The 68,659-nt window shown below is 30.4% G+C and overlaps 26 protein-coding genes and 1 non-coding gene across 27 annotated transcripts in view, besides 31 other annotated features; 11 read left to right on the plus strand and 16 right to left on the minus strand.

Moving 5' to 3' along the window:
- CMU_000010 (uncharacterized protein) lies at window positions 1–4,462 on the plus strand (the record flags this gene model as incomplete). Its single annotated transcript, XM_002141445.1, has 1 exon — window positions 1–4,462. A coding segment is annotated over one exon (4,462 nt), but the record flags the coding sequence as incomplete, so codon positions are not given.
- Window positions 3,096–3,117: a sequence feature (AT_rich).
- A 365-nt stretch (window positions 4,463–4,827) lies between the features above and the next one.
- Window positions 4,828–4,856: a sequence feature (AT_rich).
- Window positions 4,857–5,270: 414 nt separating this feature from the next.
- Window positions 5,271–5,302: a sequence feature (AT_rich).
- A 353-nt stretch (window positions 5,303–5,655) lies between these two features.
- Window positions 5,656–5,680: a sequence feature (AT_rich).
- Window positions 5,681–5,835: 155 nt separating this feature from the next.
- Window positions 5,836–5,870: a sequence feature (AT_rich).
- A 502-nt stretch (window positions 5,871–6,372) lies between these two features.
- On the minus strand, window positions 6,373–7,437 carry CMU_000020 (uncharacterized protein; the record flags this gene model as incomplete). Its single annotated transcript, XM_002141446.1, has 1 exon — window positions 6,373–7,437. The coding sequence occupies one exon, from the start codon at window positions 7,435–7,437 to the stop codon at window positions 6,373–6,375; it is 1,065 nt and encodes a 354-aa protein (XP_002141482.1).
- A 236-nt stretch (window positions 7,438–7,673) lies between these two features.
- Window positions 7,674–7,702: a sequence feature (AT_rich).
- Window positions 7,703–8,036: 334 nt separating this feature from the next.
- Window positions 8,037–8,066: a sequence feature (AT_rich).
- A 165-nt stretch (window positions 8,067–8,231) lies between these two features.
- Window positions 8,232–10,283, plus strand: CMU_000030 (uncharacterized protein; the record flags this gene model as incomplete). The annotated part of the gene is made up of 1 exon (XM_002141447.1): window positions 8,232–10,283. One exon carries the CDS (start codon window positions 8,232–8,234, stop codon window positions 10,281–10,283), a length of 2,052 nt encoding a protein of 683 aa, XP_002141483.1.
- A 62-nt stretch (window positions 10,284–10,345) lies between these two features.
- On the minus strand, window positions 10,346–11,005 carry CMU_000040 (Ras family protein; the record flags this gene model as incomplete). The annotated part of the gene is made up of 1 exon (XM_002141448.1): window positions 10,346–11,005. The coding sequence occupies one exon, from the start codon at window positions 11,003–11,005 to the stop codon at window positions 10,346–10,348; it is 660 nt and encodes a 219-aa protein (XP_002141484.1).
- A 442-nt stretch (window positions 11,006–11,447) lies between these two features.
- CMU_000050 (uncharacterized protein) lies at window positions 11,448–12,545 on the minus strand (the record flags this gene model as incomplete). The annotated part of the gene is made up of 1 exon (XM_002141449.1): window positions 11,448–12,545. One exon carries the CDS (start codon window positions 12,543–12,545, stop codon window positions 11,448–11,450), a length of 1,098 nt encoding a protein of 365 aa, XP_002141485.1.
- Window positions 12,546–12,742: 197 nt separating this feature from the next.
- Window positions 12,743–12,772: a sequence feature (AT_rich).
- A 797-nt stretch (window positions 12,773–13,569) lies between these two features.
- CMU_000060 (replication factor C, subunit 5, putative) lies at window positions 13,570–14,685 on the minus strand (the record flags this gene model as incomplete). The annotated part of the gene is made up of 1 exon (XM_002141450.1): window positions 13,570–14,685. One exon carries the CDS (start codon window positions 14,683–14,685, stop codon window positions 13,570–13,572), a length of 1,116 nt encoding a protein of 371 aa, XP_002141486.1.
- A 549-nt stretch (window positions 14,686–15,234) lies between these two features.
- On the plus strand, window positions 15,235–16,989 carry CMU_000070 (uncharacterized protein; the record flags this gene model as incomplete). The annotated part of the gene is made up of 1 exon (XM_002141451.1): window positions 15,235–16,989. One exon carries the CDS (start codon window positions 15,235–15,237, stop codon window positions 16,987–16,989), a length of 1,755 nt encoding a protein of 584 aa, XP_002141487.1.
- Window positions 16,990–17,371: 382 nt separating this feature from the next.
- Window positions 17,372–19,210, minus strand: CMU_000080 (histone acetyltransferase protein, putative; the record flags this gene model as incomplete). Its single annotated transcript, XM_002141452.1, has 1 exon — window positions 17,372–19,210. One exon carries the CDS (start codon window positions 19,208–19,210, stop codon window positions 17,372–17,374), a length of 1,839 nt encoding a protein of 612 aa, XP_002141488.1.
- A 952-nt stretch (window positions 19,211–20,162) lies between these two features.
- Window positions 20,163–21,546, minus strand: CMU_000090 (deoxyribose-phosphate aldolase family protein; the record flags this gene model as incomplete). The annotated part of the gene is made up of 2 exons (XM_002141453.1): window positions 20,163–20,994; window positions 21,224–21,546. 2 exons carry the CDS (start codon window positions 21,544–21,546, stop codon window positions 20,163–20,165), a joined length of 1,155 nt encoding a protein of 384 aa, XP_002141489.1.
- Window positions 21,043–21,105: a sequence feature (AT_rich).
- Window positions 21,547–21,682: 136 nt separating the features above from the next.
- On the minus strand, window positions 21,683–24,846 carry CMU_000100 (lipin family protein). Its single transcript, XM_002141454.1, has 2 exons — window positions 23,046–24,846; window positions 21,683–22,880 (listed from the first exon to the last, which is right to left on the minus strand). The coding sequence occupies exons 1-2, from the start codon at window positions 24,764–24,766 to the stop codon at window positions 22,550–22,552; spliced, it is 2,052 nt and encodes a 683-aa protein (XP_002141490.1). The 5' UTR covers window positions 24,767–24,846; the 3' UTR covers window positions 21,683–22,549.
- Window positions 21,702–21,723: a sequence feature (AT_rich).
- A 500-nt stretch (window positions 24,847–25,346) lies between the features above and the next one.
- Window positions 25,347–26,168, plus strand: CMU_000110 (actin-related protein 2/3 complex subunit 4, putative; the record flags this gene model as incomplete). Its single annotated transcript, XM_002141455.1, has 1 exon — window positions 25,347–26,168. The coding sequence occupies one exon, from the start codon at window positions 25,347–25,349 to the stop codon at window positions 26,166–26,168; it is 822 nt and encodes a 273-aa protein (XP_002141491.1).
- A 34-nt stretch (window positions 26,169–26,202) lies between these two features.
- CMU_000120 (protein kinase domain-containing protein) lies at window positions 26,203–30,819 on the minus strand (the record flags this gene model as incomplete). The annotated part of the gene is made up of 1 exon (XM_002141456.1): window positions 26,203–30,819. One exon carries the CDS (start codon window positions 30,817–30,819, stop codon window positions 26,203–26,205), a length of 4,617 nt encoding a protein of 1,538 aa, XP_002141492.1.
- Window positions 30,820–30,988: 169 nt separating this feature from the next.
- Window positions 30,989–31,669, plus strand: CMU_000130 (reprolysin family zinc metalloprotease, putative; the record flags this gene model as incomplete). Its single annotated transcript, XM_002141457.1, has 1 exon — window positions 30,989–31,669. One exon carries the CDS (start codon window positions 30,989–30,991, stop codon window positions 31,667–31,669), a length of 681 nt encoding a protein of 226 aa, XP_002141493.1.
- On the minus strand, window positions 31,600–33,636 carry CMU_000140 (uncharacterized protein; the record flags this gene model as incomplete). Its single annotated transcript, XM_002141458.1, has 1 exon — window positions 31,600–33,636. One exon carries the CDS (start codon window positions 33,634–33,636, stop codon window positions 31,600–31,602), a length of 2,037 nt encoding a protein of 678 aa, XP_002141494.1.
- Window positions 33,637–33,861: 225 nt separating this feature from the next.
- Window positions 33,862–34,392, plus strand: CMU_000150 (adenylate kinase, putative; the record flags this gene model as incomplete). The annotated part of the gene is made up of 1 exon (XM_002141459.1): window positions 33,862–34,392. The coding sequence occupies one exon, from the start codon at window positions 33,862–33,864 to the stop codon at window positions 34,390–34,392; it is 531 nt and encodes a 176-aa protein (XP_002141495.1).
- A 346-nt stretch (window positions 34,393–34,738) lies between these two features.
- CMU_000160 (uncharacterized protein) lies at window positions 34,739–35,620 on the plus strand (the record flags this gene model as incomplete). Its single annotated transcript, XM_002141460.1, has 1 exon — window positions 34,739–35,620. The coding sequence occupies one exon, from the start codon at window positions 34,739–34,741 to the stop codon at window positions 35,618–35,620; it is 882 nt and encodes a 293-aa protein (XP_002141496.1).
- Window positions 35,214–35,236: a sequence feature (AT_rich).
- A 100-nt stretch (window positions 35,621–35,720) lies between the features above and the next one.
- On the minus strand, window positions 35,721–36,212 carry CMU_000170 (uncharacterized protein; the record flags this gene model as incomplete). The annotated part of the gene is made up of 1 exon (XM_002141461.1): window positions 35,721–36,212. One exon carries the CDS (start codon window positions 36,210–36,212, stop codon window positions 35,721–35,723), a length of 492 nt encoding a protein of 163 aa, XP_002141497.1.
- Window positions 36,170–36,218: a sequence feature (AT_rich).
- Window positions 36,219–36,543: 325 nt separating this feature from the next.
- On the plus strand, window positions 36,544–37,020 carry CMU_000180 (SOH1 family protein; the record flags this gene model as incomplete). The annotated part of the gene is made up of 3 exons (XM_002141462.1): window positions 36,544–36,622; window positions 36,686–36,782; window positions 36,864–37,020. The coding sequence occupies 3 exons, from the start codon at window positions 36,544–36,546 to the stop codon at window positions 37,018–37,020; spliced, it is 333 nt and encodes a 110-aa protein (XP_002141498.1).
- Window positions 36,648–36,672: a sequence feature (AT_rich).
- A 188-nt stretch (window positions 37,021–37,208) lies between the features above and the next one.
- Window positions 37,209–37,264: a sequence feature (AT_rich).
- A 331-nt stretch (window positions 37,265–37,595) lies between these two features.
- Window positions 37,596–37,647: a sequence feature (AT_rich).
- Window positions 37,648–38,467: 820 nt separating this feature from the next.
- Window positions 38,468–38,511: a sequence feature (AT_rich).
- A 741-nt stretch (window positions 38,512–39,252) lies between these two features.
- CMU_000190 (uncharacterized protein) lies at window positions 39,253–40,860 on the minus strand (the record flags this gene model as incomplete). The annotated part of the gene is made up of 1 exon (XM_002141463.1): window positions 39,253–40,860. The coding sequence occupies one exon, from the start codon at window positions 40,858–40,860 to the stop codon at window positions 39,253–39,255; it is 1,608 nt and encodes a 535-aa protein (XP_002141499.1).
- Window positions 40,861–41,217: 357 nt separating this feature from the next.
- On the minus strand, window positions 41,218–41,289 carry CMU_000200. Its single transcript has one exon. It is a non-coding gene; the product is annotated as a tRNA-Gly (tRNA).
- Window positions 41,290–41,373: 84 nt separating this feature from the next.
- CMU_000210 (phenylalanyl-tRNA synthetase, alpha subunit family protein) lies at window positions 41,374–42,944 on the minus strand (the record flags this gene model as incomplete). The annotated part of the gene is made up of 1 exon (XM_002141464.1): window positions 41,374–42,944. One exon carries the CDS (start codon window positions 42,942–42,944, stop codon window positions 41,418–41,420), a length of 1,527 nt encoding a protein of 508 aa, XP_002141500.1. The 3' UTR covers window positions 41,374–41,417.
- A 502-nt stretch (window positions 42,945–43,446) lies between these two features.
- On the plus strand, window positions 43,447–46,242 carry CMU_000220 (uncharacterized protein; the record flags this gene model as incomplete). The annotated part of the gene is made up of 1 exon (XM_002141465.1): window positions 43,447–46,242. One exon carries the CDS (start codon window positions 43,447–43,449, stop codon window positions 46,240–46,242), a length of 2,796 nt encoding a protein of 931 aa, XP_002141501.1.
- A 510-nt stretch (window positions 46,243–46,752) lies between these two features.
- Window positions 46,753–46,776: a sequence feature (AT_rich).
- Window positions 46,777–46,920: 144 nt separating this feature from the next.
- Window positions 46,921–50,253, minus strand: CMU_000230 (ribosomal protein L7Ae domain-containing protein; the record flags this gene model as incomplete). Its single annotated transcript, XM_002141466.1, has 1 exon — window positions 46,921–50,253. One exon carries the CDS (start codon window positions 50,251–50,253, stop codon window positions 46,921–46,923), a length of 3,333 nt encoding a protein of 1,110 aa, XP_002141502.1.
- Window positions 50,254–51,917: 1,664 nt separating this feature from the next.
- Window positions 51,918–51,941: a sequence feature (AT_rich).
- Window positions 51,942–52,454: 513 nt separating this feature from the next.
- Window positions 52,455–52,507: a sequence feature (AT_rich).
- A 1,547-nt stretch (window positions 52,508–54,054) lies between these two features.
- Window positions 54,055–55,566, minus strand: CMU_000240 (uncharacterized protein; the record flags this gene model as incomplete). Its single annotated transcript, XM_002141467.1, has 1 exon — window positions 54,055–55,566. The coding sequence occupies one exon, from the start codon at window positions 55,564–55,566 to the stop codon at window positions 54,055–54,057; it is 1,512 nt and encodes a 503-aa protein (XP_002141503.1).
- Window positions 55,567–55,710: 144 nt separating this feature from the next.
- On the plus strand, window positions 55,711–57,300 carry CMU_000250 (uncharacterized protein; the record flags this gene model as incomplete). The annotated part of the gene is made up of 1 exon (XM_002141468.1): window positions 55,711–57,300. The coding sequence occupies one exon, from the start codon at window positions 55,711–55,713 to the stop codon at window positions 57,298–57,300; it is 1,590 nt and encodes a 529-aa protein (XP_002141504.1).
- A 1,973-nt stretch (window positions 57,301–59,273) lies between these two features.
- Window positions 59,274–59,308: a sequence feature (AT_rich).
- A 218-nt stretch (window positions 59,309–59,526) lies between these two features.
- Window positions 59,527–59,561: a sequence feature (AT_rich).
- A 642-nt stretch (window positions 59,562–60,203) lies between these two features.
- CMU_000260 (uncharacterized protein) lies at window positions 60,204–64,724 on the minus strand (the record flags this gene model as incomplete). The annotated part of the gene is made up of 1 exon (XM_002141469.1): window positions 60,204–64,724. One exon carries the CDS (start codon window positions 64,722–64,724, stop codon window positions 60,204–60,206), a length of 4,521 nt encoding a protein of 1,506 aa, XP_002141505.1.
- Window positions 60,291–60,321: a microsatellite.
- Window positions 61,558–61,579: a sequence feature (AT_rich).
- A 28-nt stretch (window positions 64,725–64,752) lies between the features above and the next one.
- Window positions 64,753–64,798: a sequence feature (AT_rich).
- A 161-nt stretch (window positions 64,799–64,959) lies between these two features.
- Window positions 64,960–64,998: a sequence feature (AT_rich).
- Window positions 64,999–65,768: 770 nt separating this feature from the next.
- Window positions 65,769–65,902: a sequence feature (AT_rich).
- A 252-nt stretch (window positions 65,903–66,154) lies between these two features.
- Window positions 66,155–66,174: a microsatellite.
- A 2-nt stretch (window positions 66,175–66,176) lies between these two features.
- Window positions 66,177–66,251: a sequence feature (AT_rich).
- A 662-nt stretch (window positions 66,252–66,913) lies between these two features.
- Window positions 66,914–66,951: a sequence feature (AT_rich).
- Window positions 66,952–67,034: 83 nt separating this feature from the next.
- Window positions 67,035–67,062: a sequence feature (AT_rich).
- A 791-nt stretch (window positions 67,063–67,853) lies between these two features.
- Window positions 67,854–67,875: a sequence feature (AT_rich).
- A 3-nt stretch (window positions 67,876–67,878) lies between these two features.
- Window positions 67,879–68,659, plus strand: part of CMU_000270 (alternative oxidase family protein) — a gene marked incomplete at both ends in the record, with an annotated part of 1,011 nt that continues 230 nt past the window's right edge. Inside the window, one exon of the mRNA XM_002141470.1 lies at window positions 67,879–68,659. This exon is cut by the window's right edge and continues 230 nt beyond it. Coding sequence (XP_002141506.1) covers window positions 67,879–68,659 — 781 coding nt within the window.

Here is a 68,659-nt window from a genome sequence, read left to right on the forward strand (position 1 = left end):
AATTATCTTTGCACAACCATTAGCTGCATCAATATTACAAGAAAATTGTAGTATTAAAGGATCATGTGAGTCAGGGGTATCTTGTACAGGGGCAGGTATTATTGGTCTATGTTCTAATAGCTTATTAAATAAATATGCAATTCAAATAAATGGTACAATTCCAACTGGACCTAATTTATTGTTAACATCACATTATCAGATACCATGGTATTATACACAGGTATTATACCTTATTTTAGATGGAAATGGGAATCCATATATTGTACTTCATATTGGACAAGAATCAATGGGTCTAGCATTAATGAATCATTATAATATGATACTAACCCAAAGTAATCAGTATATTACTGTGAATAGTAATTTATATCCAGGGAATATTGGAAATATGTATCGTGTTTCTCCTAATGATAATTATATTGTCTGGCTAGTATATGAAGATAAAAAATTATCACTATATTATGATTTATCTGGTACAATATATGAAATGGCATATATTAATCTTCCTGATGATCCTATAATAAGTGGAATTATCCCCTATTTTGGAGTCCAACAAAAGGCAGTAACCTTCACTCAGTTCTTTAATTTTTCTTTATCTAAATTTACACGATTACAACAAATGTCATATGATTTATGGCAACAGAAAGTAGATGCGAGTTCTGGGTTATGGAGATCTGATTGGTCATGCTTTTCAGGAATTTTTGGATCATGCATGCATACATCTATTGTTCAAGCTGGTAATAGTCCATTTTCTGAAGGTTACAAAATTTCTGTAGACCAAGGGTTATACGGTACTCCATTTGTTTTCAAGTTTAGTAATATTCAATCTGTTGTTGCTACATTTTCTATCAATTATCCAGGAGATATTTTTAATGACGTGCCAGTTACGTTAAAAAATTTAATTACTGGTCAAGAGTCTAATTATACTATACCTAAGTCTTTATCTATAAAGGCATCACAAGGTTATTACAATACTTATAATAATCTGAGTTTCCTTATAACTGGTGGATACTTGTTAGTTGGTTTTGAAGACTATTATTTTATAGGAGTTAATGTAGAAGGACTTGGTATTCATTGTGTTTCTGCTCCAGTTTGGTTCACATCGATAATAACAACAGTATATCCTGAACCTACTACTTTAGGAACAGCTTCTGGTCATACAAAATGTAAAGTTGATGAAACTAATTGTACTGGTAATGAAATGAGGCTAACTACACCACTACAACCAGGTAATCAAATAAAGATTGTAACTAGATTTGCACCTGAAAGTTCTAAATATATTCAGGAACTATTACCTACTATACCTGGAATACGTGGAGCAATTACAATGGGAGATGGAATTTATATGAGAGCAGCAGTATTATTTGCACAGTCTTCTGTATCTATTACTATATTTAATAGTGTAGGAGTTTTAATAGATAGTCATGCCATATATTTACCAGAAAATAAGGAATTAAATTACAATGGTATTATACAAGTATTTATTGGTGTTACAAATAATAATAAATTAGCAGTTTCAATGATGCATAATGGAAAAACTCTACAACTCTGTTCTATTCCATTATTAGGTATTTCATTAACATCATTCCGTGTAGTTAGTGGATATATTGAGGGTATTACATCGAATTTTATTTATTCAAGTGATGGTTATCCAGCAGAAGGATACCCAGAACTTGTCAGTCAATCATCTCCTAATTCTGAAAGTTGTTATATATCTGTAAATGGTAAATGTTCTTCATATCAAATTGTAGGTATAGATACTAATGGTTTAAGTAGTGGTATTTATAGTCTTATAGAGGCTACATATATTACATTACCATTAACTATTCAATTTTTAGAAACATCTTCAGGTAAAGAAGCTGTTAATATATATATAAGTACAAATGGTATAATTAAATTATCTAATATGTTGCAAAATGTATCAGTAAGTGGTATTTTGTCATCAACATGTATTTCTAATATCATGTTCAATGGCTTATATATGGTATTATCAGTAGATAATGATAATGTATATTTAATATTATGCTCAAGATTAGTAGCAACAATACCTAATAGTGGTTTAGATGTATCATTAACTGTAATATTTGATGAAAATATTAGTGGTATAACTAATGTAATCTCAGGATTCCCAGCATTTTCATTAGCTTCTGAGGAATCATTACAAATTATAAATACAAATGATAATTATCTTACCGAATTTAATTTAACTAGTTTAGAATTTTCATCTCCTTGTAGCATGAATGGTTTATGTAGTGGTAGTACATGTTCTGGTAGTGCAGCAACAGATATATGTAATAAAGAATTATCTGATGGATTTGCAGTCTCAATTTCTGGAATTGTTCAGCCTATTCTTTCTTATCCCGAGCAAACTATAGGTAATTCATTCCTATACTCTGATACTATTCAAATATTTAGTTTTATACAAGATAGTGGACTTGAAATATTTCAATTAGTTATTACATATAATCAAATTGCACTAATTGATGTTAATGCTGGTGTAGGTGTTGGTGGTTCATTACCACTTGGTATGATATTAAATTTAGGATCTAAATATCGCATATGGATTGGATTTTATAATTCTAAAATTATTCCAATGGTTGAATTCCCTTATGGTTCAAATAAGAAGTATGTTATACATTCATTAACAAGTACTTTTGCTGATTGGCCACAGAGTATATCTCAAACATCTAATAACATAAAACCAATTTCAAAGATTATCCCTATTCTATTTGTTCAGAATCCATATACATATTCTATTGTATATTCAGATTCACTTTGGTATCCTTGGACTGGTGTGTATATTGGACAAAATGAAGGTTCTGATAGTTGTACTTTAACAATGTTTGGATCATGTATTTCATCAACTATATATATGCCTGCAAATATAGATACAGTATCAGATATTTATCTTGATATATATCTTCATAATTGGTCTAATAATGATATTGCAGTATATTTAAGGAATTCAGCTGAAGAATCTATAGTTACATTATCAATGTCATATACATCAATATTGTATGAGGGTAATAGAAGCTTTAATATGAGTAATTTTGCAGGAGATAAAATAAGTTTCACCCTATATAATCAAAATAGTCGAGTAATTAATATAAAATTAAATTACACAGCTGCTATAAGTATCTACATAAATGGACAAGTTCAAAGTACAATTTCTACTCGTGGTAGGAAATTTAATCATATTACAACATCTAATATGCCACCAATGAATGTTAGATTAGTAAGATCATCATTTAGTCATCAACCATATTGGCAAGCTCTTAAATATGCAAATAAAATAGCTAGATCGGAAATAGCAGCAGGTGTTAGTGGTTGTAGTCAAAATTCCCCATCTTATGATTGGTATTCAGTAGCAAATGAAATAATTCCAGGATCTGAAATACAATATTTATGTATGCCTAATCCAGATAAATATACCCTTACATTTAAGTCAATGATTCCAGATTATGTTAATCAACAACTTGGGCAAGCCTTTAGGAATTTCCCTGGATTTTTACAAGCAATAGTTCTTTTAAATTATGATAAAGTTGCTTATACAGTTATTATTGCTAGAAATTATATTTCATTTTATAGTTCTGACTATAATGGTACAGCTTCTGATTATAGAAATTGTGCTGCTAAATTAATAACAGATAAATTAGAATTTGGAGATGAATATCAAATATTTATTACTGTTAATGGTAATAATATTTATACATATCAAAAAGATTTAAATACAGGTGAAATTGGTTTAATATGTGGTATTCCATTTACATTATCATTTAATAGTGCTAAATATTTAGATCAAACTAATGGGAATTATCCTGTGAGTCTTGGTGAATTCTTTGATTATGTTCCAGATAGCACAATTACTTCTAATAATGCTAATCAGTTATATCCATTGGGATTTGTAGAAGATAAATCAATTATATTGTCATCTGGTTCACCTTTTTCTCTTGGTAATAGTATGAGTTTAAGTGTTCAATGTAACCATGAAATTTCTTTTGGTGGAATGAGTGGTGAACCTCAAATTTATATTAGTATAAAAGATAATAAAGTTGAAATTTCTAATTTAATAGAACAAGTAACATCTATTGGTAAAATTCCAGACGAATGTAAATGTTTAATAAACTCAGATAAAATTATTCTTTCTATTGTAAGTCTTGAAGATGGATATACTTTAGTAGTTTGTGGTAATATAATTGCATCTGTTGATTCGAATGGTACATCTATTTATCAGATAGCTAGTGAAGAAGTTTTAACTGTCCATTTACGTCCTGATATTCGTCTTGCAGTTGCAACTAAATCTAATATAAAAAATATTCAAAATATATCAAGTGATTCCGATGAAACTTCCAGAAATAATGATAATGATGATAATGATATTGGTACTATAAAGTCAATACCAACAGAATTACCAAATAAATTTAAAATTATTACAACACTATATGTTAAACCAAGTTACAAATAAACTAGTGTTGGTAATAGTAATAAAGAATGTGTATTAAGGATAATAAAGTGGGAGTAGAAATCCCACTTTACATATTGTTCTATCAGTTTATTGATTTGTATTGCTTTTTTGTCAGTTAATTCTAGTTTAGCCAATTACTTAATATTACTATTGAATTTCTGACTTACTTTTCTCTATATAATTATAATAGTAATAATACTCAGTTAAATTCCCTATCAAATAACAAAATATATCTTTATATATTTAATAAGCCAATATCTAGTGTTGGTTTGAAACTAAATTCCATAGTTATTACTAATACTGATTAGTAATCAGTGAATAATATATAGATTTTACTATCTAGTTATAGTTATAACAAAATCAACTTATATTAATTTATATTAGTATAAATATTGAGAATTAATACCGCTGCAAATTCCTTTAAGATTTTATTCTTTTTTTTAGCTTTATATTATTTTCATTTAAAATAAGTATGGCACTTATCATTCGAATGTAATTACTCAATTTTTAAAGTATTTAGAGATAATCTAAAATATTACACTTGTTGATACCTTATAATGGGAATAATATACTAGCCTATTTTCATTTGTGTTCATCTACTTTAGTATTAATTTAATATTCTAGAGGTGAACTAATTTCTTAATGGGAATTTTTAATGAAATCAAATATACTTTAATTAAGCATTTAATATATCTATCTTTCAATTAAACTGATGAAAAATTGACTAAAGTTACTTTTCCATTCCAATTAAACCATAGTACACTTCAAATTTCAATGGAGATATCTACAAATCTTAATATTTTAGTGGAATAATATTATAATATAATTATTTAATATTTAGGGAATTATATTCCAGTGTATATGCAAATGTGCAGAAATAAGTTCATCTACTTGAAATCCAATGCATATTCCATATTTTATATTCCCAGAATATTTAATTATTTATGTTACTTTTGATAATTTAATGTCAAATTACTAGATATATGCAAGCTATTTAGCCTAGAATACTGTAATAAAAGTACATTTATTCTTCCAAATAGATATCCCTAATTTACAAACTTAAAAATACATTGTTACGCTCCTCTATTTCTACTAGTATCTAAAGCGTTGTAAGAAATACTAATAAGTAAAGGAATTATTGATTTGGAAATTCTTAGCACTGGGATATTTAGAGAAATACTATTTTGAGTTTGTATTAAATTAAAAAATAATATATATGTTTTATCTTAGTTAGGTCCTTAAATGCTGAAAACTCTTGAGATGTGTGTATTAATTTCTATTTCTATTTCTAAGTTACTGAGAAATGTTATACCTAGAAGTATGTGGAGATTACAACATACAAGCGTGTCATCTTCCAGCCTAATACTAAAAAGATTAATTTATTCATATTTAATATTAATATTATTTAGTGTTTACTTCTAATTTGAAGTTTCCTAATTACTATCTTTTTTTCATAGTAGGGTAATACTGAGATCAAGGAATACACTGTACTGAGAGCTCAACATTTTAAGAAGATTAATATTTGTAATGAAATTCAAATTAGTGTGAGATAATAAATTCTAATAAACATTCTCTATTAAGATTTCCAATTCAGTACTAGTATAAATGAGGGGATAACACTAATAAATATTTAAAAGTACCTTAGTTAAGGAGCAGTTTTCACCATATAAGAAGTTAATTGGAAAGTATGCAATAAAAAAACTGGATTACTAATCATTCATAACTAATTAAACAATTTCTCAAACCCTTTTGTTAACTTCTATTACCTTTTATTTGAAAGTATTGGCTTGATTATTAACATAGTCAAAAGTGTTATAAATTTGAGAGCACCTGATATAAATAATCTAATAGGTTTTATATCTTATTTATGTTATTAAAAAAACCGAAGTACTCAATTTTAATATTGAAAATTACATTGTACCTAATGCTGGCGCACCAAATCTGTTACAGCGCCGAAGTGTAGCTTCAGTTAGTTTAACTCTGCTTAGATGAGTAGATAATTCAGTTCTGTCGGTGATATCAGGATCTCTACAGCTGTAGAAGAAATTTTGTAGCACATCCAACTCTGTACATTTAATAAAAAGGTTATATACTGTTTTGTACATAAAATTCTCAGTATATTTAGATTTAATCTTATATTTCATATCAACAAGCTTCACAAAGGTGTTATTTTCTAGCATAACAACTTTATTTGCATGATAAGCAGAGTGATTACTGATATAATTAATAATCAAAAGGATAGATATTGCAATCTTTTCTGCTGGACAGTTGAGAAGGTTCAAGATAACTTTGATTCCATCTGAATATATGAAGATCAAAGAAAATCTACTAGAACTCTTAACAAGCTTTAAGAGAGCTAATAATATTGGGAATATTGCAGCATTTACTGATACACTGAGCTGAGACTTTTTTAAAATATCTAGGAAAACTCCGATAATCCCCATATAAACTAAACTGCGATATATCTTTTTGTTTGATGAGTTCGAAATAACAAAGTAACAAAGAAGCTTGATAGAACTATACTTTATTAGTAAGCACTGATCAAAAGATAGTATATATAACTTTGCTATAAAATCAATCGGCTTTATAAATTTCAATAGATTTTGATGCTCCTGGCTCGACTCGAGTATTTTGACTAAAGAAGCAATGTAGCGAATCGACCATAATCTAAGAGAAGTATCCTTATGGAGTAATTGGTTATCTATATTCACTTTTAATTTAATCCATGATATAGCAGCAACTATTGGAGATAATCTAACTAGCCTTACAACAACACGAATTAAAAATTTTGTTAGCAGCAAGTTGTGTTCACTTATCTGATAACAATCCAAAAGGAGATCAAGGAATCCACTCTTTATTGCAACCTTACCAAACATGGGTTGTTCTTTCTCTATATAGTAGAAAAGTAGTAAACAAAGTAACTGTTCAATATTACTTGTTGCATTATCATGTTTTTGAAGTTCAACAATTTTCATAATCAATATGAGGAACCTTTGATTTGATAATGCCTACATATTTTTAAGATCTGAAATATTTTCCTAAATTCCATTTAAAAAACTATAGTGAAACTTACCTGAATTGTATTTGTGGGACTATACTTTATATATAGTATTAACACATACAAACAAGTTACCCTCTGCTCTTTCTAAAATTTTGGAAAACATAGAATTATAGTTAGAGGAGTTAGGGATAACTTAAAAAAGGATAAACCTTTTTTTTTTAAAAAAAAAAAAAATATAACTTTTAACTTGATTAAGTTCTTGACTTACATTGTGTACTGATGCGATGGATGAGATATTTCCTATATTATTTTGAATCAGTTCAACAATATCTGGGCAAACTACTTGTGGCTTTGGTAGTTTATCATATAGGCCACATCTAAAAAAGTAGGAAATATAGCGCACTTCCGTAATATGCATATTTAATTATTATAGATATTTTAGTTTCACTCAACTAAAGTTATCAACAAAACTATAAGGAATGGGTTTACGAGTAGCTTACAAATTTGTGTGGTAATAAAAGAAAATAAATAAGAATGGATAGATTTATATTGATAAAAATTCACTTTTACAACATTTTATTCATAAATAAATTATTATATTTTGTCTATTAGTTAGGTATGTATCTCCACATATTGATAGATGCTCCATTGAAATCAATTATCCCGTATTATAGTGTGCATGCGCACATTAAATCACTGAGAGTATTAAGTTTTTTCTGAGATTCAAATATCAGTAGCTATTTTGAGGCACTCAAATGTTTCTTCTTGATGAATGAAACTGAATCATTGAACAACAAAAAGCTTCTGCCACATAATTCTTTGGGATACACTTTTATTCCAATGAAAGAAAAAAACGGAAACTCAAATTTTGAGTCTGGTACAACACTATATACAGATTCATTTAAGAACAATTCAAAAAATCCATTAGATATACCAATGTCAAATACAGGATCTGTACAATTAAATAAATCAGCATCAATTGAATACCCTCTGCAATCCAGTATCTCTTCAAGTCCAATGGTCCTGTCATCATCTTCCCCTGAAAATTTTCTGCTAAAAACAACAACAAATTCTAATATTCCAGAAGATCTACGTCATCAGTTTGAATTAGCATTAAAAAAGGCTAGGTCATATATAGAGAAAGAATATATAGATAGAATACGTCAGGTAGATACTGAAAATGCAATCAAATTGCAGAAAGAATTAAACAAAATCCTTCAAGCTGAGAGAGAAGCTTTAGACAAAGAAAAAAGAGTATATGAACAAAGGCTACGAGAACAACTAGAGGAAGAAATGAAAGTTACCATAGAGAGAGCTACAGTAGAATACAAGAGGAAAACGGATGTATCTTTAGCAGAAATGAGAAAGGATATGGAGAACCAATATAAATCTCGTCAAAAGGATATTGATGAGGAACTATGTCGGAGAAAGTTAGCTTTAGAGAAAGAGTATAAAGAAAGAATTGAACTTATTGAAAATCAGTATGAAGAAAAGGTTCAATCACGTATTGAGATTGAGAAGGCAAAGTACAGTTCGCAGCAACAGAGCCAATACATTGATAAAGAAAAGGAGTACTTGGAAAGCAAGTTAACTTTGTCGAATTTACAAGAACAATTATCACTATATAAACGACAAAAAGATGAATTGGAATCTATGAGCTCAGCTACAATTAGTAGTCTTCAGAACTACTTGAAAGAGTTAAAGTCAAATCAAGATGTATACAAGGATCAGATCTCGATAATGGAAAAAACAATTTTTGCTTTAAACAAGAAGGAAAATGAAACTTTAGAGATGGTTGAAAAAGTAAACAACAAGATGAAAACAATGATTGAATTTAAAGAAGCAAAAAAAATAGCATACTCAGCTTTATTAAAAGGGAGAGCAATTCAGATGTTAGATGAATTTACTAAAAGATATTTTAAAGTTAAATATCTCAAATATGGATTTGATACGTTCAGGAAGCTACTATCATCCGACTTACATTCATGTGAGAGTAACAAGAAAGTAAGTCAAGATAGTAGCAAGCTACTTTATACTTTGAGGAAGGAACAGCTCATGCTATTAGCAGAAAATGAAAGGTTAACTGAATTAGTAGACAATTTAAAAAAAGAACATATAAATGAATTAAAAAAAACTCAAGAGGCCTTTATGATGTACAGAAGAAATCTAGATCAGAGCACTAATAAGAGTCAAAGTGTAGTAGAATATGAGCTTAGGATGACCTTCTTTGCATATATAGTGAGTTGCAAAAGAAAGTTCATCATTGCATTTGCATTTCGGGATTTGCTAGTATATACAGTCCAAAGTACATTGAAGATGAATCATAAAGAACTATCTGTTAAGAATAATGTCATAAATCGAATGCATGAAATTAACAACAAAGAAACAACTATAGATATCCATATAAAAGGAGACATTCTATCAATATTATTGCATTCAATATATAATCATATTAAACTTCGACTGTTGTCATACTCATGGAGACATATGGCCCTAAGGTCCAAAAGTCCAATGCTTCAGGCACCTCCAGTAGTTAAGACAGACTATGTGAATAATACAGGACCAATAGACTCTTTATATATGAGAGATTTCATTAATAGTATGGGAAATAATAGTGTTATCAATTTTGCACATCAACCAAGTTACTATGCAAAGCTTCCATCTGTCAATAATATACAAAGCAGAGCAGTTTTTGTGCCTCTTAGAAGAGACAATCCTATTTCTTTTGGCTCATATTTTCAGTACAGTAATCAATTATCGAATGACTTTTGTGTAGTTGGGAAGCCACTTGGTAGCTTAACAAATCAATCTTTACTTTAAGTAATAACCAAAAAACAGAATACAAAAAATAAGATATAATTGCTAAAAAGATATTTCTCAAGCTAGCTACTAGAACAGGTTGAAGGGCAAACAGAATTTATTGTAAAATCAGTTGAGCTAATCAAGTGAAAGCCAGTACTTTTCTTTAGTTTATTTGGATCGCTAAAATCACTTCTATCAAACCTCTTAGAATTAGGCAACTTCCTTGCTATTTCTTCAAAAATTTCTTGAACATTATGTCCAGTTTTAGCAGATGTTTCAAGATATAAAATATCATTCTCTTTTGCATAACATCTCGCAATTTCGCTGCTAACAGTTCTATTTCCTTCAAGATCACATTTATTTCCAACAAGAGCTATGACAATATCATTATTATTAATACTTTTTAACTCACTAATCCAAGACTTAGCACCATCAAAAGAGTCAGAATTTGTAATATCATATACGACTATTGCAGCTGCAGCACCTCTGTAATACATTGGGGCTAAACTTCTATATCTCTCTTGGCCTGCAGTATCCCAAATTTCAAATTTTACTATGTAGTCATCATCAATATTCACAGATTGGGTCATGAAAGCTGCTCCTATTGTCGGTTCCTGGTATTCACTAAATTCGTCCTTAGCAAACCTAACAACTAGGCATGATTTACCTACTGATGCATCACCCAATAATACTAGCTTTAAGTGATATGTCTTTGGAGTCTTGATAGTTGTTTGAGACATTAATTACAACAGAAATATAATGATCTACTACAATAGTTTACCCAATTATATTATTCAGTCTTCATCACGATATATAAGTCGTGACACTGTCCTAGCAACAATCTGCCTAATTGAAGGAAACCCCCATTAAGATTAGTACTCTTATAAAACCGGGTGCGGCTTAAGTAAGTTTGTTGTGTCACCTGTTAAAATTATTTATTTTATTGCCAAGTTATCATTATTTGATCTTTAATAACTAAGTATGAATCTATTTAATTCGTATTAACTTTAACATAATTTCGTCTCATTTGAGTACCGTATAACCTATTCATTATATGTAACTCAAAAGTACATTCTTAGCAATGTTAAAGAGAAGATGATATTGAATGGTGGTGTATAAAGATAAATTGTGCCGTTAATATCTTAATTTCATTACAGAATCTAGTTGCAGACTTGAAAAGTGCTATTGAAAAACTAATAAATTCTCTAAAGTTAAATATTCAAAGGCCTGAAGTTGGGGAATTGTTCCTAGCTTGCAGAAATCTGCCTCACAAAGAATTCTCTCATCTACAAACAGTAATAAAATATCATAAAATAAAGTGTTTAGCAATGAATTTGTATAGCTTTTAGCTCTACTTACCCAAGTATATATTTTAGGGATAAATAAAGGAATATGTAAAGAGTATGTTCTTAAAAATAAATTGAAGTACCCATCAATCTGTCTAAAAGCAAGTTGCAAGTAAGGATCAAACATGTATTTTGTTCTAATAATATTCCAATGTAAAAATGGATATATCAAACTTATTTTCCTAGTAATTGCAGTGTAAATAATATATAGCCCAAGACCAAAAATCTCGAAGTAAGCACGCTTTTGTAAGATAGCACTTCTATTATCTTTAATGATTTTAGTGGCAATATGAAGTTTCTTGTAATTTAAGATTTGAGAAAGATCTACCAAAATAAATAAAGATGTTATCATAGGGCTTATGAAGACAAGTGGGAATACTGAAGTAATACCGAACAATGCAATGAGGATTAAAAATGACTGAAATCCATCTTCATAAAGAATTTTACCCCAAAACTCAAAACTTGTAAATTTTATAGGTTTATCTAATTTCTCATATAAATAAGAACTTAATCCAAACAAGTATAGCAGTGTGGCTAATTTCGAAACATTTGAAATAACATTATTTTGCTTAATAAATGGTAAAACCGTTTGTATTATTAAAAATGAAGTTAAAAGTAATGCCATTAGTAAGGAATATATTATAAATTGGTGTAGCAGAGTTGCTTTTAAATTTGAGTAGTAGATGTTGGAATGATAAACTTTCTCCTCACCATTACAGTTTGCAGTTGGAGGATTCCCATTAGATTGACTAGGATATATCTTTGGATATAGCTCCAGTTCAGCATCTATATTCTTCTTAAACCATTTTCTTTTGTAGATATTCAATTGTGCTACTGTTGGTGTTGGATATAAATTATCATAGTATTGATGCCACAATGCATTTGAAGACCAGTCAAACTCCAGAAATTTCCTTTCAGACTCAGATAGAGACATTTTGAATAGCTACTGTAACTAATTTAAAGAGTATCGATAAACTTCTATTGGGGTAATAACTGATATTTAGTAAGGACATTTGCCGCAACAATAATACACTAATGCTAGTTATACAGCGCTTAATCCTTGAGACGTTTTTATTTCTTGTGTGTTTGCACTTACATTGCAATATCGAACTAAAGATAACGATATAACTCATAATATTAAAAAATATATAGATTTAAAATGGCTAATGGTTACAAAGTTAAGCATACGCCACTTGATATACTTGTTCTAAACAATACTTTAACATTATTATCAATTATTAGTAAATTAATATCATCCACATTTGGAAGTAATAACACAATTTGCTTACTATTATTAATAATAAAGCTAGTAATAATTTTTCAAGAGATCAGAGGAAGGATTAATACTCGAATATAAAATAAGATCCCAATAAGAAATTTAAAAGAAGCCTATTTCACTAAAGCTTATATATACTTAAAGTATATCTTTATCTGTTATAGAATAAGTCATTCTTAAACTTCAGTTTAAAATAAAAGATAAGTATAAATCTGAATTCTACTATAAATCAATATTACACTATATATGATTTCTTTTGAGTTAATTATTACCATATACTACAATTGACCAAGATAAAAGCCTGCAAATGCATCTTTTAAGACAAGTACTCAGTGTTTAAATAATGTGAAATATTAATTTCTAAACACCAAGGAAAGTAGGAATTTAGGGGCTATTTCATTTTTAGAAGCAAGTTTAAGAAAGCTACATAACTAAACAAATTCTTAAATATGTTTTATTAATAAGATTAACAATTTTGGCACTGAAAGTTATTTGATTTGTATGTAGTATTGCGGCATTTCCTGATAACTGTTAAATCCTAGTTCAGTTCCTGGTTCGGTAGGTATAATCTGAGTCACACTAATTTGACAAAGTTAAACAAAACAAATTTTCCTAACAATCATAGGGATCAAAATATAGCTAGTTGTTAAAAATCAATCAGTTAGTAATGGAATCAAGATAATCATAAGAGCTTCTCTAGTTCTAATCTAACTTCACAGATACATGATACAATAGCGGAAAATTGAACAGTCTCACTTGCACCACATGACAATCTATATTCTATATCAGCTAATCTCTTCATTATTAGTGGTATGACTGAATCTGGCCAGTTTATTTTTAACAACCTTCGATAGAGCAAATTTACAAAGTCTTGTGTAGCATAGCCGTACTCTCTGTAATAGTTCATAAGTGCGTTGGTACCTTCTGAAAATGTTTTGTTAGTTAAAATATTCATCAAAAAATCTATTTCTTTACTTGTTGGAATACCCAACGTCCTATGAACCATTTGTTCGTTTATATATGTATTTGTATTTTCATTCATGATAGTAAAGTCACATGAGCTCATGTACTCATGAACATTGCCATAATTATCCATATGACAAGATTGAAGAATATTCAGTACCTTCCTCATATCTCCTCTTGCTGCTTCAATAAGAGCAGTAATTCCATCCTTTGAAGTGTAGATCCCTTCTGCCTTCGATATCACCAATATTTTATTTTCCATCTCATTAATAGACAGAGGTGAGAATCTAAATCTAGTACATCTACTTTGAAGTGCTGGTATAATTTTGTTTACATAGTTGCATATTATACAAAATCTAACGTGTTCTGAGTATTTTTCCAATATTCTTCGTAGTGCCATTTGAGCAACTGGTGTCATCATATCAGCCTCATCAAGGATAATCAATTTCACATTTCGCCAGAAATTTCTATTAAATATTAAATTTGTAGTCCCACTTTCACCTCTAGTCTGTATATCTTCAAAACAATCCATATTTGTTGAAGCACTTTCAGCAAAGCTTTTTATTGCATCCCTTACTACATTGATTCCCCTGTCATCAGAGGCGTTAAGTTCTAGTACCATCTGCTTCTTTTTCTCACCATATATAAATTTAGAAAGTGCATGAATTGTCGATGTTTTCCCCGTACCAGGGGGTCCATGAAAAAGTAAGTGAGGTAGTTGACCAGAGTTTATAAATTTACCAATTGTCCCAATTATATCCTTGTGTGAAATTAGCTCCTCCAGACTCTCAGGTCTATATTTCTCCACCCATGGAAGTAGATCACCCTGTTGCATTAGAGAGACTAAAATTACACTTTAATTTGTTTAGAGATTTTGAACTTATTTAGCGATGTTTTTTTCCCACAAGCGCTTATTTATGAAAATATGTTCGGTACCTAGAGTTGGCTAGCCGCAAGTATATATTGTATTTGCTGTGTTTTAGTCTCTACTAAAGCATCACGCCTGAATACTCAGCAAAGGCTGAGATATGCTATCTTCTTAGCTAAAACAACGCGGATTATTCACTTAAATATGCTAGCTTTACTATAAAATCAGGTTAGAACTTTGCTATAGTTAATAGTATCGTGCTAGTAAAACTCCCTAATACTCCCTTTACTACTTTTAGGCGCCAAATTCATGTGTGTTGTAGTGTGTAAGAAATATGCCTGGGCGAAGAAGACGGCATGTAAATTCACGAAGTGTGACAATTATCAGAGTGTGCAGGTCTCCTAAAAATAATGCTGGAAATAGAAATATATTAGGGGAGCTCCCAGATTGAAGTAGATCTGAGGTTATGAAGTAAGACGAGAGAAAGATCATTGAAGCAGGAAATAGACAACTGAAATGATGGACTTTAGCACTAGAAGTAAAAGTAGTACTTTGCAAGATAACGCACATATACGAAGCAATTCACTAAGAGATATAAGATCAAATAGCTGTAATGTCCTGAGATATTGTAATAATTATAAACAAGGATGTAACTGTTGCAGTGGTGATAACATGACATGTGCAATATCTTCTTCAGCAATGGCATCATCTGTTATGTTTTCCTTCGTATCTATGACATCACTTGCCTCTCCTGGAATTTCGTCATCTTCACCTTCTATAGCTGCGTCATCTCCGCAACCACAAAATGCTACAGTAAAAAGGACACCTTGCTGTTTATCTTCTTCGTCTACAAGTTCATCTTTGATAAGTTTTAATTCAAACAATAAAGGTCAAAATGGAAAAAGTGGGCGAACTGACTTGATGGTTACAGGGAAAAGTCAAGCTAGATTAAGTACTAATTATTATGCAAATACATATCAAAGTATTCAGCATAAGAATCCTCAGAAACATCTAATCCATAGTGATAATAGTAATAGCAATATAGTCCTCTATGAGGACAAGATTGAAAATATTACAGCAATGCCTGCCTCATCTTCGAGTTATTCAATTGTTTATAAAAGGTTATATGATAGACTAGGGCCAGTAATGTTCCCCATAGTACCGCTAGGAGGTGTGCAACACCCACGAGGTGAATTAAAGCTATGGCCTACTACTCATGACCGTGTGATATCCCAGAACTCCTCAAAACGCAAGGTACATAGATCACTATGGATACCCTCAATGAATTCCTTTGGAAGAACTGGTAGTACCATTGCATATCCAATGGCACTAAAATTTGTAGAAGATGGCAATGCACGAGATGGTCGAAGCATCAAGAGAGAAATTGAATGTCATCTATATATATATCAAAGGTTATCTCAGTTACAACAAGAACAGGGTTACAAGCAGTTAGAAGATGCTTGGCCTTGTGCAGAATTAGTAGGATATTACTTGGATAAAAAAAACCCCGGAAATTCAGTTTTAATGACAAGGAAGCTATCAGGACCAGATTTTTTTGATATTATAAGATCTGAGCATTCATCTTCAACCAGTGCAATATATAACAGATGCCAAGCATTGTATGAGTACAATAAACTCCAGTGGTGTACTTTGGCATTAACTAGAATTGCTCAATATGCTGCTTTAGGAATTAGGCACAACGATATAAAACCAGATAACATTGTATTAGATTTTTACTATCACCATGAGAACAATGAAAGACATCTAGATGTCAAGATAATAGATTTAGGAACAGCTTCTATGCATAGTGCGAAGGATTTTACTGGTGGAACTTCATGGTATGAAAGCCCTGAGCAGAAAATGCTTGAATATTATACAAAGAAGAGTCGCGATATAAAATCTGCGAAACTTGTAGAAATTGGCTTGTCTTCTGATGCTTGGGGAACAGGAATATCCATAGCAGAAGTTTTAATGGGTAGACGTGTTGTAGATAGTATGAAGGTTCCATACGGTCCAGGCCCCCTTGAATTTAAAGGAAAAGATGGCTGGGTTATAGAACCACGAGAGTGGATAGAGTTTGCTAAGATGGCACTAGGATTTAGTAATACTGATCATTATAAATATACCATTTGTGAAGAAGCAGCTAAGTTTATCTTTAGTAAGCTTGTTCAAGTTGACCCCAACAAGCGTGCATGCATTAAGGATGTAATTCAAGAGATGGACTTTTATACACAGAAGGCATATAAAGTAGTTAAACTGAAGCATCAATAACAATGAAACTGATGAAAGAAGCAGAAATATTTTATGCCTATCTGTTTCCTTTAAAATTTACGAAGTTTAGAGTAAAAAAAAGTTGAATATTGAATCAGGTCACGAAGAGGACTCAATTCAAAAAAGGTACAAGATAGTCATCCTCCATCTTTTTTAGTATTACAATACTACTTTATAATCAGAGATGCACTAAATGTCAAATCAGTTATCTGAATGAACAATGTAATATTATTAATGGATATAGCTGTGTTAAAGTGTGTAACTTCACATTTTTTAGGATATTAAAGTTTAAAATGCTATACTCACGTAGAATAAACCTGTATAAGACAATATTTTCATATAGAAAGTGTTCTTCACTACCTTACAGGAAAATCACTTCATCTCATTCGTGGATAGTCTGCAGCATTGGCCAAATAAAAGATTCAAGTTCATTTGCATATTTAGTATATATAGTATTTTTAGCGTTGTAAAATCTGCAATTGTCAAACATCCTCTTTAATTCGCTGCAAAATTCCTCCTTACTTTTGTATTCCTTGTTCCTTGATTTACGTTTCATTGTTTGTATGTCTGTAGGTTCTTTTATAATTTCATAGTAATCTGATGCCTCTCCAACGCTTACAGGTTTCCTAAATGGCCATGCATTTTCGTGACGTGAAAGAGTATCAAGTACCTGCCATATCTGATCATTCATTGATAAATCCTGTTTATTTTGCTCAATATTATCTAGCTTTCTTTCTACCCAACCATTCTCTAAAATTCCAGGAATATCTAGTGGATATACTTTATTATTCTCGATATTTATAATGTCCTTTTGTTCAGCTTTAACTTCTTTAGGTACTACTGCAGAGTGATCCATATTTTCATGATTGTGTTGCTCCATCTCTTTCCATATTATTAATCCTGGATATACCTTAAGTGGTCTTATAAGCTGTATAGCTTGTAAAATTGTGAACTTCTGTTCACAAAACAATTCTGATAATCTCAAATAATTTATCTCAGGATTAATATAACATTCCATTAAAGTCCCTCCATCATAATCTTTAATATATCCAAGCCATCTACTTTTTGGCATTGTTACATCCTTCCTAAATCCCTGTTTCCTGAAATATCCTGTAGCAAAGTTATCTGCATATGTCAAAAAAAATTCAATGCCTCCTTTCTTCACATGCTGTTTTAAGTGGTTCATTAATCTTGTACCATAACCTTTTACTTGTTCTGTGCTAGTTACTGCTAAAAATGCTATTTCAGCAAATTTTTGCTCAAAATACGGTCTAAAACAAACTCCTCCTATTACTTTTCCTTTCTTAAGTAAACAAAAGGAATAATGGTTTCTATCGAAAACCAATCTTACAATGTATTCTCTAGGCATTTTCGGCAATTGCCTAGAAAACACGTTTTTCAAAGCTATAAGTTTAATTAAGTGTTCTGGCTCTCTATCATTAGTTATACATTCAAAAGAAATTATACCTAAAGCTTCTTCTTTTGCACTTCCACTATCTCTATGAAGAAATCCCAATCCTGTTTCTGATAATAAATTTGATTGAAGAGTCTCATCACTCCCCATAAAACGTAAATATTCCCATGCTTGTCTTTTCAGGTGGTTTAAGCTATCTTTATCTGTAATATCACATATATTACAAATTCTAAGCAGTAACTTCATACTAACTGCTTTACTTAAAAAGCTTGATAGTGCTGCCTTAGAGTATATTCCCGCAGATTCCAATCCCTCTAGCATTATTCCAATATTTATAATGATTAAAGATCGTAGAAATTTCAATGAGAATAATTCACTAATAGTCTTACCAGATGGAGCTTCCCTGAGCAAGTAAAGTTTCCATGCTAAATAATATTCAGAGTAGTTCTCATCAGGCAAATACTCTGTAATAATACTCATATTTTTTGTCTGGTTCTTATTAATTGTTGGAAATGGTCCCTTCTCACGCTTCTCCAAAGTTACCCATTGTTGTATATTTATAATAGAAATGATCGATGAAATAACATCTTCTGCTGACACTTTGAATACATTAAATTGCTCGCCATTATACTGTTCTTGGATTTCTAAACAAGGAGACATTCTAAGTAGGTTTGGATCAGAAAAGTCTCTATAAATTGAATTTAAAAGTTCAAAGTCCACATGATCTAGAATAAAACTCTTTATTTCACCAAACAATACTGGAGGTATCTGTTTAACAATAGAGCAGTCATCTGATCCAGCTAACATAAATTGATTATTAGTTCAGAACTATTACTATTTGGAGAATCAGTATTTTGGTCTGTAAAGTACTAGTATAAAAAGAGGTCAAGTGTCCTTGAGCGTAACCGCAAACCTGAAAACTTTATTTAGCGGGTTATGTCAGTTAAATTTCAGAGGGCCTACAATTTAATAACTTCCACGTTTACTCATAATTAGCTATCGAATATCACATTCGAAATCCTCCTAAGTAATACCAAGTAACGGAGCCAGTACAAACACTTTTTTTTAATAATGATTATTAAAACGAAACCAGGCGCTAAGGATTGGCGTATGAAATTGAGCCCTGAACTTCTTGTCATTCTCCTTAGTAGGTAGTTTTCCCACTTTTGCTAAGTGATTAGAGAATAGTATCATCATAGTTACTGAAAGCAAATACTTTATTTCTTAGGTGAACTTTTGCGCTTACTTCAAGTGATAATTACTGTGATGCTAAAACAAGCTATAGGGAGGATCTTTTTTGTTTTAAAAGGTTTATTAAGGATAACTTTTAAGACAAGTTTACACCATAGATATATATATTCTGCCATAATCCTAAGCCCGTTTATCTACAGCACAATGAAGGTGAGTTATTTCAGTTTGCCAGTGGTAACTAAGAAACTAGCATTAAAAATACTTTTAACTTGTGTTCTGGAGATTAGACACTCTGTTGCTTCTCAATATACAATACTTTAACATTAAATGAGATCATATTTGATAGATTGAATTGGCTGAATGAAAGGCTACTGGTATGTCTCTTGTTTCTTCAGTTAATAGCTACGAAGCTAGAAATATATATATAATTGACTTGTTCATTAATATAGGAAGACGAAATTGAAAGAGAACTTTTGAACTGTGCTTGATACAATCATATGAGACACTAAATTACTAATCTGATAAAGAAATTATTATTAACTACTCTAAGATTTTATTATCAGTTTAATTAATTTAACATGTACTCAATAGGAATAGCTTTTGAACCTTCACTATTGAGACTAGTTTTAGTCTCAGAATTTAGATTTGAAATATTTTTTTGACTAATATTTCTTAGGTTATCTTCTCCCACTTCTTCGGACTCCTCTATTTGAGGGCTGGGAACTTTACTAGATTCATTTCTTGAGCTATATAACTCATCTTGAATTGTATCTTCTACTTCTCCGTAAGTTGATTGCTTTATACCTAATGTATGGACTATTCTGAGTTCATTATCAAGTCCCATAACCTCATCTATTATCAATGGATGCAAAGTAGAGGATCCAATTCTGAAAGTAACCGAGGAAGATGTAAACTCATCTCCTAAAGAACGCTCAACCTGTCTAATGAATCCCATCGCAGTTTCAATAGAACTAACACCTCCTTGCAGTTTCAATCCTACATGCCTAGTTTGTAGATGTCTTAGTCTATTTGGGAGGACAAGCGAACCAGAGTTAAAGCATTCTTCACAGTAAATATGAAGCTCCTTCAGTAATTCTTCATCAGTTCCAGCTGCAACTTCCTTATCACATGGTGTTTCACCATTTATTGCATGAGCAATCTCTGTTAATACAGATTGTAACTTTTCAGGAGATAAGCAGTGACCACTTTTACCAGTACATGTTACAATAAAATCTGCACCACCTAGTATAGCACATCTAACTAGTGATGCTATTTTTGGTAGTTCACGCACTTCTTCAATTTCCAATACAACTTTTAAAATTGTCTGAGTCCCCACTAGAGACTTCACTCTACTGATTTCATCGATGACTTTTTCCATTTGATCTAATAATAGGTTATAACTAAAGTTATAGAGCATAGGAAAGGTAAAGCTCCTAAAAATTAATCAGAAAAAATGAATTTTTTTTTTTTTTTTATAAACAATATGTAGTCATTTATATATTATAATATATGAAACATCCACTTTTTAGGATAAAAAGTCCTAATTAAATATGTATGATTTCATTATCAATATAGTTACATAGAGTAACACTGTACATAAACTCTTATTAGAGACTAAGCTAAACTTACCTATAATCAATTACATATTCAACTTCATGAACTTTGTAATATTCTACAGCATTATAAATTTCTGCTCTTATTGCTTCTTCACACCCATCACCTTTTGGCCATGCTACAACGGTTGAAATTAAAGTTTTCGCATCTTTAGAAATTGCATGCTTAACTGCTGGAACAAATTGAGGATACGTGGAAATTACAACTGGTGCTAATTCATCTACTTTTGTTGCCTCAAAAACCACTTTTTTTAGTAAGTTCGTATCCAAATCTGAACTATATAGAGTTAACTCACATAATGGAGCCAATTTTCTTAATAGCTCCTTACTATATGTCATTTTGATTTTTTATTTATAGCTTCACCTTCTTGTTACTATGAAGTGTAACTTACCGATGCTGTACTTTTTGCAAAGACATGCACACAAAACATCCGAATATGTCTACAAATTTATAATAACTGAAGTATTTATTTAGAAAACCTACAAATAGAAAGATTTAATATTTAATTTAAATAACAAGTCTTTCCTATAGTTAAAAGTCACTCCCATGCACTGTTGCGGTTTAACAGCAAATGCATCATTTTGTTATATTGTAAGTTCACTACTTTCATAGAACTATACACATTATAAATATGACGAAGATTATTTCTGTATACTTAACAAAGAAAGCTGTATTTGTGCAAATATATAAAAGTGACTTTTTCAGATATACTATTGAACTATTTAGCGTTATATTGGAAATCTGTAGCAGAGTAGAACTTAAATTCCAATAAAAAAAATTATTTGAAATTGTACAATCCTGCACTACCTAAACAAAATCACAACTTCGTACTTAAAAAGTGAAGATTATTACAATTTAGAATGTGATATAATCCACTATTTTTGAAATCAGTTTACACTCAAAACTCCCAGACATACATTATATAAGTTCTACTAGTTAAATAATATTTACTTAGTATATCTAGCATAAGTTAACAAAACTGCAATGTTGCATCTGAAAGGCAAAAGTCTGAATTGTATAACTCTGCAGTTTCAAAGGAAGTAATATGACATGGAAATATATTGCCATTAGTCCTACAGGTTGCTGGGTTATCTTCATTTGTGGGCATATTCACAGGATCTATTCTCCAATAATTAAATGAATTATACTGAATAAATATAGACAGGGAGTGATTTAAGTTTATAGTTATAATTCAGTATATTAAACAGGCTAGACATCTCAAGTTTAAGCTAAACAATAAATACACAACGCTATTGTTTAGATTTCTTGCAAGAGATAATGAAGGAGGATTGTAATTCATAAGCATTATTACTGCACTTCGCAATCATCGAAGTATCAATGTTATTTCACAACAATTTGATCTTCATTAAAAGTGCTATTGCTTTTAAGTGAACAAGCACAAATTAGCCAATCGAAGCCTCCTTCAAAAGCCGTGTGAGTTAATAATTTGTAATTCCGACGAACCTGATCATCCATAACATCCAGTTCATTATCACAAGGGCACTCAAATATAGTACTTTCCAGTGTATGGACAGGCACATCTTTAGTAGGTATAAAGTATTTATCTGATATCGTACTTTGGCAATTATCAGAGGAATCCCGTAGTGCTCCAAGCTTTAAGCATTTAATAGGAGGGAACATGTATTCAACAATTTCAGTCATTGTTTCATACCTATAAAAAAAACAAAAAAAAAGTTTAAACAATTAGAATTAGTTCATTTATTGGAAATGATGAATTCCTATTCAAATGATGGTTTGGTAACAAATTATAAATTGAAGGTCTCTAGTTTAAAGATGTAAAATACTTCACCTTTCTAGGAGAATATCTAAAACTTACGTCTTTGTATAAGTCCGATTGATGTGATGTAAAGTACCCTTAGTATCAATGATAAATATTTTACCTTCAGGTACTCCTACATGGGAATATGCCCTGTAGTCTGTATCTCTATTACCAAATCCAGCATATAATGGATTCCTGTATATAGGAAATAAATTCCTTATATCTCTTAAAGCCGCTATTTTAAAAATGTAGGGTGTCCTATCAATAACTTCTCTCTTGAAAGAAGGAAATAATCTGTCAGGTGAAAGAAAAACAGGTCCATCTGGTAATGTTGAATGCCCTCTGTCGCCTGTTTGTTTAAGTCCAAACAAAAAGTCACGTGTTGCATCTGCTTGTCCAATAGCTCTAGCAGTTAAATATATAATTTTATATCCATTTTCTTCAATCTTGGTTAGCAATTCAGCTACACCTTGATGTGACCAATCACGTCCAACAATAGGCATAAGTTGTCCAAGTACATCTGACCTCGTGATAGTACCATCCACATCTGAAATTACAATTTTCGTATTTGGTGGCCATAAATATATTGTACCACTAACTGTTTTTTTACCCTGTAATGATGATTCAACACTGTATGTTATGCGATTTGCCCCCCAGTGTAACCCCATAGCTCTTAATTGATCCGAAGTAGGCCGCAAAGAGTGGCGTGCTCTACTAGGTACAGAAGATTGTTCATACAGTGATAAGCAGGCCGATACAGATGAACCAATCAAACTACCATCACTATTTGTAACATCATCATATTGCATTAGAGAAGCAGGTGATGATAAACAATGACCGACTTGCTGGTTAGATAGTGGTGTGTATTCTAAGGAAGGATATTCATCTGATTTTGATGGTCCGATATAATTTGAGTAATCTTCATGATCTTTTAAATTTATTCTATTACTTGCCAGTGGTAACTTATATTGTGAATAGTCCATTATTCCAATGAACTTTTGCAATGCAGTAGGTGATAGTGGCTTTCCATATGCACATAGAGATGCTAATATAGGGTAGAACGCCTTTATAGGATAATAAGGTGGTTTATTGTTTAAGCGAGCTACTAAACAAGGATGATACCAAATATTTATATCACTCTGAAATTGCTCAGAATTTATTAAATTAGCTTGAAAAACATCGTTATCATGAATTTGGTCATCGTAAGTTCCATATAGTAAGTGACCACATAATGAAAATGAAATACTTGCACCGTTGTGAAATTGTTCACCTAATTCTTCCCCAGTCCTCAGAAAAAGTATAGAATCAGATTCTTCAGCATTACTCTCATTCCTATAGCTTGATGAAAAAATGACTTTTTTATTTTTCAAAATTGAAGGATTGTACATACCTTGTGAAGACGCAATTTGTTCTTTACAAGTATATGAATGATGAGGTGGAGTCGGAGCATCAATATCTCTTGGAAATATTACTGGAGACTCTATAGAAGAAGCTGAACTATTGCAGTTATCATCTAACAAATCTATTTTCTCAACAAAGTAGGCCTCACCAGCTGCCCCCAACTTCATCTTAAGATCGATATCCTTCCCATTCACATTTATAGATACTACTTTCTCACGACTCTTTAATAACTTTGCTTTACCAAATCTAACATGAAATGGGGTACTCTGGAAAGTTCCATCAGCTTGTGGTACAACAATGATATCTATACATCCACTTAGCGTTGCTTGATTAATATCCAAAACTGAACTAACTGAACTTACTATTCTGCCCCACATTAATATTAAGTTATATCCCAAATTTCCTGATAATTCCAATTACATCATACTATTCTGAGAAAGAAAAAACTTAGCTTTGTGTATCTGAAGTGCGTAGCTTACTTTTAGTAACTATTTACGTAAAGTGCTAATCCTATACTTGCCGCTCTAAGACCCAACTATTGCCTCTTCAGGGTTGTTTATCTTTAGATCTATTTTCCGAAGCTTTATAACCATTTAATTTATCAATGGTCATTTTTATCAGTAGTACATTAAGTTACTAGAGATCATTATGTTGTATAACTTGAAATATCAAGTAAATAATAAAATTCTATTTATTCTTAGATAAATAAGAGTGCAAACTTATACTTATTAACATTAGTTTAAAAGCTACTTTTCAGTTTGTACATATTATTATAAGACTTTAGACGTAATGTCCCACTATTATTTGAAGTCCTGATAACAGTACCATCTACTTTCGTTAAAATACATATACTTAAGCACCTAAGTTACTACCTAGCAAGATTATAGCGGTCTCACCAAAGATCTTAGTTTTAATTTGAAAGTGAATAGGGTGTGCATAATATTCGTTTAAGCAAATATGTTACTTTTGGAAGATGTTGATGCCGGCTCTCCATTGATGCCTTATCTTAGACGAATATTCAATGCCTTAAATAAAGAACTGTGCTTATATTATAGTCCACTATACTTTCCTTCAGCATTCTCCATCCCATCAATTGAGGATAATCCTAGCAACTATAGCAGCTTAACAAAGTCTCTGTATATTTACAGACACTCAAAAGAGTACTGTCTAATTGAGAGCTGTCTCGATAGTGTTCGTATAAGCTTAAAGTTTTACTTGATGTGTAAATTTGAACAATGCTTGTTTCAACAAGCGATAAAGTTTATGACAAAGAACTCTGATTATTTCAAAATAATTAGGAAGAAAGAAATTTTGGGATTTGACGTCAGTTTCTTAATAAGTTACAATATGTTTGAAAATCTACATTATCCTTTGATAAGTCCGGGAAAGTATGATGCCATAAATTTCGTATTGAAGTTTATTGTTAGTATTGATATGCAGATACAGAAGGAGAGACTTCAAAGCACATATTTTTCAAGAAGTTTTGCATATTTACTTGTATCAAGCCTTAATGTAGAAGACTTTGAATGTGGAGATAATATTAAAATTATTGGACAAGAAGTGATGTCTGAGAAAAAGAGCAGAGTGAAATCGAAGAATTGTAACTCAGAATGCTTATCGTCTATAGTGAACGAAGACTCTACAGTTACTCACCAGATTAATACCAAGTCTATAGAAGAGGGTACTCCAAATAATAGTTTGTTAAACGATTCATTGAGTAAAGATTCTGTAATATTAAAGGCATTACGTACAAGATTTAGAATGAAGAATTTGCAATGAGTCTCAATAGATAAGACGACTTAAATTTATAGCGTTAATGAGAAATTATATTATAATAACTTGTGAAAAAATCTAGCACTTCATTTTCATTATCTAGTGTAATATCTAGTGAACTCAAATGTGAACTAGACCAATTTTTAATAAAGCTTCGAATTACATTTGTTTGGTTGACTTCTATATTACCACCACAGAACTCAATTTTGTACTTGGCATCAATATATGACGCATTAAAGTTAGGGTTACCTAAATTTAGTAGTTTCCGTGAATCTCCAATATTACCTCTATATATAAGTACAATCCAGTGAGTGTTTACATTTAGCAATTTAGGCCAATTCCTACTTTTCCATCCATCAAAGTTACCAATAATTCTTCTTTGGCACCTTATTCCCTTATTGCTTAACAGTTGCTTTAATTTTAGAGCACTTACTTGAAAACGGATGTCTCTTGCGATAATATACACAAGGGGGTTATTTTGGTTTATATAAAGAAAGTCTGCTTGCTCAACTTGAATACGAGTTCTATCGAAATTCATTAAGTACTTAAAGTCTTTTTCATGAAATAAAAATAGTTTCTGTAGAATTCTCCCAAGAAATATCTCAAACCCGACGGCTGATATCTTGTCTACTTTTTGATAATTTGCACTAAATTTAAAAATATTACTGTGTCTGTTAGCTCTTATATACCAATCGTCATATCTACCACCCTTTACTAAAAGTTCTCCTAGATTCACTTGTTGGGCTGTAAATGACGAATTAATATTTGAGCTATACCCTACAGCATATTCCACAGTGGACCCAGCTTTGCAAAAAGATCCTATTCTCTTTGTTTGATCACTATATTGTCTATAAATTCTAGCATATGATAAGGTATCACCTCCACTATATGTTGACAGTACAGTATATATATAGAAAAAAAAACCACTATTAAAAAATGTTGAGCCAGAAATTAAAAGTGGATCAAAGTAAATAGAACATGTAATTGATGAGCTAAATGTTTTAGCTACAGCTTCATCAAAGTAGAGAATCCGATAAAGTATTGTTGACAAATTAGGCGTTATATATGCTGACCAATTATTGTATGGAAAATGAGTAGTCTTCTCATCTGCTTCGTTAACTAATACACTTGTGTCTGCTTGGTTCAATAGATTCCAAGAATTTGGGAAGGTAACTTTAGATACAGTTTTCCTATGTGATTCATCAATTGCAGTTGCCATGTACTTTTTCTTTTGAGTATAAAATGATTCGCTTATAGCCTTCGATCCATAGTAAACAAGATCCACAAATTCTCTAATTGATCCTTCAAATTCAAATGTTATTTGCCATAACCACTCAGCTACTACTTCTAGTACAGTTGGGTGCAATAAAATCGTAAGCCCAATAAAATAAGGTGAAGGTAGTGTCGATTCAGTAGAATCAGAACATGTGAAACAGTTTCTAGTACTACTTTCACTATGTGCAGTTGCAGATTCTGCCAGTGATATCTTTCCAAAATGCCATAAAGTATCATAAAATTTCTGTTTAGAGAGTCCCTTAGGGATTATGTCTTGTAACCAAGCTTGAAAGTAACTTGCTTTATCACTTGTTAATCCTACCCAATCTTCCATTAAAACAGTAAAAAGCTGTGAATCTCCCCAAATACACTTTTGTTTGCCTATCCAAGGTTCAAATGGTCTCAAAATATCTATTGCAGTTAGAATTAGTTCTAAGTCATAGTACATAACTATGTTGTAGTATGAAAGAGGAGCTATTGTATTATGACCAATTGATAGATATTTCGATTTCAGCATCTTTGAGTACCCAATGAACTCTTTTTCTTGTACTTGATCTTGAATTTGCTCTAAGAATTCGGCTTCTATCGCATCATCAATCTTAACAACTATATCATAGGCAGCAGCTAATGTATTTTTTGGGTGATCATAAGATTCTCCATTAAAATTCAAGCATTTATCATTTAAAATAGTTCTATTGTTGGAAAATAGAGATCTAGTATTCTCATTGCTGTCAATCGAAATTCCATTACATTCTAAAAATATGTTACTACTAATACACCAACGTTTAACAACAGCCCCACTTTTGAGACCTCTTCCATCTCCCAACAGAATAGCCATATTAGGAAGTAATTGAGAACAAAGAACTAATGGTATACCACAATTATCCAAAATAAGTGGAGATTGAGAATTCATGTTCTCCTCAAAGTTAGCAGCATGAGAGTTATTTAAGTCACTTGAAGCCTTACATACTTCTGTTCTAAGTAGAGTAGTTTTTGATTGATTTGCTTTATTCACTTCAGGGTGAGTATTCAAACTATCTCTAATATCATTCTTCCAGTTATTTACAAGTGATGAAAATTCACTGGTAAGAAAGGAAAAACTTGGTTCAGGAATGTTTGGCCGTAGTAAAGGAACTTCTACTTCAACAGCACCACGGTGTTTGAAAGAGGTAGATACCCACTGTATTAATTTAGATCTTAACTTCCATAGTGTCGAAACATATGGAAAGCTGTTATATTGTACATATGCAAATTGGTCATATACGGGGTCAACCATCCTACCGAATGAAGCTGTTTTCGCAGCCAATCTTTTACCTAGAGAAAATAAAGTTGATATTACCTGTATTGATTCAGTTGAGTACGGATTACGGCGAATAATACTACATATCTTTGAAGCTATATTTTCTCGACTATTCAGGAACCCATTTGTTTTAACAACTGCAGATATAGCTTTGTCTCTATCGCTATCTTCAGAGAACTTTGCATAATTATAACCTATAAGTGAATCAGTCTTAACAGACCTTCCAGATTGCTCAAGTATCCATTCATTATAAAGTAGTTGATAGGCTGTTGGCCTATGAGACGGAATAGGGCTCAGTAATGCTCTAATGAGTGAAATAGTACGTGATGGAATCTTGTGGTTATATGGAAATTCACGTCTCTGTGTCAAGGAACTAAGAACAGCAACTCTCTCCATTTCTGTTTGAAATGGTGGGTAGAACATTTCAAATAATATAACACCCATACTAAATAAATCTGCACTTTGATCATAGATATTTCCATTAGCTTGTTCAGGAGCCATATAAAACATCGTACCTACACCAGAAGATAAATACCCTTTAAAAGAAGAATCTCCATTTATCTTAAAATTTGCAGCGTCATGTTTATCTGTATTGCTACCGGCATGAACAAATGTTGTTAGGCCGAAATCTCCCAATTTGACCAGAAAACACTGATGATCTAGACGATCTGCTTTATCTACACTATTTACAATATCAACAGCTCTTGATTCAACAGATTTATTACTTTTTGGTAATGAAATATCAGCATGCCCCTCCAATGTATCACGTTCGAGTTTCAAAAATATATTAGATGGCTTTAAATCCCTGTGGATTACTCCCTTGCCATGAATATATGAAAGACCTTCTATTATCTGATAAAATAAATGCCATATTAGATAGTGATCTTTATATAGAAGTCCTTTATTTATTGCAGTTTGAAGAGTATCACCTGGGCAATATTCCATTTGAATATAAAGGTATATCATAGATTGTTTAATTGTATATTCCCTTGCTCTACATTCCTTGCTATTAAGAGAAATCTCAAGATCACTATTCACATTGCAATGTTTGTCAGTGCTTCTGTTAGATAATCTTTGTAAATTTATCTCTGATATACTAGAGATTGACTTTAGAAAAGATAAATTCATTTTATTTTCGTAATTACTAGTCTGATGTTGAACTTTATTCAGTGAAGTGATGTCACCTTGATCTAAGTTGAAACTAATTTCTCGTGGTCCTTCAGTCCATGCTTGATAGTATCTAACAATTTTATCGTGGTTTAGGCAAGCTAGCATAGCTGCTTCATTAATTAGCACCTGATTTTCTCGGGTACTTGCTGCCTTCAAAGGAATCCTTTTTATTGCATAAATACATCTTCCACCTGCCTTTTCACGAACCCGAAAAACAGATCCAAAACCACCAAATCCTAGAATTTCCAAAACTTCAAAGTCATTATCTAATCTGCTATTAGTATTACCTAATTGGGATGTTATCGTAACTTCGTGAAAAGACTCAGATAATGGCTGATGCTCAGTAACAACTTGTGTACTCTCAAATAAACTTGATAAACACATATCATCTAAATGCACATCCTCAAAGTATTTTTTGCTAGGTTTTATACTTAAAGGGGTTTGCCTGTTCAAATAATTTAGTAATGTATCTACAATACCATTCAGGACAAAATTCCCTTTGTTAGATGATATATACTTATGCACAATATCCTTAATAATATATCTTTCAGCCTTGCATATATTATGAAAAGCTAGAAAAGATATTTCTGGGCCCTCTGCTGGATATTGCTTAGTAATTACCAGCTCAAATTCTATTCTACAAAAGTACTTGCTAACTTTGCTTAGTTCAAATTTACCTAAATTACTCTTTTGTTCAGAACATATCATTATTGTTAATATAGCAGGGGAATAATTGTTATCACCTGAATTTCTAGTACTCTCAACAAAAGAGACCAAACTTTTACTGCTGTAGCTGGAGGACCATATTGTCAGTTGTGGATTTTCCGCTAAAAGAAAACCATAGTCAATAATATGTATTACACAACCCTTATACCTTGATATTGCCAAAATTTCTTCTGCTAGACTTCCCATTAGCTCTAAAAGTATTCATCTTAAAAATAGAACATTTTCATTTGAATTTCTTCCTTAAGTCTATCCCAATAAGCAAACTGTAAAGCTCACCGCTCTCAATAGTTTGTTTAATTTACCGCTCTAAAACTGGGAGGTGATATGATGGGAAAGATCTTTTATAACTAACCTCATGACTATTATTTTAGCTTTAGTTGGAGCATATGAACCCCAAATAAGTACAGAGTGTATAAGTCAAGCTTATAGATGTCTACAAAAAATATATAGCGGAGATGTCATCATTGTAGCTGTTGGGAATCACCACACTGAACATAGGAAGGACTGTTTGTCAATAAAAGTGAAAGGAAGGGAAATTACCAATTTTACTCATTCAAACTCTAGCTATACCAGTACTGAGAAATATTATAATCAATTCCAAATATGGACTAGATCTATATTTAGTATATTATTAAAACTTAAAAGGAGATTTGAACAGATTTATTCAATAAAAGCATCTTCAACATCAACTTTAATAATAGGCTTAACAAGTGTTGACATTTTCCCATCAAATCAGTACCACTTTTCTTATGGTCAGACTGATGCAGAAAATGGGCTAGCTATTGTGTCAGGTTATAGAATATATAAAAGGGGTGATACTAATAATAGACTAGTTAAAGTTCTTCTTCATGAGTACGGTCACTTAATGAAATTGACTCACTGTGAATGCAGTTGTATAATGTCTATTGTCTCTTCGTTATCTGAGCTAGATGAAAGGCCATTAAAGTTTTGCTCTTCTTGTATAAATCAACTACTGCAAAACAATGAATCAGTATCTCCAAAAAACCTACTAATTCTATCTCCAGGTAGTGAGTAATTCACTGAAATAGATAATGGATACTGATTTCTACTTTTAGAACCACTTGACTTGCTGGATCCATGTTTCTTGGTAATAAAGAACTTGTTTATTCCTCTAGCTATATCTAAACGTAAAATATGCTCGTCACTTATCAAACCTTCGTAAATATTTCTCTCTTTTATTGACTGTGTTATAATATTTCTTGATTCAAGTATTAGAAAATTTGATATATGTCTTATAGATGGTACAATATGTTTCCTAAGCAAGTACAATTCCCAAAGACCAAGATCAATTGATAGCATTATATTTGTGCTGTACTCAGAAGAGTATATATTTTCATGGTCATCAATTATTTTATAATAATTCCATTGATCTCCATTCCTTGTTCTGAGTAATTTTGCCGTTAAATTGAACTCTTGAGACATATTATCGAGAGACATCATTGAACTCAAATATGATATATTTATATTAAATAGTTTTTTTACTAGAATCAGGTTCAATGCGCTACTAGAAGGTGATGATATTGCTGATACTCTAATAAGCTTCTTGATAAACTTGGCTAGTAGTTTCAATGGTAACATAGGCGAAGATAGTGACAAAGACAGTAAATTTAAGAATTTACTGCTCTGAGGTAGGTTAAATATTGGTACAGAAATTGTTGAATATAAATTATAGTAGTATCCCGTACAGCTAGATGCACATTTGCTGTAATCTTCATTTAATCTATAATTAACTATTAGAAAAAATAGACCGCTTAGTGCACTTGCTGATAGAGTTGTGTTTTCTAGTTTATTCGCTGAGAGATACTTTTTACCTAACCCATTACATATCATTACATAAGCATCAGCCATTTCCAGTGGGTTTGTTAAATGTGGCATTATATTGATTGGTATGTAATGTAACAAGTGTTTCAAAATAGCTACTTTAACTGACAGTTCATTGTCACAATCCATATTAATTACAGCATGCAGATAGACAATCCATAGCTGCTGATATACTGTTTTATACTTGTCTTGCCAATTGGAAGAGTCATGTTCAAACTCACTTCGTAAGGAGCCGTAGTTCGCAGTAGTTTTGTATATATTTGCTAGTTCTCTCTCTCCTCTCTCTAAATCTGTTTTATTCCTAAACTTTCCAATGTTAACTGGTTTAGGCAAATTCAAAATTATAAAACTGATCCTGAGCAAAGTCCCAATTAAAATATCTACACTACAACCATATAGCTCTAAGGATGGATCAACTCGTTTTTCTGTATTGTATCCTACAGAATCCCCAGATTCATAACAAATTTTCTCTAATAGATTCCTAATATGTAAAGCAAAGTGATACCTCAAATTATCATATTTCAACAAGTAGTCCTTCACCAGTATATATTCCAAAAAGAAAGGACTCATATACGAATTAGAGTATTCAGACTTATAAATGTTACTTATAACCAAAAATGTGGCAGTTTTCAAATCTTGCGTTTTTATTGATCTCAATAATATATTGTTTATAATATATGAACTAAAAGATATAGGATAGCTTTGTTTCTCACAAACTACTCCCTTACTTGGTACATCACTACATTGACGTATAAGTATTTCATTTTTGAGCCATTTCATGAGTATTCTTATTGCAGATTCAGATAGCCTCATTCTCACACGCTGAACTTTTAAAACTCCTCTTAATAGCTTTTTTGCGATATTCATATCTATGATAGGGCTGTCTATTATAAAATTCAGTATACAGAGTAAATACTTCATACACACTTCAAACATATCAATTTTAAAGTCTTCAATTCCATATAATGTTTCATTACGATGAATACAATTTGATTTCCCAAAATTAAGTAATGTAGCAGGTATGATTTTCAAATGTCTGCTTTTATACAGTATTAAAAGTTCACTCAGTTTATTTAGTATATTATGTAAATACCTTAATGACTTTCCACTTGAACATAACTCGTCAATAAATCCAAAAAAGTCACTTTGTAAAGTATCCATCTCAGCTTATCGTAACTTTATTATTACTAGTTAAATGATAAGATTTGAGTAAGGTAGTACAATGACTAGTCTTTTATGCGGGGTTAGGTGGCATTGCTAAGAGTGTAGCGACTTACCTACTTAAAGCTCTGTGGTTGACTATAATTTACAATAAATTTTCAAGTCCTCTGTAGATAGAAGGAGGAGGTCCTGAACTTATAAATATTAATATATACATACTAAGATATGTTAATGCCTAATATACTCGTAACTGGGACACCAGGTACTGGTAAGACTAAGTTAAGCAAAAAACTTGGCAAGAAATTTAGAAACTACAAAGTTGTAGAACTCTCAAAAGTCATCAAAAAGAAGAAATTATTTAGTGAATGGGATGATGAAATGGAAAGTAGTATCTTTAATGAGACTATGGTCATTAGATATCTGCAAAAACTATTTAAGAAGTGTAAAAGACTTAACAAGCCAATTATACTAGACTTTCACTCAGTTGACTTTCTATCTGCAGAGTGGTTTGATATAGTTATCTGTCTTAGGGCAGAGACTGATGTCTTGTATGATAGATTGAAAGAGAGGAGTTATCCTGATAAGAAGATTAAGGAGAATATAGAATGTGAAATATTCAATGTCATTTATGAGGATATAACTTCAAAATTTGGCGAGGGTAATATAATAAGCCTATCTAATAACAACTTAGCCCAGCAGAAGAGGAACTTAATTAAGATTTCCGAAAAAGTTACATTATTTAAGAGTAGGTTTTAGTGAGGAAAACTGCATAACTTAAAGACACTTTTTTTTGCAATAAATCCTAGATTCTGTCATAAAGTAGAAAATTCTTATATACTTCTAGTAATAACGAATTAATTTATTTTAATTACCTATATTTCTATTTATTGTCGTTATCTACTATTTCTTCAGATAGCAAAACTTCTTACGCAATCCTTGTGGATGCAGCATCCATGTCTCGGGTAAATTTTAGATCTGGAAATGCTACAAAGTAGTTCCTATAGCAGACTTGAATGAAGGTGTATTTGGGAAGTATTAAATTAAGCTATCACAACTGTGATAAAATCGAGCTAAATTGCCGATATTGTAAATACTTCTAATAATGGAGAATGATCTTGTTAATATTGAAGTATACTTTCCAGATGCGGTTATTTTGGAAGAACAAAACTATGCAGATAACCATCTCACTAGCAAAGAATATGAGCCTGAACTGAAGGAAAGATATAGCTTTACAGATATGTATAATTTTCACTATAACTCTGGTTTTCAGAACTGCTTAGCACATTATGTTGGAGATGTAGATAAAGAAGTGGATAAAGTGGGATTTGCGACTACTAGATATGAAAAAAGTTACTCATATAAAAATTTTAAACTTGAATGGGACGAGAAAAATGAAGTGCTTTATGTCGTTATTCCCTCAGTAGATAGTATAGACCACTGGGTTATGTTGTTTCTGCAACCACTTGGAATTACAAATGACTCGCTAAAAATTGACAATTGCTGTATATCCAATAACTGTAATTTTAAAGTAAGAATAGACGATGAAAGACTACTTTTGTACCCAGATTTACTTGATGATATATATAAATTTATTTTATTTCAACGAAATTTGTGGTATTTTTATAAACATCATATCAATCATATCCATAATAGTGTAACCACATTTGATGATTCTACTGTAGATCACTTGTGGCAAAACCCAGACATAAATGTCTATTTAAAGAAAGATGAAACTGACCACAATTTTTCCAAAGGAAGAGAGGGATGCTGTAGCGAATATTGTGATTCATACTTGAAAGGACAGCATATATTGCCGTGTATTTCAACCACAATTTCTGAGTCAAATGTATTCACTACTGATTCAACAATATTTCCATTATTAACATCTGAAGATTCAAGTAGTAATGATGACTATCAACTTAACTCCTTTACAAATATTTGTAATGGAAATAATGAGAGAGCCTTCTTTCCAATAAATGACTAAATTTGATTTATTATGCTAAATTGCATAACTAATATATCTAGTATATCTAATAATGTATATACTATATTAAATCTCTAAATCTTATTCTCCAATATAAACTCTATATACTAGTGTTCCCCAGTAAGTAGTGTCTCATATTAGCATCTTGTTTGTACACATTTTCAAACGAGTTTGGACGGTTTTCACCTACAAATTTGAGATATCCATTTGGCACTTTTGAAAAATCATCCTTTTGAGATACTAAATAGTAGCAGCACATAATTCCAACTATGATACTCAAAATTACAGATATAGTTAATAGAATAAGCATTGTTTGACTGATTTGCAGTGGAAATGTTCCTACAGGCCTCACTTTTTTTGGGTACAGTAGCGAACTTCCTACAGTAGATGGAGATGTTCCTAATCTAGATAGTGTATTTGTAGACATTGTACTGAATGTTTCGTAGTTATTGTAAACAATATCCCATGCATTTGTCCTTGAGTGAATAAATGATACATTTACATCATAGTCTGATCTCCAGAAATAAATGTAGGCCTGAGTATTTCCCCAATATAATACAAATATAATAAAAAATATTGAATTTTTTTTCATAAATTTCAAGATATCTTTTCTTATTTCAAAGTTCTGTTTAGAGTAATAACTTGTTAGCTAATTTTAGTATACTTTATCCACTGTAAAGAGAAAAAAAAAAGACAAAGTGAAGTATTTGGTATGAGCTTATATCATTACCAAAATAGATTATCAGATTACTTGTCTTTTACTGCTTCTGTAACTTCTATGTAGTGAGCTTATAGGAATTATACAAATAAGTCCAAACAATGCCAAAGCAAATTGATGCATCTAAAAATATTAGTACAACCAACCCGCTACCGGGTTATCCTGGTGTATAAGAATTATTGTTGTTAAAGTTCCTTTTAGTTAAATGGATGAAGCTGATCGTAAACGTTTTGTACTAGAATTAGAATTTGTCCAGTGTTTATCAAATCCGGATTATCTACAATGTAAGTACAAGACAATTGGCAGATGTTTAATTTTAAAAAATATTTATAATGCTATTTGTTTAGGGTTAGAGAAAGAGGGTTATTATAAAGATCCATCATTTATAAGATATCTGAAATATTTATTATATTGGTGTAACCCACCATATTCAAGTTATTTGTCGTAAGTTCAATGTTCATTTTATATTTGTATTATCTAGCTCTCTACACATCTAATTTCTACAATCAAATAATTGTTTATTAGTTATCCACATTGTTTGAGACTTTTAAAAGCCTTGCAAAGTCCAAGTTTCAGAGCTAAACTTAGTAATGATGAAGCAATACAAACAATTAGAGATCAACAATCCTTTCAGTGGGTAAGTATACAAACTCAGATCTTCTTTTTGGAGCGAGTATCATAACTCTTTTCTAGATATATGCTGATTTAGCAGTTTACAAATTCGTTAAAAACAGTAAATGCTGAAGTTCCTACTTATCTTTATTTCAATTTTAAGTTAAAATGAGGAGTGACTTTTTTTATAATAAGGAACATTTGAATAACTAGGGAAGGAATTATTGTATATAGACTTCGAATTCTTACAGTTATCCCTATTATTATTAATTTCATTATAAATAAATTTTGTATTTTATTTTTCATAAATAATTCAATGATACATATAAATTCCATTTTATCTCCTATAAAAGTAGCTAACGTTACTTTTTGCCTTTAATGTAGTAATCTAGTAAATTCACTATTTCAGTTTTACCAATAACACCACTTGAACTTAAATCCCTAACATGTTAAAGTGACTTGGCAGGAATTTATATTCAAAGATGAAATATTGACTAATAGCTGTTAATTTTTGACATTAATATCACTATCAAGTACTACTGGTTACTGTTAGTCCCGATTATTCCAATTATATTTCAGTACTTTGTATCAAACACTTCTTATTTTATAAGGACTATAACATTCACAAATTCCATAGGTACTTAGTAATATTATAAATATAATAGATTAATCATTAATTATTATTCTAAAATATATACGCAGATATAATTTACACTTTCAATACATCCTTAACATCCAATAATGACTAATTGGCAGTGAAAATTGCAAGAATAATAGCTTGTAAAATGAACATCAAAATTTACTTCCCAAATGCAAAACTAGTATAATTGGGAAAATATAGTATCAATAGATATTTTATCAATAAATTTTACATTATTTTCGTCTAAAATATCATTCAATAACAATATCAATTTTTCTTTGATAGTTCCTTATAGACGTACAACCTAAATGTAAAACAATGACACTACAACTTTCTTTGGAAAAATATTATTAGATCCATTTCTAAAGATCTACTTTCGAGTATTGAAATTTCATTTCTATCTCTATGTTTTTTTATAACCTCAAGTTATCTTGAATTGACCCGAATTTCATTAAATTTCCATATTTATCAAATGTTAAGCAAGGGCTTAGTCCCATCACTATTGGTACTCAGTTATACTCTTCTTATATCAAATTTTCAATATAAGGTGATTTTCTTGATGTATCCATTGTTTCTATTTCATATATAAGTTTCACTTCGACTTTCAACTCATTCCCAATAAAATTTGTTGTTATTAAGTAAACTGCTTATCTAACATTTCAGTGACTTGAGTAGCTATGATCTATAATATAGAAGAGTTTCTTTTTTTATATAGTGAGTTTCCTAAAGTAACTAATTTCATACAATTCTTCTACTGCTTCTATTTAAAAATACTTCACACTTTTCAATGGAATATACAGCATTGTTTAACATTCTTACAATATACTTAAGTGATTAACCTTTTGTAAATGGAACTAGATTTATATTAGTTATCTTCAAAATTATAAATATTTATAACTAAATCTTTTAATCTAATTTATTCTTCGCTGTATTGTTAATGGAATATTAAGTAAAACTACATATTACCTTTCCTATATCCACTTAAATTTGGTATTATAAAGTGGATATATTGGATAGCTATGATACAACACTACCTTTTAATGTAAGTCCATAATATAAAAAATTCATCAATTTTAGTAAATTTTACCATAACACTTCATTACTGATGAGTTTATTTCTTTTCGGTACACTCAGCTTTTTATCAATTCCTCATTAATATTTCCGAATTCAACTTTTATTAAAGATTATTACTTCTGAAACCTCAGTTATATATACAACACTATAATAGTTATAGACTTTGCGATAACCAGCTTTATTTAACAATTTACAGTATACTGCTCCTGAATCTAATTAGTATGTTGGTTTACAACCAATTAATAGTAATATTTTCCCTTAATACTATTATATAGATGCTGTATGTCACATAAACGAAAATGCAGGTATGAGTTGCAGTAGTATCCATGAAATATAAATATAATTTGGCAACTTTTAGTTTGAATACTAGCATGAAATTTAATCGATATCTAATTTATTTTCAAATATATTGATAACTTGAAGTATCAAAGGTGAGGTAAGTGATCAAATTTTGTACTTAGATTCATTCCATTTTAATATTTGAATTAATGTAAAAATTCGATTAATAATTACTAGGATATAAAAACAAAATAAGTTTTTTTATAAATAGGACTGAGGCTTAGCTATGCTGCAAGCATCAACAGATTTTCATGGCTTGTTGTCGGTGACTTCTGAGTCTAGGAAATCAAAAAAGAGCTCCGAAAGACCTTTTAGTGAAGATTTCTCGGTATTTCTAAGTGAAGGATTCTTGGTGGAGTCTAAATTTCCATTTGGGAGAATATTTAAGCGTTCTCTATCTTTCTTGCTAATTCCAATAATATCACACAATATACAAAATATATCGTCTCTATATTTTATCTTTACTCCCTTTTCATTATGCTTTTCAATAAGTTGTATGACAAGACGCTTGTCAACAAAGTTAAATTTCAAATCTTGTTTTAGATCATGCATTTGTATCAGTGTTCTTTCCATATTTTCCAATAAATTTTGATTGTTTACATGTAAGTCCTGTATTTGTTTTTCAAGTGACTGTTTTTCATTAGATAATTTGCTAACAACTCTCTTCATATCTCTAACTTCAGATTCACATGTATTTAGAAGCTGTATTTGATCTTTTAAACGGCGTGCCTCTTCTCTGACATTTTCTAATTCCATTTGATGTCTAGCATTAGTTTCTTCTTCTTCAGTTTGAAAACATTCAACAATACTTGTCAAGCTATTAGCATAGTTTCTAAGTGTTGTGATCTCTACTTTAGTCTGTTCAAGTGCAGTAGTCATATCTTTAACTGTCTGCCTTAGTTCAGTTGCTTCACTGTCAATCCCATTCAATCTCTCCAATTCAGTAATGTAATCTTGATTTATAGTTAAGAGCCTCATATTTTCTGTTTTCAAGTCTTCATTTTCTTTGACTATACTTGCGAAAAAGTCAGATAACTCAACTTTTGTTTCTTCTTTAGAAAACTCATTCATTTCAGATTTAGATGTATCAAGATTTTTCAAATAGTTTACAAGATATATTAGGCATTCCCCCAGTAACACAGTCATTTCTAGAGAAAATGGAGCATCTTTCTTAAGTATAACATCTTGCAAATATAGCTGAAGATGATCAGGTAATTTATCTAATATTAATTCCTTCTCCCCAATTAATTGATTTTTTATTCCCAACCAGTCTCCATAGTGCCCTAGGAGAGTATTAGACAGATCTTGAAGGTCATTGACCTCTACCTGGAGAATCTGATTAAGCTGCCGTATGAAAGTAGGATTATATGCTACAAAAGTATCAGATTTAATATTAAGTTTGGTAGATTCAGATGTGGACAATTTGTCGTCTGCAACTGATTTATCACATTGGTATATCTCAGGACTTAAATCTTCCTCCTGGTACTTGTTGATGGTGAAAAGCTGGGTATCCTCTTCTATTTGTCTACTATGCTTATCTGAAACCAAGTCAATTCTATCCGCGCATTCTGAATTGTGTTTTATAGTTGTAAAAGTAGTTTCAAGTCTAGACTCCATTGTTACCTCACTTGGTAAACAGCTCTCGTGCTCCAATATTACACTATCATCTAGCAAAGTTGTGGAGTAATCATTGTTTACTGCTAACCTGGTATCTTTAAGGTTATTTGTAGTATGCTTAAATGCCATATTTTCTCTCAACTTAGACAAGTCTTCATCGTTCACATTAGTTTCATCTTCTAAAAGAACTTCGTTTAGTTCCTGTACTGCTTCTTTCAGTGCACCCCATGCAGCACGCATATTGTGCCCTAGTAGTATAATTAACTACAAGTTCCTAATATAGTTCTTAATATTATGATTCACGGGGTTCCCACCTAGCCTTTGTTGAATAGCAAAGTCAACCGCAGCTCTGTTGAATACGAAGCGTCCTAAAAAGCTCCTCTACATGCCCGCCTAGTTTTCAACACTCTAAAATACGAATTGTTGGAACACCCCATCTAATCAAGATATATGAATATTTTTTTTAGTAAAAGCTATAATAAAAGATATATATGTAGATTAGAACTTGGAAATCCACCAGCAGTGAATAAATAAATAACAATAGGGAAAATCTTGCATTACAATATTGACTCCAAATTAACTCATGAAACTAAAAAGTGCGTGCACCGGGAGTCGAACCCGGGCCATCAGTTCGGAAAACTGAGATGCTAGCCGTTACACCATACACGCCTTTAGATTTAGGGCTTTAGTAATTAACTGCATTTATATATAGAATTTGTTAAATAGCCAAGTCTACTCCTCTTGCATGCTCCCACTACCCAGAATATCAAACAAAAATCTATTTAAATTACAATATTTTATGTGAAGATATTTGCTCTATAACTAAAAAGATCTCTAATATTAGGGATATTATAATGAATCATTGTTGGGCGTTCAAGTGATAATCCCCATGCAATAACTACTATGCCTTCAGGTAGTCCAAGGGATCTCAATACTTCTGGTCTAAACATTCCAGAGTTACCTATTTCAATCCACTTCTTCAAAATCTCATGATATCCAAATACTTCCATTGAAGGTTCAGTGTATGGATTAAAGGTAGGTTTAAATTTCAATTTAGATATTCCGATTTTCTCATAAAATGTAGAAAAGGTACCAAGTAAATCACCTAAGCATAAATTTCTATCTATAATTAACCCTTCAACCTGGTGAAATTCAGCTAGATGAGTAGAATCTATAGACTCATTCCTGAATACACGATCTATTGAAAATAATGCCTTTCTTTTAAAATTTGTAAGTGACCAATCACCCTGATCATTACTATATAATTTGGCTAAGTAATAAATCATCCTCGCAGATATAGCAGTTGTATGAGTTCTCAAAATATTCTTGCTGGCCTCTTCGATATCCCAATTATAACCTAAACCAACAGATCCATATCCTCCAATTTGATGAATATCTCTAACCCTATTAATATGCACTTCATCAAGCTCTAAATTCATTCTAAATGTACTGGGTTTATTTAAAAAGAATGTGTCATTAGAATCCCTTGCGGGGTGCTGCTGTGGCTGAAAAAGAGCATCAAAATTCCAAAAAGAGCTCTCAACCCATCTATTAGTTGGCATTTCTTCAAACCCCATGTGCAAAAGAATACGTTTAAATTTGAGTAAGGACCTTGTCAACGGATGTATGTGACTACGAATTAGACGTTTACCCTTTGCAAAAAAATTATATGGCTTGAAGTCACTACCCTCCCAAGATTTGTCAAGAATTATATCTTGAGTAATATCAGTAATTTCAGACTTAATTATTGTAGAGAAATTCGTCCCTTTTTCTATTAAAAAAAATGTCTTCTTATGTATATTTATTAATTTACGTTTTTTAAGTTCTAAAAGAATATCCTCACTTTTTTTAAAATAATTCTCATTCTTACCATATAAGCTAACTTCCTTCAAGTGCTCCCTTATTTTATCTGTCCTCAAAAGGTCAATGTCTTTGTTAACAATCTTCACAAGGTTATTTACTTTATCCAAAGTTACAAATCCTTGATGTAAACATTTAGATAATCCAATCTTCAAAATTTTGGAAGGTATATGTGATGGTAGTTCGCCAACATTTGCTGAAAAATTGTCTCTTGATAAAAGAAATTGGATAAGCTGATACTCCGGAGTTCCATTTCTTAAGTATTCAAGACCTTCCTCAGTTAAATGAACAGTCATTGTTGAATATATCTTTGACTTCACCATTTCACGTGATTCTAAACTCTTAATTATACCAATAATTCTCTCATGATCACAATTAAACTCCTGGGAAAGTGTCAAAGTATTCAGTGTACAGCCTGAACTATCTAGTTTAGTTAAAATTGCAAGAGGATTTAACTCCGTCATCTTACTCTAAAGTTCAAGAAATTCTTTAGTAACATTAATGTCGCGCATTTTCTAATTGTCTCAGAGAAGGAAAATGAGGGTAACTACTTTATAATTTGTGACAACTTTTTTCATTATACTTTAATAAAAACTAAGTCAACATTACATTTCAGTAGTCTTCGGAAAATTCCTACTCTATACAGGTAAATGATCTAAGATCTTACTTTGTAGAACATATAGAATACTCACTATAATTAGTTCGAGCTCATTTCAGTTTAGTTTGACATACTTTAGTGGAGACTTCAATCTTTAGTCTGTATATCCCAGTAAGTATATAATTACAAACTTAGTTCTTTAGATGAGTATATCTCAAATCCTAACTTCGTGCTAAGATAAAAAGTACTAACCGCTTATTTAGTACTCTAAGTGCAAGGAATTGCTTGTTTTGCAAGTAGCCAAATCCTACTTTCCATTTGTTTAACCGAAATTATCAGGCACTTCTTTCAAAGCTTGTACTTATTTAATGACTAGTCAATCAGAAAGACTTCTGCAATTAGATGAAGAGTGGCAAGACCCACTGCTTGATATAAGTCTACCGTACAAGTCAACTTCAACAAAAGTAGCAGGATACTATACACTTGATGATGATCTTAAAAACCTTATCTCTCTTTTTTCAGTTTCAGAAAATTCCGAAACTTATATAAGAATTGGTGAATCATCACTGGAATCGAATCTACGAATCTTAAAAACAGCTCTACTCATACAACCAGATATTATCTACCTTGGTAAAAGTACAAATGGAATAAAACAAACAACTAAAATTCTCCAAGGTTCCAGTACACCTGTTTCTGATTTGGAATTCAGCCGAGCTGAATCAGATGTAGGTGAATTATTTACTTATCCTAATACAACCACCTACCACCATGAGACACCAGCATTATCTACAATAAAGGATGGCAATTTTCAAGAAATAGGTACTAATCATGTCTCTAGTCATGATAATGGGGGATCTCTTTGTGGATCATATTCTATGATCTGTACATCAAAGTCAATGTTACCAAATTCTAGCTATAACTATACAGGGGCTGGTCTAGCATTCAACAATATTAACTCTCAACAAATAGACTTGAACAATGCTGCATTACTAATGGAATTTTTTAGGGAACTGGAAGCTGCAAAGCTATTTGATAATTTAGGGATGTTTTCTGGTTTGCTCACAGCCCACTCAATTCATCTGAAAATTATCCAAGAAATTGTAGAAGATATGCTTAGCCTAGAAGAACTGAGATTAAGATTATGTTCTCAGCTAGCATCTTTACTAAATCCTATTATTTTGTCTAGATTGCAATCATATAGTGAATCACTGAACTGTACGGCATTTACAATGCCTGAAATACTGAAAACAAGTAACTGTAAAAATGAACGTAATGATAATGAAGATATACCTACATTCCCAAATCCAAAGATTTATAAATGGCCCTCCACTTCTCTCAACTATGAGGAATATAGAATGTTAATGAAACAGCTTCCATTTTTGTGCTTTTCAGAAGTTTACGACTTAAGTACATGTATAAATGTCTTTAGTCAGATAAATGACTTGAAGTTATTGGAATATCCCTCTATGACTTGCAAAGAGACATGTTCTACCAGAGTTATACATCTGAACTCTTTATACAAAAGTACAGCTATCGATCAACCAATGTTTGCAGTTGATTACTTTGGAAATGATAGTTTTAATTTTTCGCATAGTTCAGTATGTCCAGATATAGCACAAGACTCCAAGGATATTGAACGAGATGTTTTATATATTAATGGAAGGTTATACAATGGGGCAACTAGTGGTTATGGAAAGATTTTGGAAGATGTTTCTAACTTAATAGACTTGTATTGGACCAATATACAGTGCAGCTCAGCAATAAATGAAGGTACAGATATATTTAATGACAAATTAATGAAGAAAGATATAGAAAATTGCAATGGAATGGATTTACCTAATAAACAAAATATTAGCTCAAATAATATTGATATTGGAATAGGAATAGATGATACAGATCAACCTACACTTAAATGTGAATCAATTGTCATTGCAATAATTCTTCTACATATTATAAGCCGTACTTATTCGGGAGGGAGCTGTTTTGACAAAGTATCTTCTATATATAACAATACTGACTGTATTATGATATCTCCAGATAGTAAGAGAGCAAGACCATTAGAAATAGTTATTCTACCAAATATTGCATTACTATTTTCATCACTACGATTTAGGCTATATGAACAAATGGAGCAGAATATGGCTATTGGAGTATTACCTAGTTATTTGGTTGATACACATGTAGTATCTAGACTGATCCCATCAAATAGCTTAATTAAAAACTTACCTACATATGCCTTCCATATACTTTCACGAACTCCTGTGAGTAAGATACCTCCATCTATTTTAGAATATCTAATCATATGTGGAAACAAATTTATTAGTAAGGCTACCTTATATAAAGAGTTTGCTACCTCAAGGATATGCAATTATTGTATTCAAGAGCAATGTATAAACAATCCAGTAAGTAATGAGGAGCAGTCAATACAAATAAATAGGGATGTTAATCGAGGAAGTAGTGAAATTAATAAATCAGCTGAACAGTTACATACTGATAGAATAATTGAGGTTACAACAGATGACATTGCTATAATGACACCTGGAGAAGCTGTTTTATTTCAAATGCTAACAAAATCTCAGGATAAAGAAGATGATCTGGATACCACAAAGTTCACAGATAGATCAAATTTAGTAGACTCTTCTTTAGTAAATACTCTGGACTCTAAAACAAAACGAGCAATCAACACAAAATATTCAAAATATGGCATAAGTAACCCTGAGGATGGAAATATGGTTTTATATACAACTGACAATGTCTCCGCAGATCTACATGACTCTGAAAATGAATGTAGTGAGGAGCACAAATTCAACTTGCTTGATGCTCCCAAAAAAGAATTACGTAGTGGGAACTGTACTTTAGATTGCACTGCAAATAATTACAATATTATTAGTCCAGAGTTTCTAGCTGAAGAAGATATCTCTAACTCTCAAATAGCAAGGTTATACTTTGGTAAAAGTATTGAACCATTAGAGCCTTTTTCACTACAACTAAATGTGTATGTAGTTTCATCAGAAAACTCCTCTCAGCTTGCAAATGACCTAAGAAATCTACCTAAGGATTCTATTGGGGCAATTGACCAAGAAATTCAGCAACAAGCCCTAATTTTGCAGTCTCATAGAGCAGTTTCTCAATTCGGAATATTTAGTAGTATTGTTAATACATAGTATATAACAAAAGTACACACTAGATATAGTAGCTACATATTAGTTTGCAATTTTTAGTACTTACATAAAAGTTAAACCTATTATAGGGAATTTCACTATCTGAGCAAATCACATGTAATCTACATTTCCTCTCAATGAGTTCCCCCAGAATTGTGCACTAAATTCACTTCAAGAGGAACTTTAATTGTGTAATAGCTACAAAAACTTAAAACCCACACCACTTACACTTTCGAAAGAATTAAGGTTCAAGCAAACAGACTATTCCTTAACTTATTTATTGTCGAAGTAAAAAATGAATGACATGGACATTATTTACTTAACTCCAAAGAATAAGACGAAAGTAGTACCCACTTCAATTGGTTGAACAATTGAAAGAATATATTCCCTAAACCCCAAAAATATTGAAACACTTGCAAAATGCACGAAATGTGCAAAAGAGGAAAGTTCCTAATCTGACTAATTCAATCTACATTATCCCCTCTAAATAATGCAATAAAGAAGATAATGAGCAAAAATAAATTAATATTAAATAATCACTTCCAAATCCCAGATACTTAATATAGAAACCCATCTAGCTATCTAACAAGATCAAAGTGGTATTTATTGGGAAATATCCACTTGTAAGAAAAATGGCTTGGTTTAGTTTAGTATTATCTTAATAATATATCTTATATACTATCAGTTGGAGTAGTTGTTAATTGATATTGAAAGTTTCTTAAATGTGTCTTCATTAGGTTGCAAACCATGCTCTATACAGAAATTATACAACCTTTGCAATACCTTCGCAGTATGTGCCACTGTTTGGAACTGTCTCTCAACACCACGAGTTGATAATAAGCCCAATACACTCATCCTCATGTGTTTACCCATTGCTCGTCCAATTCTATGTCTATTTAGGGCAAAAATAACGGGGATATTAAATTCTTGGGCTTGCATAAGTATATGTATAACATGATGTCTTAATCCTCCTTCAATATCACCACCTTCAATATCGGGTGCAACAATTAGTGCCTGTAATTTCTTATGTCGTAGACACCTCATAGCTTCTCTTACTCCAACAGTGAAGACTCTGCCTGGAAAGGCACTATTTGTGTTATTGCCATGATTAACACTAGCAGATTCACCACCAAATGAAAGTCCTCTAGCAGAATGTTGTCTGGATGTGTTTTCTGCTATGGTATCACCTCCTATTATTTTATTATTTATACTAGAAGCACCTCCAGGAATCGTTCCACCTTTACTACTAACGCCACTAGACATCCACCTAACTCTATCATCAATAGCCCTCAATGTATTTAACAATGTAGAAACAGCACGATCTAAAGAGGCAGTTAAGATTTGCGTCACATAATTTTGTGGATTTGCCACAGTACGATGACCTACCTTGTGTGCTAAAGCCAATCTGATATTTTTGTGAGCAAAAGCCCCATTTTCAGGTTCTGACCAATAGGCGCATTCAGAAGGATCAAAAGACCTAGAAATAGCTTCAATCGCAATATCATCCATTGCGACCATTCGAATAGCTTTATTCCCTCTATTTTGGTTTCGAATCTCACTAATTTCAACAGTGTCTAAGTAGTGATACATTACTCTAAGCCAGTGCAGCCTACCTGAATTATTTCGCAAAAAGGAAGAATATCTTGCACATGTTATGATCTCTGTCTCGTATGCACCAGTCTCATTATTCTCAGTATTAAAAGCACTAGATCCCGAGTTGCTCTTCTGAAATCTATTGTTGAAACTATTGCGCCCACCCGTTTTACTCATAGCTTTAGCCCACAATGCAGCAATTGTAGAGGGAGTAGTTGATTGGGACAAAATTAAATTGCTATCATCTCCAGATGGTAAGACTTTAGGTAAATTCAGACCATTATTAATTGACACTGCAGTAGGGGATACTATACTCCTGTTGCCATTCAGCCCCCCTACTTTATTCGCTGATACCGAATTGTCATTTGGTAAGACCCCATCTTTTCGCAAATTCTGTGATTGATTGGAATTACTACGTTTCTTAGCTATTTTAGGTGAAACACTGCTATTGAGTTCTATTTTATTGTATATCTCTGGTAAAGGAAGAGGTATTGTAGAAGAGTTTTGTTTCGAATTTAATGAATAATTAGTGCTACACTGATATCCAATTTTCATAGAATTAGGATTTTTTTTGTGAGTATTGCTTACAGATAGAGAATTTGAATAATATGCAGATTGTTGCTGTCTGAACTGTTGCAAGCTACTCACTGGTAAGTTCTTACATGTTGCAGCATTTGAGTATAAGGATGTATTATTAAATTGAGATCTCCACATTCCTACTGAAGGTACTGGAGGTGGTGGAGGTGGAAACCTAGAATTGCTGGACCCCCTAGAAGATACCTTTATTGGTAGTAATATTTTAGAATTTTGAATACTTATAGATGTCTGCTCACTTCCTTTGCACGTAAAAGCTAAATTGCGCTTATTTTTGTTAAAACTGTCATTAGCCTCTATATCAACACTTCTCCAGTGAGGAGCATAATGTTGGAAATTAACATTATTCCCCTTATTTATTGTTGAAGGTTGTTGGTAGTGATTAATATAATCGCTGAGATATTCACCTGTAGGTAGTGCACTTTTAAGTGGAAAGTGACCCATAAGTGGATAAATACTTTTATTATTATCTAAAGTTGCAATATTATCCACACTAAAATTGCCAACTCCACTTTTTTTAGTAAAGTTGTTCATTTCACCCTGTTGTATTATTGTTTTATTGTTGATGTTTGAACCAAAGCCATCTCTTTGTATATTCAAAATTGCATCCGAAGTACTACTGCTCTGGGGACTATCAGCAAACACAGACCTACTATTGAACTGGTTAATTTTTATATATTCATCATTAGTAAAGTAATTGAATTGTGAATACAAATCTCTATTAAATCCACTCATTTGTAATTGTCGTGTTATAGGGGTATTACTCCCCAAAGGAGTCATATCACTAATAAATCCTTGAGCGTTTAGATCTCTTTCTGCTTCAGACATATAGAACCTATTTCTATTAAAAACTGAGTAGTCATTTAAAGGTGAAGTAGCCATATCACCTATATTTCTAGATTTCAAATTATCCTCAGTGAAAGCTGTGCTTGACAGTTTATCACCGGAATATTTGGTTCCCTTTGTGTTAGTCTTGTCATAGTCACAACCATGTACAATATTGTAATTCCGTTGCCTAAAGTATTGATTTCCACTCATATATGCCTCATTCCTAATACGTATCTCTCTAGAACTATCTTCATATTCCCTTTGAGTTAATCTTCCAATTCCCCTAATCTCATAAGATTGTTCTATTTGGTGATTACCGTTACTCCAGTAGAATGCTGAATCCTTATTCTTAGTATCTTCATTGCTGGAATTGTCATTATTTTCCATCCAATTATGTACTCCATAGTCAAATTTATCTTTGTATACCCTAGGTTCCAGAGATATATTCCTATCAGCTGGGTAACTACTGAAAAGCGAACCTGAGGTATAATTTGAGTAATCCCATGAGCACAAGCTCCTATCACCTAAGTTATCAACACTATAGTTCATTGATTTAGGTCGTGGATCCTGATCTTCGTGTATTTCAAATGCAGATTTCGAACTAAATTGTTCAAGTACTAGAGGAATATCAGATTGTCTATCCCACAATAGTGAACCACTTCCTGAAGAATGAAAAATGTTATCTCCATTAGAAATATCTTGAGCTATACTAGATTTGACATGTCCTACGCCAAGTCCATTATGGCTATTGTTCTTTCCCATACCAAAGCTGTTAAACTCTTCTGGTATATAGTCGCGATTTCTTGTATCAGTAATTGAAGACAATGAATTTGATACAGAACAATGAGCATTATCAGATCTATATAAGTCATTAGAATTTAACTCAAAAGAGGCGAAATCATTATTAATAAGGCCACAGTCTTGGTTATTTCTAAATGAACTCATTGTTCTTTGTAATCTCCTGTTACTTGACAAACTCCCCGACTTTCTATCACTCATATAACAGACAAGTACAGAAACTTCTCAATCTCAGGGTATTATGTTGGTTACTCCTTGAAGAATAGTCTTTATTTTTCTGATTCCGTTTAAGTGCTCACAAACAACGAATTAATTGTCGTTGTTACTCCAAATTTCTTATTCTAAAATGTTCTTCATTTACAGCCATCAAAGTTTCTCTTTCAGTCATAACAACAGTACTTCCAAATTTCAATATTTCGATGTAAACATTTCTACTTAGTAGTAAATAATTCTCTTGTTTAAATGGACTAGTACAATGTATATAAGTGACTCTCTCAGCGTTTTGTCTAGACTTCAGTACGCTAGATCCCACATTCCTAGACCTATAGCTTACACGACGTTAATCACCAATGTGTACACATTAAATTCCTTAAACACCTATTTCCTGTATAGGGAGATATGTATCTGTCCCCTAGATATTACACATCTATACATTGTGTACTTAGAGTCCAAATAAAGCGCCTAATGAGCGTAGATAGAACCTGGACTGCAACAACTTTATAATATATATTCCCGCTTAAAATTTTAATAGAAGAGACAGGTCAGCGTACTTTTTACAGAGTGTGTGGACAGTATAGCGCCAACCAGCTTAGCCTCAATATGAATCATTGAGTGCATGAATTAGGCATTCTTGTAATATTAGAGGTTAAATAATAAGGATGTCAAAGGCAAGTATGTTTATACTCTATTTACTCAAGTCATAATATATGATAAGGGTTGATCTATTAATTTATTGTGGGGCTTTATGAGATTTAATAGTTTTCTCAACATTCTGATGATTATAAATTAACCACAATAAAGTATTTAATATTGTCATATTACGAAGGATACATTTAGAGAAATTTATATATTACAATAGGAATAAGGGGCTTGATAATAGCTACAATGGCAAGATAACTATCGTTTTAGCTAAACAAGCATATCGACTGAGTAATTTCTAAAAACTATGTATTTGGTATACAAGAACTCTCTGGAAAGAAATATTTATATATCTTTTTGAAGCCTGAGGAATAGCTTATTTATTTACAAATTTATTAATTAGTAGAATTTTAGATCTATTATAAATATTACGAAGAAGGGAAGGGAAAGTGAGAAAGAAAACCCAATCCACTAGTTGGATAAACACTAATCTTTAATTTCCAAAGTTATTGAATTTATATGGGTAATGAGAGAATAACTCAAAAATAGCTCAAAAGGCTATAGCTCAATAGACTATAATAGGTAAAATAGGGTATTTGCAAAGTGAGGCGTGAAATGTCTTTGTAAAGTAAGCTAATTAGTGCACTAAATATTTCTATTAATTTCCAGTTTCAAAATAATAGACTCACTATTAGTTATAAATATGTAGAGCAGAGAAATATATTATCAAGCATCTCTTAATTTAATATTTTGTCCCTAAATACATTTAGAATTGAATTACATGTTAAAAAAAGGAGATATTTAGAGGATTTTCATCTAAAAAAAACCATTAAGCTAAAGTGTATAACACTACTAATTAATTTCCAGTACCCTTTTGTACAAACAACTAGTCTAATCAAGTATTGGGTATTGCCCCAAATATAATATCAACTCAACAATCTAATCTAAAAATGACCCCTTAATAACTTAATTATATTCCTATTTCAAATATTCACTAGGGTTATGCCAAATTTATTTATATTAATATATATGAGAAAGTTACCAATAGTTTCATGATAGACATATCACTTTTGATTCTATTTAAAATTTTTACAGTAGCTTTAAATTTCAGTGAAACATAAAGATCTTGAGGATGAGATAACTGAAGTAATGCTGGAGACCTTACTTAGGTCTAATATTTTACATTGTCAAAGGAATGAATATTGGAATATACACAAGCTAGCTTTTAATAGTTGTAGTTCAAGTTATAAACTTATTTTTAACTTAGATTTAAGTCAGTTAATTATGTTTATACTTTAATGTTGTTTTAATACTAGCTTTGGTATTACACTAATTTAACGAACCAGTTTAATTATCACACAGCTCCTTTTAGTTAACAACACAAAATTTTTTAAATTGACTAATCCAATTATAGACAGTTATCAAGAATCATACTTCTGCAATATTGTGGTACTGGTTAGCTTGCAGCTCAAACATTTGAATAATTATATTTCCAAACACCGACTATATTGTAACTCATTAAGATTATCAATAACTTATTTTCCAATTATATATAAAATATTATTTTTTTAGTAGAGAATAATAAATATTTAATATAGAGTAGTATATGGACTCCAATCCTGAGATTAAAACTATTACCTTGATCTAGTAAAATCAGAAGTAAATTTATAATCTATTAAGTTCTCATTCAAAGTATAAACAAGAGTTGAATGTTAATATATATTCATTATTACTAAATAAGGGAAGAAAACAATCTAAGACTTGATTAATTAATGTACTTTTTGGTTGCTGTGAAGTTATTTTGATTCTCGAGCTTAAGACACAAGGAGTCTATTCTTAAAAGATTGTCACATCTATACATAGCTCAGACTTCATAGTAAAACTCTAAATTAATGTTAATAAACTTAATTAAACACCAATCTTTATATATTTTCTTCATTAGGATGTATAGTAGTTCTTTTCTATCTACTGTTCAAGGTTTCTAAGATTATTTTTAACAATTGATATTGGTAGTTTTAACTGCAGAGATAAATTATCACTATTTATACTAGTAGCTCTCCAGTAATAAGTTTCGTATCTGAGAAATATTCTACTAATATATTGCTTTATTGTCTAACGTATTGCTAAATCAAAACTATTAAGTAAACTCAATGGTTTTATCCAATTAAGTATATCAGCTAAACTTGCCAAAATACCCCACTTCTATCGGAAGTAAGAAATTGGTAACCTTGAAGAATTTACATAATATTGGTTGTATTATTAGGATATATTTATTGAAGTTATATCAAAGAAGTCATTTTATTATAGCACTTTTCAATCATTTGTGCAAATTTGAATTGTATAGCTAACTTTCATACTAAAAACAGTGCCAAATAATAATCATATCAAAGGCATAAAACAGGATTTTCATACGAAGAAGTGTTTTTCTATATATTTGGGACAGTAGTCTAACTATTCAAACAAATAAAGATAACATTGAAAAGTACTATATTGAGCTTGTAATATAAAAAAAAAAAAGAGAATAATCCCAGTTAATCTCTTATTTTCGTCTTCAATATACTACATCACAAAATTACATTAAATTTGATATTGTACAGTTAACCTTTTTCTATCAAGTAGAAAATTCCTCATTAAATTTATTTTGATTAATTCACTAACTCAGCCTCCACACTAATAGCACTTTAAAATACAAAATCTAGTATCCATATTTCCACATGTCAATAAAATATTCACTGTTAAATTTTCAGAGAACATGTGTATTTAAAATATTAAACAATAGTTAATTGAGTAGATATTGAAAGTTAAGAAATTATACCCCAAGAAATAACTTGTCTAATTTTGAATTTTAAGTTTTAATTACTTATTCTTGAAATAATAAAGATATCTACATGATACTAAGATTGAGAAATTACTGAATAATTATTCAAATAAATATAAGTTTAATAAAGTTGGGGTCTAATAAGGGATTTCAATATTTAAAATCAGGTAGTGATAGCCCTAAAAGTATTAAAAGTAAAATAAAAAAGGTAATTTAGTTAGAAGGCCATCTAAAAGCTTTGTTTTTAAAAACTCAAAATATTTAGCTTTAGGAACTCCAGTAAAGATAGTCATTATTACCGTTTTAATTGTTATAAATCCTTATTTTCATTGTGTAAAGCAGTAATTTACTACATCCCACGAACAGTCTCTACAAGATAATTGAGTATATTTTGAAGATGCCTTATAATCCGCTTGATAATTCTTTATAAAGTGATTATGCCCTCCTAAGGTATATTTTGGAATTGTAACACTGTCAACTTCTATTATCATGATATTTGAATTTTCTTTACACTCAATACCTATATTCTTTGAACTTCTTCGATGATGTAACATTCCAATGGGTTGCGAGGATGCATCTTTGCAATTATTCGTTAATTTATGGTGTGTAATATAATCACCTTTCAAGCCCAAGTTACAAGAGTATACAGTATTTCGTAAGTCATCGACATAGGATACAACATTTATAGATCTCCTCAAAGAGTTACCTACTTTTATATATTGTAGATTTTTAGTTTTGCTTATTTTCATGGGTATATCAGTGCTAGCAGAAGATAGATCGCAGAATTTTGCATTCATACCTCTTCCCATATAACTAGTACCTTTATTTAGAGTAGGCTCCATTTTTATAGATGTCTTTTTACACACTTTATAATTTGTATATGGAAGTACTGATACTACTCCAGATGCTGTTGTTGACAGAGCACTTGTAGTTGGCAGTAAAGTAGAAGTTCTATTTGATAAGTCCACTTTAGGACTTAAGTTATAGTTTAAATCTGAAAATGGTACATGGTCAGAGACTCCATTTTCTGATAAATCAGAATATGTCTGTTTGGCATTATCACAGACCCACATTTTAATTCTTTCTTGCTGCAATATAGCTGCATTATATTCATCGTTTGTATACTCATATTGATAATCGACGCACATCCATTCAGGACGCTCAGATAGTTTGTATTCTTTAGAAAAATTTTCAATATTCAAATCAGTATTATCTAACTTGTTGATATCATCAATTCTCATATTCAAGCACTCAACTCTTCTATTTAACTTATCTAAATGATCATTTACTTTTATCAAGTCACATGAGCCATTGACACTTGGACTATTTCTGGAAGTTGACATATTAGAGCAACATATACGATATAATGGAGTTGAGATGAATTTTGACTTAGAATTTATAATTGAACCATTTGCAGCCAAGTAATTTTCTTTGCCAAGTGATATTGTATTTGGAAAACCCAATTCATTTTTTGAATCGGAGTATTTACTTTTCACTTTGGATGCTAATTGTTTTATTATATCAATGGTTGGAATTTGTTGGCAAGCGCCTATAAGGACAGATGTTGAATCAGTATCTGCAACAGAAGCTGTATATTTTTCTAGTATATCTTCATCTCTATTTAAAATGCTGATGCCAGAGCTATTAGTATAAGTAAGTTTGGGGAGTATTTCCAGAGCTTCACATTTTGCTGCAGGTTGGAGAAGAAGTTGATCCACAATTTTGCCTGCTTTCTTTAATATATCACTTGAGCTTGGTGAAAGGACATCATTAGTCTGCATGAGAAGCCTTGCTTGAAGTATTTTGTAGCTTGATAACTGCAGTAATGAGCTTTTCATGTCACGGATAGACACAAAACGTCTTATTGTAGATCCACTAACGTTCGCGTCTTGAATTGGCGGTATATGGGTACCTGATGTTTATGTTCAAAAGTGATCTTTTAGGTTTAGATTTGCCACTATTAGAGTTACACTGATCAATTTATGCTATATAAAATGGATCATAGTTTCTGTAGACTTAAAGATCTAGATGAAATAGCATTTTGGATCCGACCAAGAGTGAATAAAACTGGGAAAACAGTGGTTGCTCTTCAATTCGCTCCAGATGATGTTAAGTTTGCCCCTACGATAGAATACCAAATTAAAAAGAGACTTATTGGACACTGTGGAGGGTTTGATCCTAGTCAATCTTTTAGTGGGGGGGTACAGCTAGAAATTGTTGTATTGAGTGACTTGTTGAGTCCACCATGCTGCATAGATATACTTGGTGTAAAGAAGTGTTCTGCTAATATTCTTGTACACTTTGGGCACTCATGCTTACAAGGTATAAATCAGTTTGATATACCTATAATGCTTGTTTTCCCAAATGAAACTAATAATTTATGCTGCGCTATGGTTCTTGAAAAGTTGGGAGATTTAATAAGAAGTCAACTAAATAAAGTAAATTGTGATGCAATGCATAATATAATCATTTCATATGACCTAGGTTTACATAATATTTTCTTCCCTGATGATACACAGGAACTATCTGAAGCTTTCGCTTTTTTGGAAGAGTTCCTAAAACTCCAGCTTTCTTCGACTAATATTTCTTTATATTTACTAGTTGCTCCTAAAACCCTCAATTATGGCACTAATATTTCACATGTGAATATTTTTGGAAGGAAGATAAGATCTACTTCTTTTTCAGAGGAGTCTATTGATAATATTTATGATCTACTCCAATCAGGTAATACAAAAGAACAAATGAATCATAAAATATATCTATTTCACTTGTATTTAAAAAGTGCACTTAACGGAAACGGTTTCTTAGAAAGATTTTCAGTTACTTATGGCAGTTGCTGTTCTATATATCCATGTACTATAAGTGATGATAACATTAATATTGATAAACTTAGAGAGGATGAACTAGGAAGGTTAATTTTGAAGCGTTTCAATATGATAGAAAGTGCTAAGTTAATGTCAAGTAGAGTTGGCTTAATTGTAACTCCAAATATGAGTTCAAATACTTGGAGAATGTTAAAGAAATATAAGTCAATACAAACAAGAAGGGATAAACACTATATAAATACAGATACTATCGAATATCTTGTCATTGCAATGTCTGGAATAAATGAAGTCAAACTTGGAAATTTTCCAAGAATTCAGGTATTTTGTTATATTGGATGTTTAGAATACTTCTTTTCTTGTATACTTAAAGAGCACGACATTCGTTACCCCATTATTTTGACATGCTTTGAATATGAAATATATTTAGGAATACGAGAATGGTCAACAGTATATTTGGATATAGATGAGATGATTTGTAATGGGTACTACACACAATTTCCTGATACCTTGTGTAAGTTCACTACTGAGATAGTGGATAAACCCAATGGTAGCTTGGCAAATAGCAATATTTTGGAGAAGATGGATCCGGCTACAAAGTTGTTATATAGTACTTTAGTCTCTAAACGTTTAGAAAATGGCTCATTTTATGGTTTAGACCCAAGCGATGGGATTGATGTAATCCCCAGAATATTGGTTGGTCATAGTGGAATTGCCTCCATGTATGCTCAAGAGTTGAATAGTTTGTGAAGATATGAGGAAGTGGATCTCATTAGTTGTACTATTCTACTTTATTTAAATTAGATACTTTATATGAGCTTGACTATATTTAGGCTTTAAATATAATATTGGATATATGCGCTCTACTAATTCTACTTTCAGCTATTAGTGAGGTGCTATGTAATAGTTACGTAACAAGTTGCAACATTGTAGCTATAAACCATTATAGAGCTTTTGAAATATCAATATTTGTAATATAGTTTTGAGGAAATTTAAACTTTATTCAATATATATAAAAGTTAGAGAGGGGGGTTTTGTAGACAAGTAAAACACCTTAAATGCAACTACCTATATTATTATCTCAGAAAATTCAACAAAATTTGAAATTTGTAGTTTGTAAATTTGGTTGTAAATAAGTGTCTAACCTTTAAAAAGGGAATGTATATTCTTTTTTATGCCTTTTTTGCTCTTCTGTGATGGAAGCTATAACTATTTAGTTATATCTTACCTAGTTTTTATTTAAATAAAAATACAGAAGTATGGGAGTAATAATATTGAGATTGTTAATATAGATATTTTGAGTTCCTCATACTAGCTTAAAAGAAAACATTTGGCAGCTCTCAAGGGAGATAGACCAAAGATTATACTCAAGAGTAAAATAGCTAAACATTAGATTATTTCGTATCGTATAACATATGCAAAATATAGTTTATATTTGCTCATATGATTGTCCTGAGAATACCTTCATTTCTGAATAACACATCTAATTATAGAACAGCTGCAACACTAATTAAAGTCTATCACCTACCCACATATTACGAAGCTTGAAATAAGCTGTTAAACTAATTTATTTTGGATTATATATAATAAAAACAATTTCTCAACACTTTTTATGAAAATAATTGTAAAGCTTAGTGAGTAGCTAAGTTAAAAGAATTAAGATCAGTGCAACATGACCCTTTAGATGACCTCTATTCTATAGCTTCGCACAAAAGTTTACTAGTTTAAAAGATTCCACTTGAATAGTATAGATTCTAGAATTAAAGTTCTAAAGTTCATATTAAGAAAATAACTGAATATATTACATAAGTACATACTGAAACATTGCAGAAAATTTGGAGAATATTCGATTAGTAATAACTCTTAGATAAATGTTTTTAGTAATTAATAGCACAAGTACATTTAAGATCACAATTTAGCTGCCAATTTTCGTGTTAAGGAAAGTTTTATCTTCAGTATACTGGTAGAACTCTGTATAATAAAGTTTTCAGCTAGAAGTTAAAGAGAGCTTATATATAGATACACTGTATTTTGGCTTGTTATCATGATTGAACAATATCACATCTAAAATAGTGACAATTCTTCATATAATAGACCTCATATATACGATAGAGAAATTTAAATAGAATTAAAGAGATTTATGAATTAAAGTATATAGTTTAGCTTTTATTGGATGAAAATATATATGGATATCTAAAATCTCAGTATAGTTTATTGTTAGAGAACTATTCAAAAAGAAAGTGAATATCTACCTTTATCCAAGTTGGAGTTTTATTAGTATTAGTTTTATGAAGTAGTACAGAATTTTTAGTAGTGTTATAATAAAGATATTTATTTGCAATTAATTTTTACTAGTAAACCAGTAAGTTTGCAGTTTAATCTTTATTTAAAAGTAAAGATTACAAGACATATATCGGTGACTTTAAATTTAATAAAACCCAACTCTTCAATTACTTGAAAAAGATGTATTTATAAATTAGTTCCTTACTAGTGGTCATTTCTAATTAAAATATTAAGATATCACCTGTAAGTAGTTGGGTGCAATTACACTTCATTATATATGTATCCAAGCTTCTTATATAATATTATTATCTTTACATTTGAAATAATTTTAATCATTTCAAAGTAGAATTTAAAAAGCGAATAAGCCTTGGAGTATAACTTGAGATTATTAGACTTTACTATTTCAGTTTAGCATTATCGGCTTTCTGAAGATTTCATAGTTAATAAATAAGATTCAAAATTTAAAAATTTTATTGATTATACCAATTTCCATATCTTCGCTTTGGAGTATAAGTAGTATTTAAGCTTGTAACAGTTATTCAAACTTAAAGTCTAAAAGTTTTCGAATATTACTAAGATTAGCTAATTTATGTAAAGTTTCTATTCTTAGTTCCTTTGTAATTACTTTTGGTGTTAATATTAGAGTTTGAGATGCAAGTAGATCCTCTGAGTAAGAGACAAGTACTTTGCTAGAAAATTTAATTATTCTTAAAACTTTTTTTTTAAATCTCAATAGTATCAATACATCTAAAGTATCATATGATTGTGGCAATTTCAGTGTGATTCCAATCCTTGTAAAACATCAGAGCTATTTAGTAAATATTCAATAATATAGTATTATGAAGCTCAGACTTTCTAGTATTTGAGGGCTTTGTGCATAAGGTTTTTGATAAGATTGTATTTACTTTTTAGAAAAGCTCAAAATACTTTAATTTCATAAGCCTATGCAAATTACTTTTAAATATCTACCTATAATTTCAATAAGTAAATTAATTAGCTGCAAAGCTAACTCAACTACTAAGGCAGCTTTGCAATAGTCCCTTTTCAAAATATTAGTTGTTTCCTCTAGTATAGCACCGGCCTTCCTAAAATACTTCTCTAGTAAAAAAGCAATAAAACTTGAAGCAAATACCTTGTTTTGGTCTTTTGTATGTTTCATCTTTGCGACTTCTATATACTTTGCAATATGTCAGAATTGTACTCAATAAATAAATAGCTTATTTAAGAACTAAATAGAATGCAAATAAAATCTCTAGTAGCAGCAGAATTTATTTAAATCATGTAATATTAAGAATATAAGCTGTTACTAGGTAGTATAGATACTTCGTGAGACAAATTTTAATACTGTAACAATATATCACAACATTAGTTTATTTGTAACTTGGTTTAACATATAGTGTTGTAATAATTTTAAATTCATTTGGTAATTCTGTTGGTATTGACTTTATAGTACCAATATCATTATCATCATTATCATCATTATCATTAGTTCTGGAAGTTTCATCGGAATCACTTGATATATTTTGAATATTTTTTATATTAGATTTAGTTGCAACTGCAAGACGAATATCAGGACGTAAATGGACAGTTAAAACTTCTTCACTAGCTATCTGATAAATAGATGTACCATTCGAATCAACAGATGCAATTATATTACCACAAACTACTAAAGTATATCCATCTTCAAGACTTACAATAGAAAGAATAATTTTATCTGAGTTTATTAAACATTTACATTCGTCTGGAATTTTACCAATAGATGTTACTTGTTCTATTAAATTAGAAATTTCAACTTTATTATCTTTTATACTAATATAAATTTGAGGTTCACCACTCATTCCACCAAAAGAAATTTCATGGTTACATTGAACACTTAAACTCATACTATTACCAAGAGAAAAAGGTGAACCAGATGACAATATAATTGATTTATCTTCTACAAATCCCAATGGATATAACTGATTAGCATTATTAGAAGTAATTTTACTATCTGGAACATAATCAAAGAATTCACCAAGACTCACAGGATAATTCCCATTAGTTTGATCTAAATATTTAGCACTATTAAATGATAATGTAAATGGAATACCACATATTAAACCAATTTCACCTGTATTTAAATCTTTTTGATATGTATAAATATTATTACCATTAACAGTAATAAATATTTGATATTCATCTCCAAATTCTAATTTATCTGTTATTAATTTAGCAGCACAATTTCTATAATCAGAAGCTGTACCATTATAGTCAGAACTATAAAATGAAATATAATTTCTAGCAATAATAACTGTATAAGCAACTTTATCATAATTTAAAAGAACTATTGCTTGTAAAAATCCAGGGAAATTCCTAAAGGCTTGCCCAAGTTGTTGATTAACATAATCTGGAATCATTGACTTAAATGTAAGGGTATATTTATCTGGATTAGGCATACATAAATATTGTATTTCAGATCCTGGAATTATTTCATTTGCTATTGAATACCAATTATAAAATGGGGAATTTTGACTACAACCACTAACACCTGCTGCTATTTCCGATCTAGCTATTTCACTTGCATATTCAAGAGCTTGCCAATATGGTTGATGACTAAATGATGATCTTACTAATCTAACATTCATTGGTGGCATATTAGATGTTGTAATATGATTAAATTTCCTACCACGAGTAGAAATTGTACTTTGAACTTGTCCATTTATGTAGATACTTATAGCAGCTGTGTAATTTAATTTTATATTAATTACTCGACTATTTTGATTATATAGGGTGAAACTTATTTTATCTCCTGCAAAATTACTCATATTAAAGCTTCTATTACCCTCATACAATATTGATGTATATGACATTGATAATGTAATTATAGATTCTTCAGCTGAATTCCTTAAATATACTGCAATATCATTATTAGACCAATTATGAAGATATATATCAAGATAAATATCTGATACTGTATCTATATTTGCAGGCATATATATAGTTGATGAAATACATGATCCAAACATTGTTAAAGTACAACTATCAGAACCTTCATTTTGTCCAATATACACACCAGTCCAAGGATACCAAAGTGAATCTGAATATACAATAGAATATGTATATGGATTCTGAACAAATAGAATAGGGATAATCTTTGAAATTGGTTTTATGTTATTAGATGTTTGAGATATACTCTGTGGCCAATCAGCAAAAGTACTTGTTAATGAATGTATAACATACTTCTTATTTGAACCATAAGGGAATTCAACCATTGGAATAATTTTAGAATTATAAAATCCAATCCATATGCAATATTTAGATCCTAAATTTAATATCATACCAAGTGGTAATGAACCACCAACACCTACACCAGCATTAACATCAATTAGTGCAATTTGATTATATGTAATAACTAATTGAAATATTTCAAGTCCACTATCTTGTATAAAACTAAATATTTGAATAGTATCAGAGTATAGGAATGAATTACCTATAGTTTGCTCGGGATAAGAAAGAATAGGCTGAACAATTCCAGAAATTGAGACTGCAAATCCATCAGATAATTCTTTATTACATATATCTGTTGCTGCACTACCAGAACATGTACTACCACTACATAAACCATTCATGCTACAAGGAGATGAAAATTCTAAACTAGTTAAATTAAATTCGGTAAGATAATTATCATTTGTATTTATAATTTGTAATGATTCCTCAGAAGCTAATGAAAATGCTGGGAATCCTGAGATTACATTAGTTATACCACTAATATTTTCATCAAATATTACAGTTAATGATACATCTAAACCACTATTAGGTATTGTTGCTACTAATCTTGAGCATAATATTAAATATACATTATCATTATCTACTGATAATACCATATATAAGCCATTGAACATGATATTAGAAATACATGTTGATGACAAAATACCACTTACTGATACATTTTGCAACATATTAGATAATTTAATTATACCATTTGTACTTATATATATATTAACAGCTTCTTTACCTGAAGATGTTTCTAAAAATTGAATAGTTAATGGTAATGTAATATATGTAGCCTCTATAAGACTATAAATACCACTACTTAAACCATTAGTATCTATACCTACAATTTGATATGAAGAACATTTACCATTTACAGATATATAACAACTTTCAGAATTAGGAGATGATTGACTGACAAGTTCTGGGTATCCTTCTGCTGGATAACCATCACTTGAATAAATAAAATTCGATGTAATACCCTCAATATATCCACTAACTACACGGAATGATGTTAATGAAATACCTAATAATGGAATAGAACAGAGTTGTAGAGTTTTTCCATTATGCATCATTGAAACTGCTAATTTATTATTATTTGTAACACCAATAAATACTTGTATAATACCATTGTAATTTAATTCCTTATTTTCTGGTAAATATATGGCATGACTATCTATTAAAACTCCTACACTATTAAATATAGTAATAGATACAGAAGACTGTGCAAATAATACTGCTGCTCTCATATAAATTCCATCTCCCATTGTAATTGCTCCACGTATTCCAGGTATAGTAGGTAATAGTTCCTGAATATATTTAGAACTTTCAGGTGCAAATCTAGTTACAATCTTTATTTGATTACCTGGTTGTAGTGGTGTAGTTAGCCTCATTTCATTACCAGTACAATTAGTTTCATCAACTTTACATTTTGTATGACCAGAAGCTGTTCCTAAAGTAGTAGGTTCAGGATATACTGTTGTTATTATCGATGTGAACCAAACTGGAGCAGAAACACAATGAATACCAAGTCCTTCTACATTAACTCCTATAAAATAATAGTCTTCAAAACCAACTAACAAGTATCCACCAGTTATAAGGAAACTCAGATTATTATAAGTATTGTAATAACCTTGTGATGCCTTTATAGATAAAGACTTAGGTATAGTATAATTAGACTCTTGACCAGTAATTAAATTTTTTAACGTAACTGGCACGTCATTAAAAATATCTCCTGGATAATTGATAGAAAATGTAGCAACAACAGATTGAATATTACTAAACTTGAAAACAAATGGAGTACCGTATAACCCTTGGTCTACAGAAATTTTGTAACCTTCAGAAAATGGACTATTACCAGCTTGAACAATAGATGTATGCATGCATGATCCAAAAATTCCTGAAAAGCATGACCAATCAGATCTCCATAACCCAGAACTCGCATCTACTTTCTGTTGCCATAAATCATATGACATTTGTTGTAATCGTGTAAATTTAGATAAAGAAAAATTAAAGAACTGAGTGAAGGTTACTGCCTTTTGTTGGACTCCAAAATAGGGGATAATTCCACTTATTATAGGATCATCAGGAAGATTAATATATGCCATTTCATATATTGTACCAGATAAATCATAATATAGTGATAATTTTTTATCTTCATATACTAGCCAGACAATATAATTATCATTAGGAGAAACACGATACATATTTCCAATATTCCCTGGATATAAATTACTATTCACAGTAATATACTGATTACTTTGGGTTAGTATCATATTATAATGATTCATTAATGCTAGACCCATTGATTCTTGTCCAATATGAAGTACAATATATGGATTCCCATTTCCATCTAAAATAAGGTATAATACCTGTGTATAATACCATGGTATCTGATAATGTGATGTTAACAATAAATTAGGTCCAGTTGGAATTGTACCATTTATTTGAATTGCATATTTATTTAATAAGCTATTAGAACATAGACCAATAATACCTGCCCCTGTACAAGATACCCCTGACTCACATGATCCTTTAATACTACAATTTTCTTGTAATATTGATGCAGCTAATGGTTGTGCAAATGTCAGTTTGGCTATTGAGGATATAACAATAAATAGAAATAATTGTATTATGCTCATTTATATTAGGAAAATGCCACAAATACACAAATATTATAATTTAACTGAAATTAATAAGATATATTTAATAAATACCATTGAAATGGTTCGCTCAATGAATATGAAAATTGCATGCAACATGGACTGCTTAATGTAACACGACAGGACGTTAATTGAAATAAATATTTCACACTTTAATAATAATCAAATCTAAGACTAACACCAACCTACTTTATATGAGAAAATAACAATAAGCAATTTTAAATATTTTTTAAGTAATTTAAGTAATAAATTTGATATCTCCTAATAGAAGATGAAAACAAAAGTACAGTTGCAACTTTTAACTATAGTATGCGTATATAAGGAATTATTTGATTTTAAAGATAAAATCCAATTACTTCATTTTTTTTTAAATCAAATATTGATAATGTAATATTAAGCACTCATTTTATATTTTTACTTTTATACTATTTAGAGAATTAGTAGATAATATTTTCTCTAAAATTATATATAACTACTTACAATAAATTTTATATCATATTAGATTAGAAAAAATTGACTTTTCTTATATACAAATAAATGAAATATCTCGTAAATATTAAGTAGAAGTTTCTTAATTACTAGGTGTTTGTAAAAAAAGATGTGTTTAAATGTAAATTAATATTCACTAATTATTGAGATTATTCACAAAATTAAATATTTCGATGAAATTTTATAAAATATCTTTTTTTGCGTTAATTATCTATCATGAAACATAATAATCACAATAACTTTCATAATTTCACCAATGTTGTATGATAATATCATGTGTAATAGATAAAAGTACTATTGCAATTTTTTTATTCATGAAATTAATTATTTTATTGTAAAATTCCCACTTTTTTTTTTCTTTTTTTTTTACTGGTGATTATCTTTTAAATTACTAGATACTAATATACAAAATATTTTTCTAATATAATATTATGAAATAACTTTGATTAGGTACTTGAGCAGCATTGACTATATTAAGGTAGTTAATCCTGGGGTAAATCTATTAAATAAATATTATTTACTGGGAATAAGTAGATTTTATTAAAAATTATTTTAGGATAATATTATTATAATTCAGTTAAAATATATTTTGTTACAAAAATTAATATTAGATTTTATATAAATAGCTATTAAAAATTCCGATTATTTTAATTATATCAAATAATTTTCAACTTCTTTTCTTATTTATGAACAATTTTATGAACAATTAAAATCCAGATCTTCATTTTTAAATTTAGAAAGTATATTTAGTCTTTAATATTATTGGTATACTGTTACTTTATTAGTTTGATTTAACAGTGGATGTTATTAGAAGTATTGATTTTCAAAAATTCGGAATAAAGAGTATTTATTAATATCCTATATTCTTAACATTTCAAATAAAATGTTGTCTTTATAAACTGAAATATAAATATGCTAGTAAAAAAAAAAAAAAAAAAAAGCTAATAATTTTTTTTTATATTTTCTAATAAAAAATGTTTTATTATATAATCAAGAAATTACAAAATTAATATTTATGAATATAGTCTTGTAATAATCAATTATTAATTACATCCTTTTACAATAACCTAAATATACTATGATGTTATAGCTAAACTAATTATAATTTAGCTATTAGTGAAGTAAGTAGTAACTACTTCTTAAAATTACATATTTTCAGCCATAACCAATACTTGTTCGAAGATCTTTATTATTTATATTTGTAATGGAGACTGTAAAAATATCAGAATAATATTATTTTGTATTAACTCTATTATTAGAAAAAGTAATATTACTTATATTAAATTCTCCAAATATTTATGTTTCATTTGAAATTATTAGTAAAGTGCTTAATATTGACAATTTAAAAAATGTTCATAATAAAATATTGTATCATTGAGTACTGTATTGAGATAATTAATAATCATTGAGACTAGTTTTAGTAGGAATTTTAAATATTCTTTTATATTCTTAATTAACTTCAATAGTAGATAATTTAACCTAGTAATATATCAAGTACAAAATTGCATGTTTTATAGTTTCAAACACATTATTAGTATTAACACCACAAATATTAATAGTAAAATAAGCTCATGAGTAGAAAATTGTTTATTTTATTTTCGTTAATAGCTAAGTTTATATTATAAAGAAAATGTTGTGAATGCAACAAATTTATAAAAGCTAATATCTTATTTTGAAACTAAATTTATTATAATTAAATATGTAAGTTTATTTATTACTAGCAATAAAGTTTATGTTTTATAGTTAAAGATGTGCTAGCTTCAAATAATAAAAGGTGCCAACTCTATTTGGAGTACTTTCAAATAAATAAGTTTAATAAATTTATTTTCAACGAATTTAGAAACTTAGTACTATTCAAATATAACATTTCCTTTGCAAGCAACTTAGAAACAATAGCTATAATCAATCTTAAACAGCTTAGTAATTTTAATTAATCAATATAATTTGTGCCTCTGATGTACTTATATTAATAATTCATTTAAGAATGAATAGATAACTTTAATAAATTACTATAGACAAACACACACAAGTATTAGTAGTAAATTTAGTAAATGCAAATCCACAAAGATATTTTAAGATTTATTGAAGAATAGTTTTATAATATAATAATTGTGTGTAGTTCAAGATATGAGGTAAGCTTTCCGAAATAGAATTAGGACTTGAAGAAATTATTGTAGTAGATTTAGCTTGGTCATATAATAGCAGCAATATGATTATAGTCATTTATTTAGATAACATACTGAAATCTCATTTATCTTATTTGTAATATCTACTTACTCTCCTTATTTCCTAATTGTAAACAGTTTATCATTGGCTAAACTTTCAACTTTAGCAGCTACCAAGGCTATAACTTTATTCATGTACAATCTCATCAATATAATAGTGTGTTTTTAAGTAGAGCTAAAGGTTACAAGCCATTCTTTCATTAATTCCTAAAACTACTTGTTTAAGATAATATGCTCCCAAAAGGCGCGGATTTTTCTTTATTGAAAAGAACCACATGCATTTTTGTTGATATTTTTTTCTTGCACAACACAAATTCTTAATTTGGAAGTAATATAATTATTTCTGGAAATATATCAAAATAAAAGATTTATTCTAGTATTCACTCTTCATAGCAATTAAATTATTATAAATATATCTAATGAACTTTCAATCCAATATCTCAAGAAATATAATCAGTAGTTTTAACCAGTTATTTTTTAACTGCAATTATATTAAAGCTACAAATAAGTGTATAACTACTAGTAGGCATATTAGTACTGTTGATACTAGAGTTAGTCAAACCTCAGTATATTCACCTCTTCATCAGCCTTCCCAGCCTCACCCAGACAAGTCCATGAATGGAACACATTGTCATATGAACGAGGGTCAGCAATTGTACTCAGCACCTCATTTTAGAAAGGGTATACAGAATCTAAAAAGTGAAGATGAAGGGGAGGTTAAGGAATATTCATTTGAGTCACCTATATGGAATGAAGATGAAGTCAAAAATGTCCAAATAACTCATATAACTCCTGAAACACTTATTGATAGGTTGGCATACAATAGTGTATTATTTTTGCGTAAATCCTTTGATTTACTTACTGGTTATAAGTATGGGCATGATGAAAGAAAATGGTGTAGAAGAATTGTTTTTTTAGAAACAATAGCAGGTGTTCCAGGAATGGTAGGTGCAATGGTAAGGCATTTGCACTCTTTAAGACGGATGGAAAGAGACTATGGATGGATTCATACACTTCTTGAGGAGGCTGAAAATGAGCGTATGCATTTAATGATATCTTTACTTCTAAGACATCCTCCATCACTGTTTGTAAGATTATCTGTTTTAGGTGCTCAATTTGGATTTCTGATATACTATACTTTGTGTTATGCAATATCACCTAAATACTGTCATCGATTTGTTGGATACTTGGAAGAAGAAG

Source organism: Cryptosporidium muris, genomic scaffold (assembly GCF_000006515.1).
Source record: "Cryptosporidium muris RN66 scf_1106632373461 genomic scaffold, whole genome shotgun sequence".
NCBI classification, from domain to species: Eukaryota; Apicomplexa; class Conoidasida; order Eucoccidiorida; family Cryptosporidiidae; genus Cryptosporidium; species Cryptosporidium muris.

What these genes read in the sequence shown, in the direction of transcription:
- CMU_000100 (XM_002141454.1), bottom strand. Translation starts at nt 24,766, where the DNA reads ATGTGGGGCAGAATAGTAAGTTCAGTTAGTTCAGTTTTGGATATTAAT. An exon ending in AATCGGACTTATACAAAGAC is followed by an intron (nt 22,881 to 23,045) that starts GTAAGTTTTAGA and finishes TTTTTTTTATAG; the next exon opens with GTATGAAACAATGACTGAAA.